A 72,089-nucleotide genomic window follows, 5' to 3' on the forward strand; every position below is an offset into this window, starting at 1 on the left:
GACTACCTCTCACCTAGATAGATAGGAGGGGCTACCTTATGGCAGTGATGAAATGTAAAATTTGTTACCTGGCTTGGTAGGGGGATAATGTGACTGGGTGGGCGTGGCCAACTTTTATTTTTTTCTTTTAAAAGCATTTTTTCTACCAAAGGCTCTGACAATCAGGCAACTCAGCTGGGATCATCAGAGCCTTTTAAAAGCATTTTTTACAACCTCTTCAGCTGAAGAGGTTGTAGAAAAAATGCTTTTAAAAGGCTCTGACGATCTCAGCTGAGCCGTGTGATCATCAGAGGCTTTTTTTTTACTTTTAAAAGCATTTTTTCGGCCGAAGAAAAAAATGCTTTCAAAAGTAAAAAAAAAACAAAACACTCTGATGATCGTGCAGCTCAGCTGGGCGTGGTGGGGGGCAGGGATTTTTGCTACCGGTTCTCTGAACCACCTGCAGCCATCGCTACCGAATTGGGTGATCCGGTGCAAACCAGGAACATTTCACCCCTGCCTTATGGCTACCTTATTCAGTTATCAGTGTTCTTGTATTTACTTCTAACCTTCCTGAGCTCAGTCTTCTCTTTAGAAATCCATTCATGTTTCTCTTAAGCTCTTGTGCTTCTTTGGACTTCCTTCACCCGGCTCCTGTGATTTATTAATGACAGTGGATCATCTTAAACCAGTCAGTGGTTTCTTCAAAAAATACTACGATCAAACAAACTAAAAGAGCCCCAGTGGCGCAGTGATTAGAAGCAGTATTACAGATAAACTCTGCTCACAGCCCGGAGTTCAATCTTGACCAGCTCAAGGTTGACTCAGCCTTCCATCCTTCTGAGGTCAGTAAATTGAGGAGCCAGATTGTTGTGGGCAAGAGGCTGGTGTTGTAAACCACTCAGAGAGTGCCTCACGTGTGAATCGAGGGTCCTTGTGCTCACATGCAAACAGAGCTTTGCATGTGAGCACAAGGGTTTGCCACTTGTGCGAATGTAGCTTCATACGCACACCACTTGCTCATCTCTCGTGTGATCCAGTTTCAAGCAGAGCACAACCCTTTAATTGGGGTCCCCTGTTGTAGAGCACTATGGAGCATTGGGGCAGTATATGAGTCTTAAGTGCTATTACTATCGGTATTGCTAAAACATGTGATATAACAGTGATAGTGAACCTTTTCGGCATCAAGTGCCCAAACCAGAATGTGCATGCATGTGCACGCGCCAGAGCGCCGGAAACCTGAAGACCAGCTGGCTGGTGCACATGTGCACGCCAGCCAGCTGATCTTTGGGTCTCCAGCTCACACATGTGCACCAGCCAGCTGTTCTTCTCATGTGCCGAAGCACTGGAAACCCAAAGACCAGCTGGTCGGCACATGCATGCCTGTTTTTTGGCTGTTTTTGACCATTTTCCAGGCCATTTTCAGGCCATTTTCTGGCGCTCTGTTGCCCACGAAGACCAGCTGGCTGGTGCACACATGTGCACTGGAAACCAGACAAGCAGCTGCCAATGGCACACATGCCCACAGAGAGAGCTCTGCGTGCCACCTCTGGCACATGTGCCATAGGTTCGCCATCATGGTGATATAAGAACCAAAGCTCAATGTTTCTGGAATTTGTGCTTTTTGCCGTTTTCCTAATCTTACCCAAAGCCTTGGTTAAGGATACTTTCATGGTTTTTTTTTAAAGTTTCTACCCATTGGCTGTTGTCCTACCCTTGGGAGCCCTAGAGAATAAACCAAGGGTGAAATCCAGCAGGTTCTAACAGGTTCTGGAGAACCGGTAGCGGAAATTTTGAGTAGTTCGGAGAACTGGCAAATACCACCTCTATCTGGCCCCAAAGTGGGGTGGGAACAGAGATTTTGCAGTATCCTTCCCCTGCCATGCCCACCAAGCCACGCCCACAGAAGCGGTAGAGAAAAAAATTTGGATTTCACCCCTGGAATAAACCCACCTCCTTCTCTCCAAATATTTGAATAATGCTACCATACTTCTGCCTTCTCCTCTTTAAATTAAACATATCCAATTCTTTTAATTAGTTCTTTATTTCCAAAGTTTCCCCTCTTTTTCCCCCCCTCCCATTCAATCATGTCTGATTCTCAGTAATTTCCTGGACCAGGGGTCTCCAACCTTGGTCCATTTAAGACTTGTGGACTCCAACTCCCAGAGCAATTTCCTAGACCAGGGATCTCCAACCTTGGTCCCTTTAAGACTTGTGGACTCCAACTCCCAGAGTCCCTCAGCCAGCAAAGCTGGCTGAGGAATTCTGGGAGTTGAAGTCCACAAGTCTTAAGGGGACCAAAGTCCCTGTCCTAGACAACTCCTTACATGGTTTTTTGGGAGGGTTTTTTGGCAAAGTTTTTCAGAAGTGGTTTGCCATTATACTTCCTTCCCAAGGCTGTGATAAAGTGATTGTCCTAAGCTCACCTAGCTGGCTTTGGGTCCGAGGTGGGACTCAAACTTGCAGTCTCCATTTTTGAGCCTGATGTCTTGACCACTACACCAAGCTGGCTCTCAAAGTCCCCTGAGTCAAACTGGATTATTCATAGTTAGTCCTTGACTTATGACTGTAATTGTAAAAAAGCTGTGGTGGCGCAGTGGTTAGAGTGCAGTACTGCAAGCTACTTCTGCTGCCTGCTGACTGCCAGCAGTTTAGCAGTTTGAGGTTCACTGGCTCAAGGTTGACTCAGCCTTCCATCCTGCCAAGGTGAGTAAAATAAGGACCCAGATTGTTGGGGGCAATATGCTGACTCTGTAAACTGTTTAGAGAGAGCTGTAAAACACTGTGAAGCGGTATGTAAGTATAAGTGTTATTGGTAATTGAACTTGGAATTATGGTTGTAAATTGTGCTGTTTGTTAAATGTGACCAACCCAATTTTATGACTATTTTTCCATCAGTCATTAAGCAAACAAGGGCTGATGGCAGTTGAAACTTTGAATTCAGATGGCACATATTTTTGGGGAGTGGGGGGATCTATTGTAACTTTGAGAGGTTTCTAAGTGACTGGTTAAATTAAGCAAGGACTACATATATGCACTTTCTCCATGGATCAATTTAAAGGCAGTGAGTCACCTAGGAATTTGGTCATACATGCAAATACTTACATGACTGCTGGGCTACTATTCAATCAGATAATCTATATCAGGGGTCTCCAACCTTGGCAACTTTAAGCTTGGTGGACTTCAATGCCCAGAATTCCCCAGCCAGCTTTGCTTTGCTTTGCATTTCTGGGCAATTCTGGGCATTGAAGTCCACCAAGCTTAAAGTTGCCAAGGTTGGAGACCCCTGATATAGATTATCTGATTGAATAATAATAAATTGGCAATTCCAATACACTTGGAGAAAACTATCTACCGTATTTTTTGGACTACAAGACACACTTTTTTGTCTCCCAAAAGGGGGTGAAAATGCCTGTGCGTCTTATAGACCAAATATTGCCGAAGCCCCACCCACCTGCCAGCCAATTTTTGGCCTTCACACCCCCCATTTTGGGGCCTTTTTTGAGAATTTTTTTGGGCCCATTTTGGGGCTTTTTTTGGCTTGTTTTGGGGCTTTTTCCGGCCCATTTTTCCAACCCATTTTCAAGGCTTTTTTCAGCCTGTTTTACAGGCTTTTTTCGGCCAATTTTCAGGGCTTTTTTTCAGCCTGTTTTCGAGGCTTTTTTCAGCTCGTTTTTTCTGAAAAAGCTTTTGATCTTCCAGAATGTGACTTTTATTATTTTTGTTTTTTATTGAAATCATCCAACATCTTTATGAATTTTAACTCAGATCTGTCCTAAACCAGGAGGTTTTGGTGTTCTGCAGGACAATTCCATGCTCTGTTCTGGTGCTAAGGCTACCTTCGGAAGTTCTTATTATCTCATTCACTCAAATAGAAAGTGTGACTTCATGTGGGAGGCACCAGCTTTACCATATCATTTTGAATCAAGGTTTAGATTTATGGATGATTAAGGAGGGGGTTTCCCTGGCCATCCAGATATTTTGGATTTTCCTCCTCTTCATTTCCTTTGAATCCCAAATTCCACTTCTGAAGTTTTACAGAGGATTATATTATGCATCGAGGTTGCTGATTTTAAAACCAATGAGACAATAAAGCTGAGAAGCTAATTTAGCTTTCAAAATTCCTTAGAGTCACAGTTGAAGAAAAGCTCCCCTCTTTAAGATTGGAGTTCTGAGTTAAAAAAACCAAATTTGGCCAAAAAGATAAGCTTGGAGTTGAAGAATTTTATTCCAAGTGTCAGGGCTAAATGATGGTAAATTAGGTATAATATATAAAATTTAACACTACTAACTTACATGGCTTACTGGTTTTGACTGAAAGTCCTGCGTGAACTAAGTTGATATAGATTACACAGCAAACACTAGTTCAAACTAAGTACAAACTTAGACATAGAATTTAAACAGGTCAAGCTGTTCCTGTTACATTAAGAACAACTCTCACACTAAACTTTGTTCTACCTTTTGTTGACCGTTCTGCTTCATACAATCTGTTCTCTTCCACATTGCTTTTCCTGTAGCTCCTACTATCAGAAGCATTTTCAAAAAAATAAATCTGTTTCCCTGGTTGTTTATTGTATTTTTTTATTTTTTATTTATTATTATTATTATTATTATTATTATTATTATTATTATTATTATTATTATTATTATTATTATTATTATTATTAATTGGATTTCTAGACTGCCCTTCTCCCGAAGGACTCAGGGCGGTGTACAGCCAGGATAAAACATAAACAATGTACAATTAAAAACTAAATTAAGAAACTTATTATACAATTGGCCGAAAAATTAAAATATTTAAAATCTAAAAACCCCAATTTAAAACATGAATAGAATTTAGAATTTAAAAATTTAAGCAGTTTAAGAAAAAACTTAAGCCAGCCCCGCGCGAATGAACAAATGTGTTTTCAATTCGCGGCGAAAGGTCCGAAGGTCAGGTATTTGGCGTAAACCAGGGGGAAGTTCATTCCAGAGAGTAGGAGCCCCCACAGAGAAGGACCTTCCCCTGGGGGCCGCCAGCCGACATTGTTTGGCGGACAGCACCCTGAGAAGTCCCTCTCTGTGTGAGCGTACGGGTCGGTGGGAGGCATGAGGTAACAGCAGGCAGTCCCGTAAGTACCCAGGCCCCAAGCCATGGAGCGCTTTGAAGGTGGTAACCAAAACCTTGAAATGCACCCGAAAGGCAACAGGTAGCCAGTGCAGTCTGTGCAGGAGAGGTGTTACATGGGAGCTACGTGGAACTCCCTCTATCACCCGCGCAGCTGCATTCTGGACCAACTGAAGCCTCCGAGTGCACCTCAAGGGGAGCCCCATGTAAAGAGCATTTCTACATGCATTTCTACAATCTTCTTGTAACCCAGTTTGATTTACAAAAGGGCAGCACTAATTTTTTTTTTTTTGTGCATTTATACCCCGCCCTTCTCCGAAGACTCAGGGCGGCTTACACTATGTCAAGCAATAGTCGTCATCCATTTGTATATTATATACAAAGTCAACTTATTGCCCCCAACAATCTGGGTCCTCATTTTACCTACCTTATAAAGGATGGAAGGCTGAGTCAACCTTGGGCCTGGTGGGATTTGAACCTGCAGTAATTGCAAGCAGCTGTGTTAATAACAGACTGTCTTAGCAGTCTGAGCCACCAGAGGCCCCTAAATAATAAATAAATAATACAATAGAATCGGAGAATCTTCCAAGTTGGAAAGCACCATTGAGACCAATCTCTCACTCAGGGTGGCATCCAAATTAAAGCATTCTCACCAGAAATCATCTATTTCAGGGCTCACCAACCTTTCGGACCGCAGGGACCACTAAATTCATAATTTTAAATCCCGTGGACCACTAATGTGATCTGCCTAATAACTGACTGGCGTGGCAAGGTGGTCATGTGACTGTGTGGGTGTGACCAATTCAATGTCATTCATGTTGAGGGCCGCCTCGCCAGCCTCTACTTGCCACTCCTTGCCTGCTTGCCCGGGTTCCTTAGGGCTCCAAAAGGAAGCAGTTGCTGGAGCTAAGCAGCCACCATGAGAAAGAGTTGGCAAAACAGCTCAGTTCAAATTGGATCTGACCAAGAAGGAGGCTCAGCAGAAGCATCTCACTGAGGAGTATGAGTATAGACTTTCCAAGCAGAGAATGCGGGAATGCAAGGCCAGGTACCGGCGTCTGGAGGCTCGGCAGGCTGAGATGGTCAGCCAGTTTCAGACCATGATACAGTCCCACTGGAACAAGCTCTTTGCCACCAGCGGCGAACCAGCGGCGCTTCCCTCCAGCCTTCGCCCAAAGCCCCACACCAGGAGGCTGAAGCAGACCCCAAGTCAGAATTTCTGCCCTACCCTGACTCACACAAAAAGACCACAAAGGGGGAGACTCTCTGCAGCAACACAAACGTTCATTGCACGTATCTGGCCCAGGAGTCATAGTTTGAGGACCCCTGATTTAGTGCAATATAAAAAAAGGCAAATAATTGTTCTGCGTACCACCAAAATTTTCTCGCAGACCGCCAGTGGCCCATGGACCACCAGTTGGTGACCACTGATCTATTTGAACACTTCTGTGAAGAGGAAGCATAACCTATGGTAATGATTTCCACTGTTGAACTGTTCACGCAGTTAAGACGTATTTTTCCTAAAATGCAGTTCGAATCTACCTTCCTGAACCTTAAATCCATTTCTGTACCTTCTGTAGTCTGAAACAAGAAAGAACAGGCGTTGACCTTCTGTGTGACATCTTTTCAGGTATTTGAAAAGTTACTACTACATTCCACACACACACACACACACATACACACACACACACACACACACACGAAAGTTATTTTTTCCCCAAGGCTAAATGTTCCCACCTCCTTCAATTATTTTTTTTTTGGACAAAGGGCTTAGTTTCCACTTCCCTGATTATCGTTGTTGCCTTTCTCTGCACTTGTTCCAGTTTCTCAGAATTTTTTTTTTGGACAAAGGCTTAGTTTCTACTTCCTGATTATCGTTGTTGCCTTTCTCTGCACTTGTTCCAGTTTCTCAAATTTTTTTTTTGGACAAAGGCTTAGTTTCTACTTCCTGATTATCGTTGTTGCCTTTCTCTGCACTTGTTCCAGTTTCTCAAATTTTTTTTTTTTTGGACAAAGGCTTAGTTTCCACTTCCTGATTATCGTTGTTGCCTTTCTCTGCACTTGTTCCAGTTTCTCAAATTTTTTTTTTGGACAAAGGCTTAGTTTCCACTTCCTGATTATCGTTGTTGCCTTTCTCTGCACTTGTTCCAGTTTCTCAGAATTTTTTTTTTGGACAAAGGCTTAGTTTCCACTTCCTGATTATCGTTGTTGCCTTTCTCTGCACTTGTTCCAGTTTCTCAAATTTTTTTTTTGGACAAAGGCTTAGTTTCTACTTCCTGATTATCGTTGTTGCCTTTCTCTGCACTTGTTCCAGTTTCTCAAATTTTTTTTTTGGACAAAGGCTTAGTTTCTACTTCCTGATTATCGTTGTTGCCTTTCTCTGCACTTGTTCCAGTTTCTCAAATTTTTTTTTTGGACAAAGGCTTAGTTTCCACTTCCTGATTATCGTTGTTGCCTTTCTCTGCACTTGTTCCAGTTTCTCAAATTTTTTTTTAAGTGCGGTGCTCAAAACTGTTTAGAAGCCCTTGAAATGTGATCTGGCCCAGGAGTCATAGTTTGAGGACCCCTGATTTAGTGCAATATAAAAAAAGACAAATAATTGTTCTGCGTACCACCAAAATTTTCTCGCAGACCGCCAGTGGCCCATGGACCACCAGTTGGTGACCACTGATCTATTTGAACACTTCTGTGAAGAGGAAGCATAACCTATGGTAATGATTTCCACTGTTGAACTGTTCACACAGTTAAGACGTATTTTTCCTAAAATGCAGTTCGAATCTACCTTCCTGAACCTTAAATCCATTTCTGTACCTTCTGTAGTCTGAAACAAGAAAGAACAGGCGTTGACCTTCTGTGTGACATCTTTTCAGGTATTTGAAAAGTTACTACTACATTCCACACACACACACACACACACACACACACACACACACACACACACACACACACGAAAGTTATTTTTTCCCCAAGGCTAAATGTTCCCACCTCCTTCAATTTTTTTTTTTTTGGACAAAGGGCTTAGTTTCTACTTCCCTGATTATCGTTGTTGCCTTTCTCTGCACTTGTTCCAGTTTCTCAGAATTTTTTTTTTTTAAGTGCGGTGCTCAAAACTGTTTAGAAGCCCTTGAAATGTGATCTGGCCCAAATGGAACAGAATGCAATGATTATTTCCATGATTCAGAAATCGTGCTTTCGTTAAGGCAGCCATATCATGGAGCTGGCTAATTTCAGTCAAACAATAAAATCTCATTTATCTTCTTTCTATCAATATCACAGTTTTATGGCTCATGTTTAATTTGCATTCAAGTACCATTCCAAGATGTTTGCTGTTATCCCTATCAAATAGTTGCGCGGTCGAGTTTTGTTTTGTAAGCAAAGGACTTGCCATTTGTCTCTATTACATTTTCATTAATTTTTCCAAGCCATTAATTTGAATTTTATTTCTTATCTTTCAGGATATTAGCAATTTCACTTAGTGTTGTACCACCTGAAAATTTGTTATCCATTTTACGTTTTCATCATTAACGAACACACTGAAGAGTAGAGTGCTGAGGATTAAAGTTAGTGTCACTCAGTTGATAACACACAGGGCCTCTGTGGCTCAGACTGGTAAGACAGTCTGTTATTAACAACAGTTGCCTGCAATTACTGCAGGTTCTAGTCCCACCAGGCCCAAGTTTGACTCAGCCTTCCATCCTTAAGGTAGGTAAAATGAGGACCCAGATTGTTGGGGGCAATAAGTTGACTTTGTATATAAATATACAAATAGGATGAAGACTATTGCTAACATAGTGTAAGCCGCCCTGAGTCTTCGGAGAAGGGCGGGATATAAATGCAAATAAAAAAAAAACACTTGGCCGGTTTTAATGAACAAACATTGATGAACACGTTGAATATAATTTTCAAACCAGCTATGTCCATGGAGATTCTCAGTCATCCAGATCATGGTTGTCCAAAAGGTGCTTGTTTCAAAAGGCAAGTGGACTTTGTTTTTTTCCTTGAAGATGTTTTGTTTCTTATTCCAGAAGCTTCTTCAGTTCTGACTCTGAAGAAGCTTCTTGGATGAGAAGTGAAATGTCTTCAAAGGAAAACCAGAAAGTCCACTTGCCTTTGAAACAAGTATCTTTGGGGCAACCAGCTACATATTCAATTAATTGTAACACTAATCAGTTAGCTTTCTAATTATCGTGGGATAAAATATTCTGTCAAATGCTTGTGAAATCAAGGTAAATCAAGGTAAGGCAGTTAACTAATCAAAAATGAGCCTGGCAAGATTTGTTCTGGACAAATCCACACCGATTTCTGATAAATACTTCATTTGTTTAGGACTCGTACAGATCAAAATTTTAGAATATGTCCTAGAGTCTTCCAAGATAATAGTATCAGATTACCACTTTATTTTTTGTTGGATTTTCCCCATTTTATAAGATAGGGACAACATTTGTTGTAGATAGTCCTCAACTTACAATCACAATTGGAACTGGAATTTCAGTTGTAAGTCATTGTGGTCATAAGTTGAGGCACCCACCTTACTTGACCTGATCTTTCACCATTTTTATAGCAGTTGTTAAGTGAATCACTTGGTTGTTAAGCCAATTCATTCTCTCCAATGGACGTTTTTGCCAGAAACCCGTAACAAAACCTTGCAAATCATAGTCACATGACCATACGATGTCATGTGACCACAGGGGTTGGGTGCAATGTTTTATGATGGCCATGAACTTTACGAGTTGTAAATTGCCGAAGCCACTGTAATTTCATAAAGTTTTAATTATTACAGGATACAAGTCAAGGACTACCTATATCCTCCAAACATCTGGGATTTCAGCAGTCCGATAGAGATTTCCAGACTTGTAGCTGCTTACGTTGCATTCCAGAAGTTATCATCTCCTGTGCCACCCATGTCCTTCCTTGGGTTGGTGGACCCTTCTCATGGTCACTCATGCTTCAATTTACCTCTCATTAGAAGCTGTGCTTGAAGATAACTCAGAAGCGACAGTGGGTCCAGAATGAATGCAGCAAGGCAAGTAATTATGGGCACAACAATGTGACACCATTATTGTTGAAGTTGCAGTGGTTTCCAGTTGGCTTCTGGGTGCCATTTAAGGTACTGGTGGTCATCTTAAAGATTTTCAAAGACTGATTATTTGTAGGACCATTTTCCCCTAATTGTTTTTGCCTTTTCCCCCAACGTGGTCTCTTCACTGAAGGAAGATCATTGTAGCTCAGGGTTGAATGAGGGTTCCTTGGGGGTCTCTGAGCTTGGCGGTTTTCTTGCAGATGTTTCATTACCCAAACTAGGTAATATCATCAGTACTAGTCAAACTAGGTAACATCATCGGTACTAGCATCACTGCTAGCACTGATGATGTTACCTAGTTTGGGTAATGAAATGTCTACAAGAAAACCACCAAGCTCAGAGAGCATCAAGGTCATATACGGAACCTGAGAAGTATGACTTTTTCATCACTGCCCCTACATGTCTACTGGAATTCTTCCAAAATGCATCTCTCTGACCTTGTTGCCTAGGAAGGTGCTAAAACCTTAAGCTTTGGATGAACCTATTAGTACACTACACTCAGTGGTGGGATTCAAATAATTTAACAACCGATTCTCCCGAAGTGGTGCGAACTGGCTGAATCCAACCACTGATTACACTTGTTTTAATGTTTGTATTCCCTGGAGAGGTTCTTGTTATTTGACATTTCTTATAAAATTGCACTGTATTTTAATTTGTCCTAGACAGAGATAGTATTCAGCTGGTTCGGATCAATTCACCTGAACCAGTAGTGGAACTTGTGGGTGTGGGTGTGGGTGGGCCCCTGCCCCACCACCACCCTGCCCCCAGCCCCCAGCCCCAGCTCTATGTTATCCTATTTAGACCTGTTTTGGAGGCTGGGCACATGCACGGAAGACTGGGCATATGCACAGAAGGCAAGCGTGCACACGAGCCAGGCTCACGCGTGCATGAAGTGAGCCTGCGCACGTGGGGCAAACTGGTAGTAGCCTAATGTGAAACCCACTGCTGGTCCTAGATATCTCTTTATGCTGCTTAACAATTATGCAGCATAATGAACCTGATAAATAAAATTAGGACCCTACCTTTGATTTTCCAGTATGTCAACATTTTCTACTTCCTTCGTGGTGATAAGATGTTGTTGGGTAGCAAAACGACAGGGAAAATGGGGTGGAGTAGATCTAATAATTTGTGGCATGTGAACTTTATAAGTAACAATAGAATCAACTTCTCTCCTGTTTCCGGTTATACTGACCACCAGGAAGTGACTATAAACACCACACAGGATAAACATGGTTTAAAAATAGAAAAAAAAATCCCCTCCCTGCAGAAGAAGTGGGAGCGGTGGGAGTCATGTAAAAACTTCTACGCGGGGGACATGATATAATCCAACATCCGTATCTCTTTAACCTGAGAAGTTATAGGAAGATAGACTACATACATACATACATACATACATATTTATAATTTTGAATCTCCTGTTTCCTTTCACTTTTCTGAATTTGTACTTCTGGCTCAGCAAGATCTCAAAACCTGTTTGATACTCAGTTTGAGAGAAGAAGAAAAATAAATGATGTATGTTTTCGAATGAAAGTGACGTGGCGGGTTTTTATTTTTGAAGTGGCGAGGAAAAAGTTTTGTAGGCTAACTAGTGAAAATTTGACCTGTCTACTTCTAATCAAATTTAGAGCAAACCAGCATCAACTGTTGATTTCAGAGGCTGGTTTATTCAGAGGAAAACACATTTTGTTAAGTTGAAAGCAACACCGAGCATCTTTAGCTTCTCCCTGGCATCACATGCTGGCAGCAGCAGGCGGTGGGCGGAATGCAAACAGTGGCCTTGCGATACAAGCCTTGCTCCAGTGCATGTATTGTGACAGTGCACACGTCACATATGGATAATCCTCGATTTACAACATTTGTTCAGTGACTGTTTGAAGTTACAGTGACCATGAAAAGAGTAACTTACGACCAGTCCTCACACATACAACCAATGCAGCATCCTCACAGGTATGTCTGTCTGGAACCCATACCACATTTCAGACATCAATTGAACGTGTCCAGAAATATTTTACAAGAAGAGTTCTCCACTCCTCTGAATTCAACAAAATACCTTATGCCACCAGACTTGAAATCTTGGGTTTAGAAAATTTAGAACTCCGCCGCCTTCGACATGACCTGAGTTTAACTCATAGAATCATTTATTACAATGTCCTTCCTGTTGAAGAGTACTTCAGCTTCAATTGCAACAATACACAAGCACACAATAGATTTAAGCTTAATGTTAACTGTTAACTGCTCCAATCTTGATTGCAGAAAATATGACTTCAGTAACAGAGTTGTTAATACTTGGAATACACTACCTGACTCTGTGGTCTCTTCCCAAAATCCCCAAAGCTTTAACCAAAAACTGTCTACTATTGACCTCACCCCATTCCTAAGAGGTCTGTAAGGGGCATGCATAAGAGCACAAGCGTGCCTACCGTTCCTGTCCTATTGTTTCCTTTCATTATATCCAATTAATATAGTTATTACATACTCATACTCATATATATGCTTATATATTGTATAATTATTTCATGCTTATGCTTATATATACTGTGTGACAAAATAAATAAATAAAAATAAATTAAATAAAAAATATGTGATTCAGGCCCTTGGCAGCCAGCATATATTTACAATCATTGCAGTGTCCTGGGGTCACAAGATCACCATTTGCGACCTTCCCAGACAACATCTGACAAGTAAAGTCATTGGGGGAAGTTGAATTCATTCAATGAGAGAGTGATTCACTTTCAACTGCACAGATTTGCTTAATAACCATGGCAAAAAAGGTCATAAAATTGGATGTGATTCACTTAATAACTGTCTTGCTTAAATAAGAATTGTGGTCTCCATTGAAGTCGTAAGTTGAAGACGATCTGTATAATATACAAAAGGGACGGTATTTGTGGCCCAACATTGTTTTTGGCATTAAAACAGGCTAAGTGATTAAAGTGATTTATTTAGTCTGAAAAAATGCGGTGGCTCAGAGGCTAGGACGTTGAGCTTGTCGATCGAAAGGTCGGCAATTCGGCGGTTCAAATCCCTAGTGCTGCCGTGTAACGGGGTGAGCTCCCGTTACTTGTCCCAGCTTCTGCCAACCTAGCAGTTTCAAAAGCACGTAAAAATGCAAGTAGAAAAAATAGGGACCACCTTTGGTGGGAAGGTAACAGTGTTCCATGTGCCTTTGGCATTGAGTCATGCCGGCCACATGACCACGGAGACGTCTTCGGGCAGTGCTGGCTCTTCGGCTTTGAAACGGAGATGAGCATCGCCCCCTAGAGTCAGCAACGACTAGCACGTATGTGCGAGGGGAACCTTTACCTTACTTATACTGTGAATCCCTCCATGGTTTGTAGGCTATGTTCAATGGCAGGGAAGTTAAACTCAAGGTCCCTGGGGCAGATGCGTCACCTACTGGCCCTGGCCACACCTGGTTTAGCGAAGGCGGGAAAATGTCCGGATAAGTCACATGATGCCATCATGCAGAGGTGGTATTCAGCAGGTTCTGACCAGTTCTGGAGAACCGGTAGCAGAAATTTTGAATAGTTCGGAGAACCGGTAAATACCACCTCTGACTGGCCCCACCTCCATCTATTCTCCGCCTCCCGAGTCCAAGCTGATCAGGAGGGAATGGGGATTTTGCAGTATCCTTCCCATGGAGTGGGGAGGGAATGGGGATTTTGCAGTATCCTTCCCCTGGAGTGGGGTGGGAATGGATATTTTACCGTATCCTTTCCTTGCCATGCCCACCAAGCCATGTCATGCCCACCAAGCCACGCCCACAGAACCGATAATAAAAAAAATTGAATCCCACTACTGCCGCCATGACGACGCGAGTTTGACACCCCTGCTCTATGGCTTAGCCTGCTTGGGAACCACTCATCATTTGTGGTTTATCTGACAAACCATCTTCAAGTGATCCTCACCAGTTTAAAGTTGTCTACAACAGGACATTGTAGGTTTTGCGAAAGGGTCACCGTGCTCTTATTTCTCTTGAAGTCCCAAAAAGGTGGTCTTTTAATTTGTATTAATGCTCCGATTTTGCGTGCTGCCTGGAGCCTCGGAAAGTTAGAAATAGACATGTTTTAAATATTAATGTGTGTGATTGAAGGTGTGTGCGTGAATGCACAAGCTAAGCACATCTGGGCTGGGGGAAAAAAAAACCCATATGCAACAACTTTCAACTCTCATTTCAAAACTGCCAAGGTACAACAAACAGCTGAGGAAGGAAGGAAGGAAGGCTGGGGTTTATCAAGGCAACGCAAAGTGTCCTTTTTGTGTAAGAAGCCCAGACAATAGCAGTTTACTGAACAGCTGAAAGCATTTTCTAATGAATAAAACAAATTTATCCTAAAGGGGGAAAATGAGGAGGCTTCATGAAAACCCTGTTCAAAGGATGGAAATTATAGCCTTCGACAAAAGTGTTGTTAAGGAAAACTTTTAAACACTCACAATTTTCTTAAATGGCTTTTCAGACACAGTTGTGTTCACTACCCTTTCTTCCTGCCTATAGGTATCACAATGAATGTTGCTTATTCTTGAGGATATTATGTTTCATAAATAGTCATTTCGAATTTCAGGGAAACAAGGCAGCTACTGTACTCCCCGTAGTATTTCCGTTCTCCTGAGATTTGAAAGGTAATCGGTAACAGCCAGACTCGGGCTGTGTTTCCTTGGAATTAAGAGTTTATGAGTAAATGTGCCAAGGATTGCAAATTAAGGGATTTTCTTTCACTCCCAGTAGTGAACCATTGTGGGGTCCTCGGTGTTCCCTGAGCTTGGTGGTTTTCTTGAAGACATATCATTACCAAATGCACTGATTATGTTACTTAGTTTGGTAATGAAAGTTTAATCTCATAGTTCAAGGGTGTCAAACTCGACTTCATCAAGGGCCGCATCAGGGTTGTGTTTGACCTCAGGGGGTACCAATTCAGTTTCTGAACCTTCAAGGATAAACCCATGTAGGATGCAGGGGAGTAGTCTAACCACATGATAATTGCATCATGATTTCCCAGGAGTTCTTTACATTCTAGGTAGGGCAACTACTGGCACGCCAGCCAGAGCTCGGTAAAAAGTATCCTTCAGTCACGTACCTCCACTGTCCAGGTCTAGGATAACTTGCTGCAGCCAACTCATAGCCAACTCACTGCAGGACAACTGGCCATGGCCAACTCACCACAGGCCAACTTCCCATGGGACAGCAGTTACACTAATATTGGAAAAATGGCAGAATAGAATCAAAGAAAGGATGCCAAAGAAGGGACAAAGTGATATGTAAATGACGAAAATTAAAACGTTTTAAAAATTATTTTAAATGATTAAATTGAATTACTGATTTGTCCTGCAATGAGTTGTCTCACAGTGAGTTGGCCATGGTAGGTTGACCGTGGCAACAGCCATGTGTCTAGGAGCATGCTTAAATCAGAAGCCTGCTCTCTTAGATTAGTGCTTCCTTTGCAAGAATTGTATAGATATATCGTTTGCCCAAGGAGCTGCTGATCCAGTTTTACAGAGGAATGATTGAGTCTGTCATTTGCACCTCTATAACAGACTGGTTTGGTTCCGCAACCCAACAAGACAGACACAGACTTCAAAGGATAGTTAGAACTGCAGAAAAAATAATTACTACCAACCTGCCTTCCATTGAGGATCTATATATTGCATGAGTCAAAAAGAGGGCTGTGAAAATATTTACGGACCCCTCACATCCTGGACATAAACTGTTTCAACTCCCACTCTCAAAACGACGCTATAGAGCACTGCGCACCAGAACAGCTAGACACAAGAACAATTTTTTTCCCAAACGCCATCACTCTGCTAAACAAATAATTCCCTCAATACTGTCAAACTATTCACTAAATCTGCACTACTATTAATCTTCTCCTCGTTCCCATCATCCATCTCCTTCCACTTATGACTTTATGACTGTAACCTTGTTGCTTGTATCCTTACGATTTATATTGATATTGATTGTTTCCTGATTGCTTATTTGTTCCCTATGACTATCATTAAGAGTTGTACCTTATGATTCTTGATGATCTTTTCTTTCATGTACACTGAGAGCGTATGCACCAAGACAAATTCCTTGTGTGTCCAATCACACTTGGCCAATAAAGAAATCTATTCTATTCTATCTTTTCTTCCCCATAAAATAGGGAATTTCTTCCATCTTCTCCTCCAGGTTAGAAGTTGGAAAGAAGTTGGTTTAAGGAATCAGGAAGCTATGAAAGTGGCAGTTATGAGAAGAACTCCTGAAAGGAAGAGCTCTGGAGCTAACAAGTGTTGGGAGAGAGATATCTACACTGAAGATAACACTGAAGGAGTTATGGTGGCACAGTGATTATAATGCAATACTGCAGGCTGATTCTGCCCACTGCCAGCAGTTCGATTCTGACCAGCTCAAGGTTGACTCAACCTTCCATCCTTTCGAGGTGGGTAAAATGAGGACCCAGATTGTTGGGGGGGCAATATGCTGACTCTGTAAACTGCTTCGAGTGGGCTTTAAAGCACTGTGAAGCGGTATATAAGTCTAAGTGCAATTGCTATGCATTGTTCTCAGGGGTGTTGATGCACAGATGATTAAAATAGCAACAGTGCAAGCCTTGTCCCCTTCTATGCCCATTGTGATGTCACCCAGCATGGGGATGGAGACTGTTGCACTGGTTCCTGCAATGGCTGCTTCATTTTCATGTCTTTCATACCTTCCAACAGCAAGGTATCATTAGCTGTGGCCACAATAGATAATCTAATTTGACCTTGAAGATAAGAAGTAATGAAGGTTTGGCAGAGTGTAATGGGATAGGAGCAGTTTAAAGGGGCAAAATACCACTTTTATCCCTCTGAGTGATGATTTAAAACTGTTTCATGTGACAGGGATGAAATAAGGCCAACTTTGTGCAACCAAGGGGGAAGACTGGAGATGATTGCAGATGATTTTCTCATGGTGAATTGCAACTGAGGACAGGGCAGATCTTGATCTTTTATTCCCCAAATAGTTTTACAAACTGAAAATAGGTTCTTAACCAATGTTGAATAAGAAGAAAAAAAAAAGCTTTCATTCCTGTTTGATGTTTTATCACATTTTATTTTAATGCTGCTCTCAGGGTTTTTAAAATTTCCTTTTCGCACCTGAGCATTTTAAGTTTCAATTGATATTTTTATTATACATTCTACCAGGTGCCAGATAGGCAGAGGGTACAATTTATCTCCCAATAAAAAAGAAATAAGATTTCCTGTGCATAGTTCCTTTCTTTTAGAATCTTTAATATTCTAGAGTAGCTGCTTATTACAGTACCTCATTTAATTACCTGCTTTCTTTCCTTGTAGTAGGTAGTAAACAGGGCAAGCCACAAAATATAAAAATAATGAAAAACAAGAAAAACTTAGAAGGGCAAGCCAAGGAAAAGAGCACAGATGATAGATAGATAGATAGATAGATAGATAGATAGATAGATGGATGGATTGGCAGGCATAGATAGACAGACATAGATAATGATAATAGATAGAGACAGATAGCTATATTGTAGGTTGATGATGATAATAGATATAGACAGATGATAGATAGATATAGATGATTGATTAATAGATGGATATAGATAAATTATGATAGAGATGGGTAGCTATAGATGATGATCATGGAGAGAAAGAGATAGATGATAGATAGATGATAGATAGATAATAATGATGAAGATAGATGATAGATAGATGATGATGAAGATAGATAGATAGATAGATAGATAGATAGATAGATAGATAGATAGATAGATAGGTAGATAGGTAGATAGGTAGGTAGGTAGGTAGGTAGATAGATAGATAGATAGATAGATAGATAGATAGATAGATAGATAGATAGATAGATAGATAGATAGATAGATAGATAGGATAATGAAGATAGATTAGATAAAATACCCTGTTTCCCCCCAAATAAGATATCCCTGACAATAAGCTTTGAACGCATGGCAATAAGGCCAAGCACTTATTTCAGGGTTCAATATAAGACAGGGTCTTATTTTCAGGAAAACACGGTAAATAGATGATGATTATGAAGATAGATAGATGATAGATAGGATGATGAAGGTAAGGTAAAGATAAATATAAAAAGATGATGAAGATAGATGATAGATAGATAGATAGATAGATAGAATGATGAAGATAGATTAGATAAATATGGTAAATAGATGATGATGATGATGAAGATAGATGATAGATAGATCTAGATAAACTATACTAATTATAGTAAAGTTAAGCTGTATTGTCCATTCTCACGCATAGTCTTTTAATTCATTGTCCTTTAATTCATTCTGTCAAATAGATGAATGGAAATATCAAGCAATTCCTTAAAATTTCACTGCAAGAAGGAAAAGTTATTCCACTTCTGAAGGATGGGATTATAGGAACAACAGTACTGAGAACATCCCAGCGGGGGTTTGTTTCTGATTCTTCTCTTGGGATTTATTTAATTGAAACATGGAAGGTTGCCCTGTGCACAATTATCTCTCCAGCAACGAAAGATGTGACCATGTGGCCATTTTGTGACTAAAGAAGTGCAGGCCAAATGCTTTGAAAATCTCTTCTCCTTTGAGCGAAACGTCAAAATCATATCACCGAAATGACTGAGGACACGTAGGAAAGTGACGCAGACATTTCATTTCAACCATTGGTGATGCAAATCCTTTCTTGAGACAGACAGTATTGCCCAGGGGTGGGCTTCAAAAATTTTAACAAGGGGTTCTCTGTCTGGTTGCTGGGTGGGCATAGCCATGGTAAGAGTGGCCTAGCTGGCCTGCATCATGGTGGTGAGGGGGGTTGTTTCTGCCTTCCCCGGCAGGGGTGAAATGCTCCCGGTTCGGACCGGATCGGCCGATCTGGTAGCGATGGCGGTGGGTGATTCGGAGAACCGGTAGCAAAAATCCCTGCCCGCCCCGCCCATGCTCACCCAGTGCCTGGTTACCTGCTTCCCCTTTTTTGCCGCTTCTTTTAAAAAATGCTTTTAAAGGTAAAAAAAAGAGGCTCTGACGATCATGGCTGAGCTGTGCGATGGTCAGAGTCTTATTTTTACTTTTAAAAGCGTTTTTTTGCAACCTATTTGGCTGAAGAGGTTGTAAAAAAACATGCTTTTAAAAGGTAAAAAATGAGAGGCTCTGACGATCCCAGCTGAGCTGCCTGATTGTCAGAGCATTTCTTTTTTTTACTTTTAAAAGCATTTTTTAAAAGCACGCGAAGCCAGCGAACTGGTAGTAAACTGGTTCAGATTTCACCACTGCTCTCCAGGCTCCAGGGGCTTTCCCCAAGCCTCCGGGAGGGCAAAAATGGCTTCCTCAGCCTCCGGAGGCCCTCTGGAGGATGGAAATGGGCCCATTTCTGGCCTTCCCGAACTTCTGGTAGGCCCTTTTTTCACCCTCCCTGAGCCCCCTGCACTTACCTGCATCCAAAACGGGCCGTGTGGGGACTCGTGGGAGGGGTGGGGCAGAGTTGGCAGGGCCAGCCAAGAGTGGGATTTGGGGGTTCTCTGAACTGCACAGAATCTTAGCTAGAGGTTCTCCCAAACCCCTGAGAACCCCCAGCAGCCTACCCCTGGTACTGCCCCAGGCAGAAGATGCATTTGATTGGAGACAGGGATTTACAGATAGTCCTCGACTTACAACCATTCCTTTAGTGACTGTTTGAAGGTACAACAGCACTGAAAACGTGACTTATGACTGTTTTCCACACTTACAACCATTGCATCCCCAACAATCACATGATCAAAATTCAGATGCTTGGCAACTGACTCATATTTACAACGGTCGCAGTATCCCAGGATCATGTCATCCCGTTTTGCGACCTTCTGATGAGCAAAGTCAATGGGGATGCCAGATTTACTTAACAACTGTGTTACTAACGTAACAACTGCAGCGATTCACTGGTGGTGAGAAAAGTCATAAAATGGGGCAAAAACTCACTTAGCAACCATCTCACTTAGCAATAGAAACTTTTGGCTCAGTTGTGGTCGTAAGTCGAGGACTACCTGCATTTGACATTTTTCATTTCTCATGAACTTAGTCCTATGAAATCTGAACTTGAAGATTTCAGCTAAGGCGGTGTATTTTTTAAAGTGGATGCAGGGTTAAATCATATTTATTTATTTAATTTATATCCCATCTTTTATTATTATTTTATAAACAGCACCAGGCGGTGAACCTATCTAATGGTCCTTCTTTCTCTACCCGCCCCCCCGGCAACAACAACCCTGTGAAGTAAACTGGGTTGAGAGTGACTGGCCCAAGGTTACACCCACCTGGCTTTCATGGCTAAGGTCGGACTTGAACTCACGGTCTGCTGGTTTCTAGCCTGGGGCCTTAACCACTAGACCAAACTGGTTTAGGAGAAGATTGCCAAAATAAATGAGCCTGGATGAAAATGAAAGCCCTTTAGCTGTTCTTGCTTCGCTTTTCTCTGGATTGAGGCGGGATGTTGCTAAACCAGTCAGTGTCTTGTCTGTATAAATCTCAGTGGCCATCAGATGGCAGCAGAAAGGCAGAGAAAAACATTAACTCCTAATCTGATCACCACCAGGTGGCAGCAAACAGCTTTCTGTATTTTTTTAAATGCTATTTACTAGTTGTCTAGTTTTTGGATCGCAATACAATAGCCCTAATAAAACCAAATCAAAATTAAACTAGGAAAAAAACAAGCCATACATCCTCATACAACCAACAACCCAAGCTGCAGTTGTTGTCACTAAATCAACATCAACTCATCCTTTCAAAGTTGTGATTCATACTCTAGTCTTATTTTCAACACCGAGCATTTTAGCTGTTCAATGGCTTGAAATACGCCCGTCAGGAAAAGTAGTCTCTTTCGGCTAGCGCTATCAATTGTAGTCTGCAACAATCCAGATAACCAGTAGATGGCAGTCAAGAGACAGAGATAACTCTTCGTGGTTCTGTTATTAGTCAAATCATGGAGAGCTTATTGATTGCAGTCCTAGATGCACCCATTTCTTTTGTATATCTAATGTTTCTGAAATAAACAACCCTCCCCCATCCACTTACAAGGTTTCCGTAGTTAGCACCGTGTCTCGGTAGTAAACATAATGCTTCTAACTTTTCATAATACCCCTGTCAATTCAATGTTAAATGGCAGGATTTAACATATGGACCAGTCTCTGGAGGTACTGCTGGCATGCGTAATTAGCATGATTTGTCACCATGTAACTTTCAGAGTGTACATTTTAATTAAAGCAAGTAATGGCGAAGGGGCTATATATTCTAATCAGTGAAATATGTCCACTTTTAAAATGCAGGAGGATTATATTCTGAAATTAAGCCATACCGGGAAGATACGTTCCTGCATTAAGTGTATCATTTTCTCAGTTGGAGACCTGGCAAATATGGATCAGATCTGATTCGGATGAGGTACTTGGGAACATGAAGGAACTCACAGCACTTTTTCTAAATCAAGTGTGCCTTTTCTTCAAGCTGCCACATGAGGTAAAAAGAGTCACTGCTTTAGTGTTGACAAATGGACAGGTTTCAATTCTTTCATTGTTAGTATCATGTGGCAGTGATTTGATAGCTAAAAGTAAAGAGGAGATGAAGGGTCTGTTTGTCTATCTATCTATCTATCTATCTATCTATCTATCTATCTATCTATCTATCATCTATCTATCTATCTATCTATCCACCTACCCATCCATCATCTATCTATCTTCTTCATCATTATCTATCTATCTATCTATCTATCTATCTATCTATCTATCTATCTATCTATCTATCTATCTATCTAATCTATCTCTATCATTTAACTTCTATCTTCTATCTATTATAGCATTTATGTTGATTACTGGTGTTGACAATTCTAAAACCCTTCCCTCAAGCAAAACAATTAAGCACCATCCAAGCTATGCAACTATTTTATAATTTGAACTAAAAATAAAACTGGAATTCAAATCCCAACACAAATAAAAATAATTAAAAATATTCTGGATCCTTCAATAATTTGAGCAAATATTTAAAAACCCTGGTGAAACAATGGAACCTTCATTACCTTCTCAAACACTAAATTGAGGGCAATTCTAGATTCAGTTCCTTGTAGCTGTTACCTGGTTTTTGGACAGACTACCAAAGAGTTATACCTGTAATGTATGGCCAGGCAGGGCAACAAGAAAACTGAAAGAAGGACGGAGAAGCTGTGGCAGCAACAGTGAGATCGTGGTGCAGCAAGTAACACAACGCCAACAGCGACTTTTCCCACCATGAATAATGAGGTCACCGATGGGCAGTGGTGGGATTCAAATAATTTAACAACTGGTTCTTTGCCCTAATGACCGGCTGGGTGGGCGTGGCCATGGTGGGCATGGCCAGGGGGTGTGACAGGCAGCACTCGGTCTCCTGCACCCCCTAGGAGCAAAAATGGGCTGCGCCACACACCCCTGTGCTCTGTTTTAGGCCTAGCAGGCCTCCTTGCAGCCTCCTGGGAGCAAAAACAGGCTGTGGGGGGCTGTGCCGCACCCTCCCATGGCTCGTTTTGGGCCTAATAGGCCTCCCTGCAGCCTCCTGGGAGCAAAAATGGCCCAGGAGGAGCTGTGCTGCATCCTCCTGCGCCCTATTTTGGGCCTAGTAGGCCTCCCTGCACTTACCTGGGAGCCAAAACAGGGTGTGTGGGGACTCTTGGAAGGGGAGGGACGGGAAGGGGCGGGGTCAACCAGCAATTTAAAAACTGGTTCACCTGAACCGGCCCGAACCAGTTGAATCCCACCACTGCCGATGGCACACCGCCGGCATGGCTCCCACAGCCAGTGTCCTAACGAAATAAACGCAGGGGGTAAAGGACAGACCCCATGGAAAAGAACCAAAACAAAGCCAAACCCAGACCTACAGCTTTCCTCACCGCGGAGCTGAAATGTTATCTATCCTCATTGGATGGAACAAAACACAATGCCAGCGTAAAATCTGCGGTTCTCACTGTCAATCTCCATCCTGCCTCTGTTGTATCCCTTCTCAGTCGCTGCTGAATGATAGCCAGGGTTGTGACAGCCATTATAGGCAAGGTGATTGGTTTGCTGATGCCCCTTTCCAGCCCATCACCAGGCAACGGGGAAAAAACAACAACAACCCACCAATGGGACAGCTGGAGGAAGGATTCTCTACGGGACTCTGTCCATCTTGTCTAAGCTGGTTTGTTTGACCCTCTTCCCACTCCCCATTGGACCCCTCCCAGATTAAAATGCTGTCGAATAAAGAAACACATGGAAAAGGTATCAGATTAGATATAGCTCCACAGGAAAAGGGATGGGAGACCCTGCCATATCTCTGCAGCCGGCTACAGGATGTCCTTAAGAGAACAGAAATGGACTAACATACTGGACAGCTGTCTCTTGCTTAAGGAGTAGGGGAGAGATTGAAACTGACAAATGCCGAAATAAAACTGGCCACCGGTTTTCCTGAGACTCATTATTTTCTGCGACTACAATGAGGAAAGGTGGAAATACTTTATCTAAAAATGGAAATAGTTCCTTCATTTCACAATATTGCATACATCTACACATCCTCCACATCAATCACATATATCTCCATTTGGGGCAAGCAATATTAAACTAAGCATTGTGGACCAGTGTTATGATAATACTTTATATTAAGAATTCAGCTTAAGGAATTAAAGGGAGGTGATATGAAAACAAAAGAAAATCTAGCCACATTTAGTTACTCCGTTCAACCTTTCCGTTTCTTTCATCTTTGCAAGCCATCTTTGTTTTCCCTTAAGCCCAGACTCCAATTCATATATTGTCTTTTATTCCTTAAAATTCTCACCTTTTTTTTTTTTTTTGCGAGAGAGATCTCATCAACTTCATCCAACAATGGCCTTCTTACTCTTTGTCTTCCTTTTGATCCATTCACTCTTCTTTCATATCTTTATTTTCAAATTCAATCCTCGTGTATTCTTTCCGTGATCAAACCATTTCAATAAACTTCTTTTATACGGAACACTGACTTTTGTATTAATTCAATTCAGCACCTATTTCCTTCTTATTTGACCATGCAAACTTCATAAGTGCCCCATTTCCATTCATTAAACTCACTTTTATGTTTCTCCTTACATAGCTAACTCTTATTTTCTCATAACAAAAGGACAAAAGAATGGACTTAAACCCAGTCATTTCTTTCAAGAATAACAACAGCAAAATGTATATTTACCATCATATTTTTGTGGGTCCAGAGACATTACGTACCATGCAGGAGAGATGAAAGGATCTGCTGGCAAGCTAGCCAATGAGAATAATCTTGAACTAGCTTCAAACTTTTTCCTCCTTTCTCTAAAGCGAAAAAAGTAGAACTTTGCAAAGCACCACTTAAATGTCTTCTAAGTCTGAAGGACTCCATGAGGGGGGGAAGAGAAGCATTTCTATGGACCGAATCAGGCAGAGGTGGGTTTCAGCAGGTTCTGACCAGTTCTGGAGAACCGGAAGGGGAAATTTTGAGTAGTTCAGAGAACCGGTAGTAAAAATTCGGACTGGCCCCACCTCCCTCTATTCTCTGCCTCCCAAGTCCCAGCTGATCAGGAGGAAATGGGGATTTTGCAGTAACCTTTCCCTGGATTGGGACAGAATGGAGATTTTACAGTATCCTTCCCCTGGAGTGGGGTGGGAATGGAGATTTTACAGTATCCTTCCCCTGGAGTGGGGTGGGAATGGAGATTTTACAGTACCCTTCCCCTGGAGTGGGGTGGGAATGGAGATTTTACAGTATCCTTCCCATGCCACGCCCACCAAGCCATGCCACGCCCACCAAGCCACACCCACAGAACTGGTAGTAAAAAAGTTTGAAACCCACCACTGGAATCAGGTGAAGAACAAAAACTTTCACTGGAGATTTCCTAGAATGGTCCGTGGTTCATGCAGGCTGCAGTCCATGGCCATTCTAAGAAGTCCCAGAATACAAGAACCAGGCTGTTGATGGCCTGGCTTTTTAAGAGAAGATAAGATCCCTTGGTTAATTACATACAATTTATAAGGAAAAGGCAAACTCTACCCTTGTCCCTCTTGTCTAATTTGGAATATGTGGGATTTATGTGGCTTCTTACCTATTGTTGGAAGTTAGCACCCACCCATTTCCTAGGAAAATGAGATATTTTAGGAAATATTAAAAGGGCAGAATATTTCCCCTAAAAGGGAGGCAGAAACTCAGCCCCCCCCATCTTTATTAACGGGCCATTAAGGCCTGGGCCAGTCTATTTTACATAACAAAGATCTACCTCTATCAGGCAGAGCCATAATAGGAATCCCCAAGCTCTTTCATTAAATCGCTTTCATTAAAGCGCTCCATGGCTTAGGGCCTGGGTACTTACGGGACCGCCTGCTGTTACCTTATGCCTCCCACCGACCCGTGCGCTCTCACAGAGAGGGACTTCTCAGGGTGCCGTCCGCCAAACAATGTCGGCTGGCGGCCTCCAGGGGAAGATCTTTCTCTGTGGGGGCTCCCACCCTCTGGAACGAACTTCCCCCCGGGTTTACGCCAAATACCTGACCTTCGGACCTTCCGCCGCGAATTGAAAACACATCTATTTATTCGCGTGGGGCTGGCCTAAATTTTATTGGTTTTAAATTTATTATTAATTTTAATGGGGTTTTTAGTTTTATATAGCCATTTTTATAATAAGTTTTTTAATTAGTATTTTAAATTGTATATTTTGTACTGTTTGTTTTTTATCTTGGCTGTACACCGCCCTGAGTCCTTCGGGAGAAGGGCGGTATAATAATAATAATAATAATAATAATAATAATAATAATAATAATAATAATAATAATAATAATAATAATAATAATAATAATAATAATAATAAATAAATAAATAAATAATCATCACCCAGCAAGGCTCAACCAAGCTTGGGACTCAGGACAGCCTACATAGTTACCTGCATGGCCCCATGGGAGTCTGACAACCAATCAGAACACAAGCTCAAAATCAAAGCCCAACAGAGGGTATAAATCTCTCTCTCTCTCTCTCTCTCATCCATGTGCTTTTTTTGCCCAGGATCTCAAGCCATGTGAACCTGTCCACCATTAAACCATCTTTCCAAACAGTCTCCATGTTTCCAGTGTCGTTTTTCCCCACTTGGAACTGAACCCAGATGGACATTTCTTCCAACACTATCATATTAGAAATTTGTCCCTAAAAGTAGATTATAAAATAGAGAGGATTTGCTTTGTTTTGTTTTCCTTCAACGATGAGATCTTCCATGTCTCTTGTTGCTATTGGATGGATTTCTGAGTTTCTCTTCTAGGTTGAAATCTATAGTATGGTGCAATTTTAACAGTTAAAATATAGTAATATTTCTTACATATGTTTGGAGAAGGGGAATCTGAGTGGACAAGGATGTGGCTAGAGTAAGTAAAATCAACCCCCATCATCCCATCTCCAATTTAAGTCCTTCTGAGTTTAGAAAAGCAGGATTGAAAGTAATGGATACTGTGTGAGAATGTTTCACTAGCTTTATTCCATCCTACAGGGTAATACTTAGTGCTAAGGACACTACACTATATAGTTTGGGAAACACATATCTGTCTCCAAGAGGTTTTGCTGCAAACCAGTCGCTTTGCAAGATAAGAAACACAGCCCCATAAAACCTCTGCAACCTTCTGCAATTTGTTCCATTCCAGATAAATGGAACCAAAAAGGAAATGAATAATAATTTACTGCCCTTTTACTTCATTGAAAACCTCCAACTGATGCCAGATGTTCACCACTCAAAACAAGGGTCAGCCCTCCATGTAAGACACAGAATGACAGAGTGGGAAGGGACCTTGGAGGTCTTCTAGTCCAATCCTCTGCTCAAGCAGGAGACCCTATACCAGTGATGGTGAACCTTTTTTTCCTAAGGTGCCAAAAGTGCACGCACTCGCATGACAATGCACATGTGTGTGCCAACACCCATAATGCAATGCCCCAGTTCTGTCCCCCCCCAACCACAACCAAGAAGACACGCGAGCTGACTATATCTGCCAGCAATTTATTCCTATGACAGATATCAGTTCTGGCAACGAACCTGCGATTGCCTGCCAAGTTCTCTTATCTCCTCAGAAGCCAGTGTAACTGCAGTTCGTTGCTGGAGCAACCAAGAGTTCAGAAATAAACAGAAATCCAGAAGCCAAATTCTTAGTCTCGAAATATTGCAGCCAAACTTTCCAACAGTCAGTTTTTGTCCATCACAAGAAGCTATAGAGCAACTCCTCCTGCTTTTATACCCTGTGGGGTGTGGCTCTGTGACTCAGCACTCTCTAGGCCTGCCTCACCCCTTCTTCTGTTGTTCCCCTCTCCTTTCTGTGATGCCTGGGATTTAACCAGGACTGATTGTCAACAGCTGGGTCTTGAGGCGTTGCCTGGGAGGGGGAAGGTGCGGAAGAAAGAGGCCTCGTCATCTCCTCCACCTGGCCTGTCTCTGGAACCTGAAGCGGAGCCAGAGAGGAAGGTCCTGCAGAGGGAAGCCTGTCAGCTCTTCCCCCTCACTCTCTGAGTCACTCTCTGCCAAGAGGCCAGGCTCGGGAGCCAAAGACACAACAGCCAACCCACACATGCATGCGGGAACCCCCTGTGCAACCCACACATGCGCGCACGACTCCCGTTTTGGTGCTAGCAGGCCTCCCTAAAGCTTCCTGGAACCAAAAACAGGGCATGAGGGGGTGCTGCAGCCCCCCAGCCCCACACATATGCGCAGATCCTCCGGCAGAGACTTGTAAATTAGCTGGCTGTCGGGAGGCATGCAGGCATGCACAGTGAAGTTGACCTGGGAATCAGCTTGCGTGCCTGCAGAGATGGCTCCACGTGCTACCTGTGGCACGCGTGCCATAGGTTCGGCATCACGGCCCTATATCATTCCTGTCCAGTCACTTGTCTCTTGCAGTCATACCAAGGACTCAGAAGCTTTTTAAAGTGAAGATGAGATGAAACCAGAGAGTAAACCCTATTCCTTACCGGCACTGAGGATGTTGCCTAGTTGGGTAATGAAGCGTCTGCAAGAAAACAACCCAGCTCCGAGAGCACCAAGGACCCAAAAGTTCAACCCTGAGCTACAAATATTCTCTTCAACTGAAGCCTTAAGAATGTAATTTCTTTTTGTACTTCTTTTGCTCTCTTTTCCTCCAGCAGTAAATTCCAGACCCAAAGCATTTTTCTTTTAGCTCCACAAGTCACAACTGCTCTGATAGCTACCCGTGATGTGTGAAGTATAAAAGCTGAGATCGTTATCACCGATAGGAGTTCTATTACGGAAGTTCAGTCTATCTATCTACTGTCTAAATTGGGCTTTGGCAGGGGAGAGAATGGAGCAGGGAAACCAACACACTCTGTCTTTTCTTCCATCCTCAAATGCCTCAGAAGTGATATTTACTGTTGTTCGGCATCTTCCCATTCGTCTCTTTTAGCAAATAAAGACTGCAAAATTGAGTAGCCCATTGGTCCTCTGGATTAATGCACATTTCGATGAGCATCGCTGCAGCTAATATTTTTTAACCTTAAGTATAACATTTTGTACGTATTATAGAGGGAGCTGCCACAGCCGCCTTCATCACTAACCTGTTTTGGTCCGCCAGCAGCCTGTAGAGTTAGCAACAGAGTCAGACAGCGATGAGGCTGAGGTGAGTACAGGGCCATCAGGGAGTGAGGTGTGGACTCCAGAGCCTCCAGAGACTGATAGTAGTGAGGCAGAGGAACCGGAGGAGCCTGTTCCTAATGCACTCATGAGAAGAGCTGACAGAAGGCAAGAGCAGCTTAAGCAAAGAGGACAACTCTTAGGGCCAAGAGATGATTGGCCCCTCCCATAAGGCTTAAAACAGATCAGCAACGGCATTTGAGCTTTGCCGGAAAACAACATTGGTAGCTTTGTCGTCTTCTTCTTCATCTACGTCTTGCATTTATTTTTGTTTCGATGACTTCTGAACGTTTGCCAAGAAAGGCCTTTGGCAGTTTGCCTAATTGGACCAAAGTTTGCAATAGGACTGAGGAATTTGTGTTGGGAGGAATTTGCCTTAATTTAGTTAAACTACACTGGGAATGAAGTAATTCTCAGTTGTTCGAATAAAGTTTGTTTGTTTTTTCACTGACTGAGTTTCCTACTACCTACTTGGGCCTGGGTCACAACATAAACCTACTCCATTAGAGTTTTTATCTTTGTAATGATTTCTTTTTTCTTCAATTATTGATTCCTTTGGCTACTTTCTGGGTAGAAAGTATGAGGCAAGGTGGAACAGTGGTTAGAATGCAGTACTGCAGGCTACTTCTGCTGCCTGCTGGCTGCCTACAATTTGGCAGTTCAAATCTCACCAGGCTCAAGCTTGGACTCAGCCTTCCATCCTTCTGAGGTCGGTAAAAGGAGGACCCAGATTGTTGGGGGCAATACGGTGTCTCTGTAAACCGCTTAGAGACGGCTGTAAAAGCACTGTGAAGTGGTATATAAGTCTAAGTGCTATTGCTATTTTATTATGGTTGGTCTGACAGTCCGCTAGATCTTTCCACTGAATTTGGCAGTTTTAGTCACCTGTTGAGTCTTTCCCAAGGACCTGGGATAGGCAGTTTGATGCAGTGGTGAAATCCAATTTTTTTTACTACCGGTTCTGTGGACGTGGCTTGGTGGGCGTGGCAAGGGAAGGATATTGCAAAATCTCCATTCCCACCGCACCCTGGGGCCAGCCAGAGGTGGCATTTGCCAGTTCTCCGAACTGCTCAAAATTTCCACTACTGGGTCTCCAGAACCTGTCAGAACCTGTTGGATTTCACCCCTGGTTTGATGGCATTGTTGCAGGATGTAAGCTTTACCAATTAAAGCTGCCTTTTGCAGTTGACCAATGGTGGTTTCATCAATGCCGATAGCGTTCAAGTGGTGCTCCAGATGTTTTGGGATTGCACCCAAAGCGACTATTACTACGGGCACTATCTTTGTTTTCTTTTGCCACAGTCATTCTACTTCTATTTGGAGGTGTTTTTCTTTCTTTTTTTTCCTCCTGCTTTCTCCAGGTACTGCAATGTCCACTAACCAGAGTAGGTCATTTTTAATTCCATTCTTTTACAGAGTTTACTTTCAAAGCCTCACTTTCTGCTGGGGTTAATAGCAGGCTCTTGTCTTAACATCCTTTCTTGCAGTAATATGCAGAGAGCAAGAGGGAGAGAGAGAGATTTGCTGAGATCAGATGGGAGTAGCAATAACAGCAAATAAAAATCCAAATTAAGGGAAAAAGAGCAAGTAAATAAATTTTTAATCATAAAAAAATTTAATAGTTATGTTAAAGAAAAGAATATTAAAAGTCATTTTATATAGAGTGGATTTATATTGGAGCTGATTTTCTAAAAGTTGTGCTGCTTTGAGTGATATGATAATCATAACGCTTCTCCCCCTCTCCAAACCTCCTCCAGTAGTACATGGGGATTGAAATTTATATATGCAATAACCAGCAAAGAATCATAAAGGATCAAACCAGAGAAATCTGTCTCACTCCATTTTTTCCTGTCACTCCCAGAGCGATTTTAATATTTTTCTGAAGTCATCCTGTATTTCCCAGAGACTAACACTGTTTCAAATACAGTTGGCTCACAAATAAGGGCTAAATACTGTAACCCATAAGCGTGTCTGAGGACTACATTAAAAATTGTCATTGTAGAAATAGGTTAGCCGAATCTCCTCTTCGTCGCAACTTTTAGCGGCCTTGATGTTAATTTTGGGCAAGTCTGAAGTTTTAATTCTTTGGCGCAACAGCCTTAGGTTTTAGATTTTGCATAAGTAAGGAAATTAGGCTGGGTAAATGCCATATATTTTTCATATCCATATCTTCGTGCCTAAACCATATGGACAGCTTGAAATAACTATCTGGGGCAGTGGTGAAATTCAATTTTTTTTACTACCGGTTCTGTGGGCATGGCTTGGTGGGCATGGTGTGGCTCGGTGGGTGTGGCAGGGGAAGGATACTGCAAAATCTCCATTCCCACCCTACTCTTGGGAGAAGGATATTGAAAAATCTCCATTCCCACCCCACTCCTGGGGAAGAATATTACAAAATCTCCATTCTCACCCCACTCTGGGACCAGCCAGAAGTGGTATTTGCTGGTTCTCCGAACTACTCAAATTTTCCACTACTAGTTCTCCAGAACCTGTCAGAACCTGCTGGATTTTACCCCTGATCCGGGGGCTTTAAAGTAACTTAGAAAGTATTTCACGTACGAGAGGGGTCCCCATATCTTATGAACAACACCATCAGACTTAGATTTCGAGACAGTTTAGAAGCTGCAGTTAGCATAGGATTGAGTGAGAGTAGAACATCGATCGGATGTTGGATGGGTTAAAAGTTCTAATTCAGAAACTACAAAGATTTACCTTGACTGAAGGAAGCTGGTGGTGTGATATTGTTATATTGTTATTCTGTTTCCCCCCAAATAAGACATCCCCTGATAATAAGCCCGATCGGGCTTTTGAGCGCCTGGCAATAAGGCCAAGTGCTTATTTCAGGGTTTAAAAAAATATAAGACAGGGTCTTATTTTCGGGGAAACATGGCAAACAAACAGATGTGAGGCAGAAGGTTCCTGATCAGAGGTAGGTTTCAGCAGGTTCTGACCAGTTCTAGAGAACCAGTAGCGGAAATTTTGAGTAGTTTGGAGAACTGGTAAATACCAGCTGAAGAGGTTGTTAAAAAAATGCTTTTAAAAGTAAAAAAAAAAAAAAAAGGCTCTGACGATCACATGGCTCAGCTGGGCATAGTGGGGGTGGGGCAGGGATTTTTGCTACCGGTTCTCCGCCATTGCTACCGGATCGGCCAATCTGCTCCGAACCGGGAGCATTTCACCCCTGCTTTACATCCTGGATTTTCTGATTTCTCTGGCGCTTGGCACCCTGGCTTCTGAACTACAAACGGTAGCCCAGGCTCTTTCCCCCTCCCCAAGGTCTCCTCCCCACAGTCATACACCATCAAGTTTGGCATGCTGTTTGAACTTGGGGAGCCCATTTTTGTCAGTTTGGACGATCAGAATCCAGATGCGGCCTTTAGAAGAAGGTGTGAAAAGAGCTGGGTGAAAATATCAGCAATATGTAACTGAAATGTGATGGGGAACCTTCCTCAAGTAATCCTGGGCAGAACAAGTTGGGTGACCCTATTTTCATCCATGAAGAGTGGGAGTTACATGAGATACGCTCCGTTCCCCCTCCCCTTCCAAGCAGATGGATTTATGCCTTTGACTTGCATATTTCAGTGGTCAGGTCACCTGGAATGTCAAAAATAGGTAGCTGATTAGTGACAGAAGCACAAGAACATAACAATGAATATGTTTTCCTGTCCTTATGATGTGGTGCTTCTGCTGACGCAGAGGTAAGGCATAAAGCATTTGGCTTCTGTAGAGGGGGAAGGATGGTGCGCCATGATCTTTACAAGGTAAGTCTTCTCCAAGATCTCAATATGCTTTATGACGTCTGGCTAATACATGACACATTTGTCAGGTTCTCTAGTCCGCTTGTGAAGAAGAAATAAATTCTTCAAGGTCATCCAGGGCCTCAGCAAGACAGGAAGAGTGGAACATTTTTCACTGCCCCTTGCTCTTCCTGGATAGACCATGCCCCAAAATGCGACATGCTGACATCTCCTTGCATCTGAGCGATCATAATAAAACATGATGAATATAAACTTGGATGCCAAATGCCTGAAATGTACCATGGATTCAAGTAAACAACATTGTTACCGCTTGTTCATCCTCCCTCCCTCCCTCCACTTCCCACTGGGGATTTTTTTTTGCTTCTTCTCACATATTTCTCAATAAATCTTCATTATTGCTTCCTTCTTTCACTGTCTTATTTCTCCCCGGTTTTCTGTTTTAAGATTATTTCAGGAGCCAATGACAAATTTCCTTTATATGTTCCCACAGTCATACATTCCATTGACATAGGGACCCAGCTCTATTCTCTAGAGAGCCGGGACATGCTGTCCGGATGATTCAGCCAATAAGGGTTGATGATATTGTATTACAAGTTTCATAATGTAAATGAGAAAGAGGGCCGTCTTTCAATGAAAACTGTAATATAGCTATTGTGCTTGTTATGTATGGCAGACCAAATGTATTATTTATGCAATTTCCCTTTTTCTTTTTGGTGGAGAGGAGGCAATGGAGGGAAAATATGTGTGGGAGAATAACACAACAGATATTCTGAAAGAGATTATTTCATTTTATAGTTTTTCAGTCTCATGGATATGGACATACCCATAGAAATAGCACTAAATGAATGAGGTAAATTGTGAAGATGTGTGTGTGTGTATTCAAAACCGAAGGCAATATAGATTTTTGTTACAGAGAAAATCACTTCCAGGGAAATAGGAGAAATTAGACCCCAATGACTTTCATGGTGTTATTACCACTTGAATATATGTCGTGTTGACTTATCATTGGAATCAAATGCGTTTCTCAATTTTATATTTTTCTGAGCTTTTCCACAGACTCATTTGGATTTTATAATCTATTAAATCCATGTCAGGAATATCTAGGAATATAGAATCATTATTTAGCCCAACTCCGTTTTTGTGGATGAGTAGGTAATGGAAGGCACCTCAATTAATTGTTTACCAAGAGAAGCTCTAGTAGATGAACAGAAAAAAATATGAAAATCCCAGCTTCAATATGTGAAATAAACTATCTAGAAGAATGTTTTTTTGCTAACGGAAATATATGAAGAATGTTTGCAGGAATTGGGTTTGTCTAGTCTAGTGAAAAGAAGGACTAGGAGTGAGATGATAGCAGTGTTCCAAGATTTGAAGGGCTGCCCCATAGAAGGGGGTCAACCTATTTTCCAAAATACCAGAAGGCAAGACAAAAAACAATGAATGGAAACTAATCAAAGAGAGAAGCAATCTAGAATTAAGGAGAAATTTCCTAGCAGTTAGAACAATTAATCAGTGGAATGGCTTGCCTTCAGAAGCTGTGAGTGCTCCATCACTGGATGCTTTCAAGAAGAGATTGGACAGCTACTTGTCTGGAATAGCATGGGGGGAGGGTGTTGGACTAGATGACCTCCAAGGTTCCTTCCAAATCTGTTATTTTGTTATTCAGTAGATGTTAAATTCAAATGATCTGACAGTCTAGCCAACTAGAAGTTCAGAAGGAGATCAAATGGGCACTTTTAGCTGCAAGATTAGTTCAGACTTGATGATTTTAAGAACAGCTGAATTACCAGCGCTTCTCTGAGGGAGGGAGTCTTCCCAGCTGCCTTGAAAGAGGCGGTGGTGAGGCCCCTCCTTAAGAAGCCTTCCCTGGACCCAGCTATTTTGGCTAATTATCCGGTCTCCAACCTTCGCTTTTTGGCAAAGGTTGTTGAGAGTGTGGTGGCCTGGCAGCTCCCCCGGTACCTGGAGGAAACTGTTTATCTAGACCCATGCCAGTCCGGCTTCAGGCCTGGGTACAGCACAGAGACGGCTTTGGTCGCGTTGGTTGATGATCTCTGGAGGGCATGGGACAGAGGTTGCTCCTTTGTTCTTGTCCTGTTAGATTTGTCAGCGGCCTTCGATACCATCAACCATGGTATCTTGCTGCAACGGTTGGGGGGTTTGGGAGTGGGAGGCACCGTTTTACAGTGGTTCTCCTCCTACTTCTCCGACTGTTCGCAGACAGTGTTGACAGGAGGGCAGAGATCGACCGCTAGGCAACTCACGTGTGGGGTGCCGCAGGGGTCGATTCTCTCACCCCTCCTGTTCAACGTTTATATGAAGCCGCTGGGAGAGATCATTCGTGGTTTTGGGGTGAGTTGTCAGCTGTATGCCGACGACACTCAGCTGTACATCTCTACCCCGAACCACCCCAACGAAGCCGTCGATGTGATGACTCGGTGCCTTGAAGCCGTTCGGGTCTGGATGGGGACGAACAGGCTCCGACTCAACCCATCCAAGACGGAGTGGCTGTGTATGCCGACGACACTCAGCTGTACATCTCTATCCCGAACCACCCCAACGAAGCCGTCGATGTGATGACTCGGTGCCTTGAAGCCGTTCGGGTCTGGATGGGGACGAACAGGCTCCGACTCAACCCATCCAAGACGGAGTGGCTGTGTATGCTGGCATCCCGGCATAGTCAGCTTATCCCATTGCTGACTGTGGGGGGCGAATCGCTGGCCCCCAGGGAATCGGTGTGCAATTTAGGTGTTCTCCTGGATGCACGGCTGTCTTTAGAAGACCATTTGACGGCCGTTGCCAGGGGAGCTTTTTATCAGGTCCGCCTGATTCGCCAATTGTGCCCTTTCCTTGACCAGGACTTGTTATGCACAGTCACTCATGCCCTCGTCACTTCCCGCCTGGATTACTGCAATGCTCTCTACATGGGGCTCCCCTTGAAGAGCATCTGGAGGCTCCAACTGGTACAGAATGCGGCCGCGCGGGGGATTGAGGGAGCTCCTCGTAGCTCCCATGTAACACCTCTCCTGCGCGGGCTGCATTGGTTGCCAGTGGTCTTCCGGGTGCGCTTCAAGGTGTTGGTTATCACCTTTAAAGTGCTCCATGGCATCGGACCGGGATATTTACAGGACCGCCTGCTGCCGCCAGTTACCTCCCATTGTCTGGTGCGTCCAGTGTGCTCTCACAGGGAGGGCTTCCTTAGGGTGCTGTCAGCCAACCAATGTCGGCTGGTGGCCCCCAGGGGAAGAGCATTCTCTGTGGGGGCCCCGGCTCTGTGAACGAGCTGCCGGTGGGACTCCGTCTTCTCCCTGATCTTAGGACCTTTAAACGCAAACTCAAGACTTTCTTTTTTCACCAAGCGGGGCTGGCCTGATTGATTGATTTTAATATTTGGGAATTTTAGCGGGTTTCTTAACAGGGGTTTTTTATCTTTTGTATTTTTACCTAATAGTTTTAAGTATACAGCAGTCTAATTAGATTTTTAACTTTGTTATGATATTGTAAATGGTTTTGGATTATTGTCGTTTTACTTGCTGTACACCGCCCTGAGACTTCGGAGAAGGGCGGTATAAAAATGTGAATAAATAAATAAATAAATAAATTTGACTTGAATAAATAGTTAATTGAATAGTTAATTGAAATGAATAAAAAGTTCATTCATTCTAGTTGAATAAACAGTTAAATTTAGGACAAAACCAGAAGTAAGTTTTGAGAATTCAAAATTTCATACTTTCCATTGACCAGCATGAAAAACCTACATAATGATTACGATTAGAACAACAACAACCACAACAACAACTAGAATTGAATGAAATTTGTAGGTACCATAATCTGTCTTGCAAAAACAAAAAGGAGATATTCCAAATTTAAAAAAATGTATGAAATAGTTTGATGATAATAAAGGGTGTAGCTTTAAAAACCCTGTCACTTTCTAGGGGATCAAATCAGAGGTGGGTTTCAGCAGGTTCTGACCAGTTCTGGAGAACCGGTAGCGGAAATTTTGAGTAGTTCAGAGAACCGGTAGTAAAAATTCTAACTGGCACTGCCCCAATCTATTCTCTGCCTCCTGAGTCCCAGCTAATCGGGAGGAAATGGGGATTTTACAGTATCCTTCCCCTGCCATGCCCACCAAGCCACATCCACAGAACCGGTAGTAAAAATTTTTGAAACGCACCACTGTATCAAATCTGTTAAATTTCAGATAGGAAAGTGCAGGCATTTGTGCGGGACAGTCAGGGATGATTCAGAATGAATTTTGGAACTTCTGGAACATGAATGAATAATCTGATTGGGGTCAAAGGTCATAAAGGTCAGAAGGTGTTTGAAGTTGTTTGTAAGTAGGGCTGGATTGGAAAAAAAAAACAAGATAAAAATCAAAGCAGAAATTGGGTTCGCCCAGATTCTTTTAAGTTGTTTTTAATTCCACCCACATGATTTCAAAGTTGCTTTCCCAATACCCGTTCGCTTTCTCATAACTTACTCAGTTTTGAAAATATAGATTAATTTTAAATTATTTATCTAAGATTGACAGAAAGAGAGCAGGAGGCTGTGGAAATGGAGAAATCTAGGGAAATTTGTGTGTGTTTCCTGGGCCTTGGGCTGTGGACCCACTTTCTCCTCTCTTACAAGGTGTTTTATCGGTTTCATCAGCATCTGAGTTGCAAAACATAGGAAAGCTTTGACACCAAAGCTCGGCCTTCTTTCTTTCTTTCTCCCTGTGCAACATTTATTCTCCTGCTTTAAGACGTGGCATGGCTGCTTCTATGCAGTACGACTGAATGCCCTTTTAGCTTCTATACAGTAAGACCGTTGAAACTTTGGTGAACTGGAATCTGTACAGGTGACCAATTAATCTCTCATACTCAGTTATTTAATCATCTGAGTCAGGCTGGAATGGGACATCCCCCCCCTCTCCTAGAACAATGAAATATTTTGAGGAATATTAAAAAAAAAAGCAGGATAAAATATTTCCCGTGAAAGAGAAATAAAAAATCTTAAGGAAGACAGAAACTCAGAGCTGCAGCTTCCTGCCCCCAAGCAGATGCTGAGCTGGGGCAGCTTTTAAAAATGCAGATTTGGTAATCCATTACTCCCTGCAGCAAAGTCTGAACAGAGGCAGACCCCTCACCCAAGAGCCAAAACAGGGCAAAGCCATTAATCCACAAAAGGAATTATTGCATCACCTTCAGAAACTTCAACCAAACTTAGCTCAGCCAAACACCTAGAATTTGTACTTTGCCTATAGAGCCAGCTACGACCTCTACATAACCCCTACGCAGCACCAAGGGAGTCTGACAACAGCCAATAGAATACATGTTCTTGCACAGGAACAGGAAGCTCAAGTGCAAAGTCCAAGAGAAAGTATAAAAACCCCTCATTCTCAACTCCATGTGGTCAGCTGCTCAGAACCACCCTTGTGGTTCTGCTTCATCATTAAACCATCTATCCAATCAGCCTCCAGCCACCATTTTGTCTCCAGTGCCTATCTCCCAGCTTGAAACTGAACCAGATGGATATTTCTTCTGACACTGGAAATACCAAACAGGGTTCAGATCCAGCTGTAAGAAAAAAAAATTGGTTGTCTCTACTGGTGACAAGGTCTAAAGTGTTGTGGTCCACCAGCAGCCTGCGGAGCTGGCAACAGAGTTGGACAGCGATGAGGCTGAGGTGAGGCCAGGGCCATCGGAAAGTGAGGTGCGGACTCCAGAGCCTCCAGAGACTGATAGTAGTGAGGCAGAGGAACAGGAGCAGCCTGTTCCTAATGCACACATGAGAAGAGCTGCCAGAAGGCAAGAGCAGCTCAAGCAGAAAGGACAACTTGGGAGTAAGGCCAAGACATGATTGGCCCCTCCCATAAGGCTTAAAACAGCACCGGTGTTTCAGCTTTGCCGGAAAACAACGTTGTAGCTGCGTCCTCTGCTTTGTCCTCAGCTTCATGTACATCTTTGTTTTTGTGGCTTCTGGACGTTTGCCAGGAAGGGCCTTTGGCAGTTTGCCTAATTGGACTAAGGTTTGTGAGATAACCGAGGAATTTGTGTTGAGAGGCATTTGTTTTACTTTGAGTTGAATGACGCCGGGAATGAAGTAATTCCCAGCTGTTCGAATAAAATTTGTTTTTTCCACAGACTAAGTTTATTACTACCTACTTGGGCCTGGGTCACAACAGTAAGACACACCCTACCTCAGCTTGTGATTGTTCCAGAGATATTTGACGGAAGACCAAATGCAGGATCAAATACCTCTTTGGGCTGATTCTGCCAATATCGTTCTTAGCACTTCAGATCGTGATGATTTTCTTTAACTTTCTGGAAATTAAACAGTGAATGCTACACTGTAGTCTGAAACATAGCTCCCAGGAGAACCGCAAGAGATTGTGAAACTGAAACAAGTGTCTCCCAATCGATTTACTAAATGGGAAAGCAAACTATTGAGAAATGTAAATAACAGTGGGCCATTCTTTGCCTTTAGATAAAATTATGTAGCTATTAAATAGACCCTTGACAAAGACAAGGGGTTGATTCACACAGAGAATAGGCTGGAAGGAATTTGGAATTTCAATATAATAGGCTGAAAGGAATTTTTTTTTGCCCAAACCAAAAATTGATTCTCTGTGTGAAAATACCAGTGACAACATACGGCTGAAAACAAAACAGAATTTATTTATTGACGACATTCATAACCTGCCCATTTAGAAAACACTCTGGATGGCTAACAAAAAGAATATATACATCCAGCATTAACTTATAACGCACCCCATCAACAATATAATGAGAATTTAAATTTAAGACCATATTTTAACTGAATTGAACTAACATTAAAACTCATGATTAAAAATGCTAAATGTTTCTAGAGAACCAAATGTTTAAAATAAGATTTCTGAAAAATTATCTGCAAAGGAGCTGATGAGATTTCAACAGTCTATTGCAGGGGTAGTCAACCTTTTTCTACCTACCGCCCACTTTTGTATCTCTGTTAGTAGTAAAATTTTCTAACCGCCCACCGGTTCCACAGTAATGCACCGTGTATCGTCGTCTGCGCATGCCTCTCGTGCATCGTGGATTGGATTTGGGGGGTGCCAGATACCAGCTCTGCTTGTCTGTTACAGCTGGGTGGTGTGGGGGAGATGCATGAGCTATTTGGGGATGAGGCTCTTTTGTTTGCGGTCGCATTATAGCACCATTTAGTTTCACTTACGTAACGTGAACTAAACTTATGCGCGGACGATACAAATAGTATATTTTCAGAAATTTAAATTGTCACGGGGAATTTTATGAAAACCTAATGAAAATGTTTTTAAATAATGCTATGAAAATTTTTTTAAAAGTCAATTAAATTAAAAAAAAGGAAAGAGCTTCAGTATTGGACAAAACTCCTACTGCCCACCATGAAAGCTGGAACGCCCACTAGCGGGCGGTAGGGACCAGATTGACTACCACTGGTCTATGGAGATTCTCAATCATCGAGATCATGCTTGTCCCAAAAGTGCTTTTCAAAAGAAAGTGGACTTTCTTGGGTTTTTGTCCTTGAAAACATCACTCTTCTCATCCAAGAAGCTTCTTCAGTTTCAACAGGTAGCTGTCAAACTTCAAAGGGCGCATTTGTTGTAGCAACTATTATGCTTCTCAGCTTGCCAACAAACTAGTGGGGAGGGAAGGGGGAGATGGAATGTAGGCCCCAGACATCAATAAGACAACTGTGAGAACCAAGGACACTTTGGCAGGTGTTTACCAGAGCCAAAATACTTTCTCATAACGATACCATGATTGGACAATGTGACCTGGTCTAATAGGTGGAGGGAGAATCTAAACTTTATTTTTTTAATAAGTTTTTTAATTATAACACAACACAACATAACAAGCACAAAACACATAACATACATTCCCTTTTTATAACTGTTTCGTTGCGGTCATCTCCTAATATTTATATTTTCTCCCAATTCCCTTTATAATATTTATATCCTTCTTGTCCCATTTATCCCTTATTACTCTATAATTCCTATCACTTATAATATTAAATTTGTACATTTTATCCACTATCTTACATACATCTTGCACTTGTTGTTTCTTCCCTTTCATCACTATTCATTTTTTCTAGTCTCTAGCCACCATTTATCTAAACTTTAACTATGTGGGTTTGCATGTGAATTAGTTAGATCTGGTTTTGCCCCCGTCTTTGCCAAAGTGATCTACTCAATAAAGTTTTACATTAGGAGATTGGATCATCTCAGCCATGATTGCTTTGGTTGGGTCCGTCAATCGGAACATTGACAGTAGCATTTTCCAAAGCAACAGGGCTGCAAATGAACAGTCTATAATCATGTGTCTTTGGTATCCCACAGAAAAGAACCCAAAGCATTGTCTCCTATGTTGCCCAAATGGATCAGGTAAATTCAACTTATAGGAGATAGTCCCTAATTAATTTGGACCCAATCTGTGCAATGTTATGGAAGCTACCAACCTGCCTTCCATTGAGGACCTGTATACTGCACGAATCAAAAAGAGGGTTGTGAAAATATTTACAGACCCCTCACATCCTGGACATAAACTGTTTCAACTCCTACCCTCAAAACGACGCTATAGAGCACTGCACACCAGAACAACTAGACACAAGAACAGTTTCTCCCCGAACGCCATCACTCTGCTAAACAAATAATTTAAGATTTTGGTTACCACCTTTAAAGCGCTCCATGGTTTAGGACCCGGGTACTTACGGGACTGCCTGCTGTTACCTTTTGCCTCCCACCGACCCGTACACTCTCACAGAGAGGGCCTTCTCAGGGTGCCGTCCGCCAAACAATGTCGGCTGGCGGCCCCCAGGGGCAGGGCCTTCTCTGTTGGAGCTCCTACGCTCTGGAATGAGCTTCCCCCTGGTTTACGTCAAGTGTCTGATCTTCGGACTTTTCGCCGTGAGCTGAAAACGCACCTATTTACTCAAGCGGGACTGGCCTAAAATTTTATTGGGGTTATTTATATTTTAATGTTTTAAATTGTTTTAAATTTGGCCACTTTATAATATGTTTTGTTTTAATTTCTTTTAATGTTTATACTGTGGTTTTTACTTGGCTGTACACCACCCTGAGTCCTTCGGGAGAAGGGCAGTATAAAAATCGAAATAAATAAATAAATAATAAAATAAATAAATAATTCCCTCAACACTGTCAAACTATTTACTAAATCTGCACTACTATTAATCTTCTCATCGTTCCCATCACCCATCTCCTTTCATTTATGATTGTATGACTGTAACTTTGTTGCTTGTATCCTTACGATTGATATTGATATTGATATTGTTTCCTGATTGCTTATTTGTACCCTATGATTATCATTGTTGTAAGTGTTGTACCTTGATGAACGTATCTTTTCTTTTATGTACACTGAGAGCATATGCACCAAGACAAATTCCTTGTGTGTCCAATCACACTTGGTCAATAAAAAAAATCTATTCTTATAGCAATCAATAAGAAATTCACAAAATAAGTGTAATAGTGTGAAAAAGGTTTTGACGTGTCAGAAGATAAGCTGATGTATTTTAATCAAGTGCAGTTTTGGGGTAATCTTCAAGAATAGCTGCATGTCAAGATGATGTTGATGATGTTATCCATTCAGTTGAGTCTAACTCTTGACGATTCTATGGATCAGGACCAGGGGTGGGATCCTACCGGTTTAACAACCGGTTCGTTAGGCATGTGGTTTGCGCACTTTCTCTCATTGCACTTGTGCTCACATGCGCAGTTTGGAGAAAACTCACCTTCCACATTGCTGCTGGCAAGGAAAACAGCTGAGGTGTGGCAATCAACTCTGCCGCGCTGATCAGCTGGGCTTCGGAAACTAAAATATGGGTGAGTATAATGCAGCGGCAGGTGGGCGGGCCCACTTCAAAATTAGAGAGAACCAGTTTGCTTACGGCTGATAGTCAGAGCTAACGGTTTGCCCAAACTGGTCCGAACCAGTAGAATCCCACCACTGATAGGACTCTCCAATCTTCCAACCTTGTACTCTTTCTTTGAGTTGTTCTATGCTCTGGCTGGTGTCAGCTTCCTGTTATTTGATGCTCTGGTTTCCTTCTACCACTAACTCTTCCCAACATAATTGCTTTCTCCAGTGAATTCCCTCACATGACATGGCCAAAATAAATGAGATGCAGTTTTGAGATTTTTTTTCCTTCCAATGACATGCCTAGTGTCATGTGCTCCAGTTCTTGCTTGCAAAGAATGTTGTAGAAATTTAGTTGTGAAGTTATGAGTACTACTGCTAGTGTTCTCACAGTCAAATTTGGGAAAAAGTTTCTCTAGCCTCCAACTCCACCCACTGCTCCATTAGGGATTTGGAATCTAGGGGAATCCCCAAGTCATGGATCTTCTCTTTTGGATCCCATTGACATCCAGCAAGGGAGCCTTTAGAGAAGCAGATGCCACACCTCAGCTGTTTTCCTTGCCAGCAGCAATGTGGAAGGTGAGTTTTCTCCAAACTGCGCATGTGAGCACAAGTGCAATGAGAGAAAGTGCGCAAACCACATGCTCTCTACATGGGGCTCTCCTTGAAGAGCACCCGGAAGCTCCAACTGGTCCAGAATGTGGCCGCGCGGGTGATAGAAGGAGCACCTCGTGGCTCTCATATTACACCTCTCCTGCGCGGGCTGCACTGGCTTCCGGTGGTCTTTCGGGTGCAATTCAAGGTGTTGGTTACCATCTTTAAAGCGCTCCATGGCTTAGGACCGGGCTATCTATGGGACCGCCTATTGCCACAAACAGCCTCCCACCGACCTGTGCGCTCCCACAGGCAGGGCCTCCTTGGGGTGCCGTCGGTGAAACAATGTCGACTGTCGACACCCAGGGGTAAGGCCTTCTCTGTGGGAGCTCCTGCCCTCTGGGATGAGCTGCCTCCGGGGCTTCGCCAACTCCCCGACCTTCGGACCTTCCACCGTGAGCTGAAGACTCTTTTAATCCATCGAGCTGGGCTAGCCTGAATAAGTAATTTTAAATGGGGTTTTAGTTTTTTGTATTACTTAGCTTTTAATATTTTTGGCCACTATTTATATAAATTTTAGTCTGTTTTTAACTTGTATTTATTGTATTTTTTAATTGGCTGTGAACCGCCCTGAGTCCTTCGGGAGAAGGGCGGTATACAAATGCAATTATAAATAAAAAATATAAATAAAAATAAATTATTGGGCTTACAGTTACTTCGTTTTGTTGCGATCTACAGTTTTACCAGGTTTTATCTAATCCAGCCCCTTATTGTACTGGGATCAGGACAACCACTGTATCTTCTGCATGGTCTCAATGAAACTAACTAATTCTGAGCTGACAGATGAATTTTCATATTATATTCCAACTGTTCTAAGATAAAAAAAACCTAGATCCTATGTTTATCAAGCTATAGAAAAGGATCAGGGTGGGTGATGTGGTTAAGGCATTGGACCTGTTGTGACCTAGGCCCAAGTAGTTATTACCAGACACAATCAATCCTAAATAAACATATTTTATTAGAACAGCTGAGAATTACTTCATTCTCAGCTTAGTCCAAAACAAAGTCCTTCAGAAAAAGTCCTTCGGCCTTATCACAAACCTTTGTCTTCTTTGGCACCCTGCCAAAGGCTTTTCTTGGCAAGAACCCCATGAAGTTCAGAAACAGGAGACGCCGATAAGAAACAATTGTAGCAACGATGCTTTCCTACAAAGAACCCAAGAGCTGTTGCTGCTCTTTTAAGCCTTATGGGAGGGGCCAATCATCTCCTGGCCTTACTCCTGAATTGTCCTTTTTGCTTTAGCTGCTCTTGCCTTCTGGCAGCTCTTCGCATGCAAGCACTAGGAACAGGCTCCTCCTGTTCCTCTGCCTCTCTGCTGTCCGCCTCTGGAGGCACCGGAGTCCGCGCATCGCTCCCAGATGACCCTAGCCTCATCTTTACCTCAGATACAGAACATCGTCCGGGCCTTCCCCTGATTCCAGGACCGACCCATTGTCCTCCCCAGCCTCCTCACTGTCTGACTCCACTGCCAGTTCCACAGGCTGCTGGTGGACCACAACAGGACCGACCCAGTTTTAGTTGGTGGAAATTTACTGGATAACTTTTGACCATAATCTATCAAGCCAATCTATATTATAAAATTTATATCGTGGGGGAAAGTAGTAAGAGGGAGCAATATGAAACCCACTCTGAAGTTCTGAATGAACAGGTGAGATAGCAATGGCTCAAAGCTGGAAAGGAGCTACAGGATGAAGTTCCCAATGCATCTCAATGTGTTCTCAAACAGCATCGTGCTTGACATCAAAAATTTTAGCAAGGGGTTCTCTGCTAGGTTGCTGGGTGGGCGTGGCCATGGTGAGTGTTTCCTAGTCGGCCTCTGCATCACAGTGGGAGTGGGGGTGGTGTTTTTGCCCTCCCCGGGATCCAGGGGCTTTCCTTGAGCCTCCCGGAGGGCAAAAACAGCCTCCCCAGGCTCTGGAGGTTGTCCTGTTTTTTGTCCTCCCCAAGCCTCCACACGTGCCCTGCACTTACCTACTTCCAAAAGAAGGCCACATGGGGACTCCTGGGAGGGGGAGGGGTGGGGTGGGAGGGACCAGCCAGGAGTGGGATTTGGGGGTTCTCCAAACTGCACAGAATCTAAGCTAGAGGTTCTCCCAAACCCCTGTAAACCCCCAGCAGCCCACCCCTGAACAACACCCTACTTTCTTTTCATGGGGAAGTGAACACAAATCTAGAGAATCCATACCAGATTACGGGACACCCAGTTTGTAACCTGGATAGAAATAATTGGTGAGCTATCGGTGAACCTTGCTAAAATCTGGGGAATGGAGAACTATCAGCCCCTAGTGCTAATTCAGGAAGCCCCATAGAAGAAGCGTTCCTCTCTGGATATAGGTGGTCATTGTTTCATTAGCTGGTAGTTACACATTTTAAAATATCTCTCAGCTAATAAAGCTCCATATGAAAGGCTTGGAAGGACCCTGGCAATTAGAATGAAAGATTCTAATTAGATGAACCAATGGCTTGACTCAGAGAAATTCACCCCTGTGCATACAGCAGTCTGGGTACCTGACAGGTTCTTGCTCTACCAGAACTTTTAAGAAATATTATTTTTGTAAAGTGAAATGGAAAACTGGCACATTGCAATGAAAAATACAAGCTGTCAGCCATAGACTGGACTTGAACACCAAAATCATGAATACTAAAATTACTTTTATCATAACAGAATTTTGCGAGGCTGAATGTTCCTGGCCCTTCTATGCTTTTATCCTAAATAGAAGAAGGGAGACACAAATCGGAGATAGTTTATCCAGCCCCATCCCTGCTTTGCACTCAGATGGCAACCTTCTTCTCCAACCTTCGCTGTGGTTCTTCTTTTTCTTCCTCAAGGTTATTCTCACAGCCCATTACATCATTTATTTTTATTATTTTTTATTATTTGCATTTATATCCCGCCCTTCTCCGAAGACTCAGGGCGGCTTACACTATGTCAAGCAATAGTCTTCATCCATTTGTATATTATATACAAAGTCAACTTATTGCCCCCAACAATCTGGGTCCTCATTTTACCTACCTTATAAAGGATGGAAGGCTGAGTCAACCTTGGGCCTGGTGGGACTTGAACCTGCAGTAATTGCAAGCAGCTGCTGTTAATAACAGACTGCATTAGCCTGTTGAGCCACCAGAGTCCCTATCATCTTATCAGGGTCGTCTTTACTTTCCAGGGATGACCTTGAGCAGTGATGGGATTCAATTTTTTTTTTACTATGATTCTATAGGCCTGGCTTGGTGGGCATGGCCAGGAGGTGTGACAGGCAGCACTCGGCCTCCTGCACCCCACTGGGAGCGAAAATGGGCCACTGGGGTGTGTGTGCATTTTGGGCCTAGGAGGCCTCCCTGCACTTACCTAGGAGCCAAAATGAGGTGCGTGGGGACTCCTGGAAGGGGTGGGGCCAGCCAGCAATTTAACTACCAATTCGTCTGAACCGTCCCGAACCGGCTGAATCCTACCACTGACCTTGAGTAGCTGTACAGTATCCTGGAACTTTACCTGAATATACTCTATGCCCGTTTGCCCGGGAAAAATAAAGATGAACCTGGGCCGGAGTAGTGAGAAACAAAAGGGATTGTACAGAGCAACTTCATTTGTTTGTCCCGAAGGTGCTTTTTCAAGAGCCAGCTGGGCTTTCTGGTTTTTCTTTGAAGACATTTCACTTCTCATCTGAGAAAACGTCTTCAGCTCTGACTAGATGGTGTGGAAGGATTTATGCTTCTTGTAGACAACTAGTCATTTGCATTCTTTTAGAGCAGGGGTAGTCAACCTTTTTATACCTACCGCCCACTTTTGTATCTCTGTTAGTAGTAAAATTTTCTAACCATCCACTGCTTCATGCTCACTCTCACAAATCTAACTGTGTACTGACCAGTGTGACCGCAAACAAAAGAGCCTGCACCGTGTATTGTCGTCTGCGCATGTCTCTTGTGCATTGTGGATTGGGTTTGGGGGGGCGCCAGCTACCAGCTCTGCTTGTCTGTTACAGCTGGGTGGTGTAGGGTGAGATGCGCGAGCTATTCCGGGACGAGGCTCTTGTTTGTGGTCACACTATAGCGCCATTTAGTTTCACTTACGTAACGTGAACTAAACTTATGCGCGGGCGATACAAATAATATATTTTCAGAAATTTAAATTGTCATGGGGAATTTTATAAAAACCTAATGAAAATATTTTTAAATAATGCTATGAAATTTTTTTTTAAATGTCAATTAAAATTTAAAAAAGGGAAAGTGCTTCAGTATCGGACAAAACTCCTACCGCCCATCATGAAAGCTGGAACGCTAACTAGTGGGGGGTAGGGACCAGGTTGACTACCACTGTTTTAGAGAGTTGTTGTGGGCCAATTGGAGGTTTATCTGTGTCATCAGGGCCACCTGAGTGGTGCAAATGGGGGTGGGACCTTCCTGGAAATGTTGAAAGGACTGTGTTGTAAACTGGAGATAGATGATGTCATATCCCTCCCCCTTTGTTGAGAGAGGGCTGTTCAATTTTGACATAGATGGCCTCTTTGACCCCTCTTTCAAACTAGTGGTCCTCTCTGTCCAAAATGTGGACTTTGCTTTCTTCAAAAGAATGACCATTGTTTTGTAAAATTGAACAGCCCTCTTTCAACAGAGGCAGAGGGATACGACATCATCTACGTCCAGTCTACAACTCAGTCCTTTCAACAGTTCCAAGAAGGTTCCACAGCCATTTCCACCACTCAGGTGATCCTGATCATCATCATCATCGTTTAACAACCCCATAAGCCCTTACGGGGTGGAATCTGGGCAACTGAATGGAGCTAACAGAACGTTTACTGACCGGATGCCCTTCCTGATGCCAATGCAGAGATTTGTTCAGCAGATATATCCTCATTGTGCCCAGAGAGAGAAATAGCTGCCCTCTACCTAGGATCGAACTCACAGCCTCCTGATTGTGAGGCGAGAGCTCACCTATAGGCCATTGCACCACTCTACTCAGATGACCCTGATGACACAAATAAATCTCCGGGTGCAAATGACCAGTTGCCTGCAAGGAGTATAAATCCTTCCATTCCCCATCGTCCAGTCAGAGCTGAAGAAGCTTCTCGGATGAGAAGCGAAATGTCTTCCAAGAAAAACCAGAAAGTCCAGTTGCCTCTTGAAAAAAGCACTTTTGGGACAACCATGACCTGGATGACTGAGAATCTCCATAGACATTCATTTGCTTGCCGTCTGGCAAATAGATGCTTGAGGCTGGTCACAACTTCCTCTATATCAGTTTTGCGTCCAGAATACTACCTAAAATGGAAATCTCCAGTGCACCTGTGAGAGAATAGAGTCTGCTGCCCCAGAAGGGAATTTTACTGCATTCCAGAAAGCAGAAAGACAACTAAGCTTAGATCAGTGATGACTAACCTTTTTCTTGCCATGTGCCGAAAGCACGTATGCCAGCACATAATGCAATGCATGTGCCCCTTGCGCATGCATGCACAACCCTCCCCACACTCCCCCCGTGCATGCATGTGCGACCCACCCCGGCCTCCTTGCAGCCTCCTTGGCCCAAAAAATGGCTGTGGGGGGCACACTGCACCCCTGTGCTCCGCCCCACTCCCTGCACATGACCCCACCCTGACTCATGCATGCAACCCCCCTGCACATGCATGCGCCCCACCCCCGTGCATTCTGAAAATCAGCTGGCTGATGTGAGGCATGTGCACGGGCATGCACAGTGGAGCTGAGCTGGGTGATGGCTTGCGTGCCCACAGAGAGGGCAGTGTGTGCCAGCTGTGGCACACGTGCCATAAGTTTGCCATCATGGGCTTAGATAATTTGATTAGGAAAAAATGAGTTAAGAAGCTTCCTCCTTAACAGTTCTTGGAATACACCTGTTGTGCCTCGCCCGCCCTCCTCTCCGCAGCCGGGCCCCTCTCATCTCCTGCTATCTCAGCCAGAGACTGATAGTGAAGAAGAATGGCCTGGCATGCCTCCAGCCCCCAGCCCTGGCACCATGCCTAGACAGACTGAGCAAACAAACCTCCCTCCTATAGCATGTGAGCATGAAGCCAGCCACGAGCTAGAATTGCCGGCAGCTGAGCAGAAAGACGAAAAGTGGACAGATCCCCGCTTCTGGAGAATGGAGAGGCGATGTCAGAAAAAGGAAGGGAGGGGCAGGCCTGGATAAGTACTGAGTCATGGAGCCACACCCCATGGCCTATATAAAGGATCTGCTTTTTGGGCATTCCTTGAGTCAGGCAAAGTCTCATTTGGTTGCTGAAGTCACACCTTGGATTCCTGCCTGCCCAGAGAACTCTGACAGGAATTTGGCAAAGCTGCAGAGGCTTCGTGGCCACACTTGATACAGACTTCCCAGACCCGGCTGTCAGAGGAGGAGTGGGACACGACAACACCTGTTGTGACTCCAGCCCCTGAACCTGGCCCCATGCCCGAAAGTGACTCTGAGAGTGAGGAGGAAGGGCCAGTAAGGCTTACCTCGGGAGCACCGATGCCTTTGGCCCGGCTCCAGGAGGCAGAACCAGGCCAGTCGGAGGACGTAATGAAGCCGTCACCCACTGATTCCTCCCTTCCTCAGGCTATGCCTTCAGACACAGCTGATAACAATCAAGCTTGGATTAACCCGCGCTTCAGAAGATTAGAGAGGCGGCGTCATCAAAGGGAAGGGTGGGGAGGAGCCCCACCCCACAGGATATATAAGGGGCTCTGGGACTGCTCGCACTCCACGGGGAGCAAAAGATTAGCTGAACCGTTTCAAAGAGAGCTGAAGTCTTACTCTGCGAGTTATTTGCTTGAACTTTGGCAGGCAGCTGTGATTTCTCTGCCAGGACTGATAAGAGCCGTGAATCCACTGGCTGAAGGCCAGCTCGTTTATCCGAGGTGGGGGAAGGAGACAGAACATCACCTATACAGATAGTTTTTGACTTACAACTGTTCATTTAGTGATCATTCAAAGTTACGACGGCACTGGAAAAAGTGACTTATGTCTATTTTTTATACTCACAACTGTTGTAACATTTGGTCATGGGATCAAAATTCACATGCTTGGCAATGGGTTCGTGTTTAGGGTAGCTGCAATGTCCCGGGGTTATGCGATCGCCATCTGTAACCTTCTGACAAACTAAGTCAATCGGGAAAGCGAGATTCACTTCACAACTGTGTTATTAACGCTTTTGAGCAATTCACTTAAAAGTGCGACGAGAAAAGTTGTAAAATGGGAGAAAAATGCACTTAACAAATGTCTCGCTTAACAACAAAAAAGTTGGGCCCAATTTCGGTAGCAAATCAAGGACTACCTGTAAGTGAGACATACGGTTGTTTTATTTTGGCAAGATAACTGGCATTAGATGAGGCACAATCAAGGAAGTTGCTGAAAAGTAATTCCATGTATTTTCCTTGGTTCTTGTGGCCTGACGTCACTCGCAATATACTTCCATCCAGAGGTGGTATTCAGCTGGTTTGGACCGGTTCACCCGAACCGGTAGCGGAAATTGCGGGTGGGCCTGCCAACCAGTGATGAAATCCAATTTTTTTTACTACTGGTTCTGTGGCATGGCTTGGTGGGCGTGGTGGGCATGGCTTGGTGGGCGTGGCAGGGGAAGGATACTGCAAAATCTCCATTCCCACCCCATTCTGGGGCCAGCCAGAGGTGGTATTTGCCGGTTCTCCGAACTACTCAAAATTTCTGCTACCGGTTCTCCGAACTGCTCAAAATTTCCGCTACCGGTTCTCCAGAACCTGTCAGAATCTGCTGGATTTCACCACTGTTGCCAACACCCCACCCCCAGCTCTAAAGGTAAAGGTAAAGGTTCCCCTTGCTCATACGTGCTAGTCATTCCTGACTCTAGGGGGCGGTGCTCATCTCCGTTTCAAAGCTGATGAGCCAGCGCTGTCCAAAGATGTCTCCGTGGTCATGTGGCCAGCATGACTCAACGCCAAAGGCACATGGAACGCTGTTACCTTCCCACCAAAGGTGGTCTTTATTTTCCTACTTGCATTTTTTACGTGCTTTCGAACTGCTAGGTTGGTAGAAGCTGGGACAAGTCATGGGAGCTCACCCCGTTACGCGGCACTGGGGATTCAAACCGCTGAACTGCCGACTTTTGATCGACAAGCTCAACACCTTTAGCCCCTGAGCCACCTTGTCCCCAGCTCTATGCCATCCTATTTAGGCATGTTTTTGAGGCTAGGTGTATGTGCAGAAGGTATGCGCACGCTCACATTTGCAAACCAGTAGGGAAAGTAAGTCAATACCACTCCTGGTTCCATCCCTCCAGTCGATGATGGAAGTCATCGAAGTCTACTAGTCCCCAAATCTGTTATTTTTTATTCACCATCTCTGTAGCCAGCGTGGTAGTTTCAGAAACAGGACACAATTCTTTCCCCCTTTTCCTTGGGAAGGGAAAAGAAGGCAAATAGATGAGCAAGTAAGCTGTGGAATCCGCAAGACCAAAATGTTTGCCCTTCAGGGCATCAAGTTTTGACTTTGCATATCGCACAGGACTGTGCTGCCTGAGTCACATCCCTAAGTGATTTCTCTCTCTCTCTGTCTCTCTTTTTTTGCAATCTGAATTTCATTCATTACCCAATTTTCATGAGGCTCTCTTGGCATTTGAAATATGTTAAAGGAAGATTCCCCACAGACTCGCAAACCCCCCTCTCCCCCCCCACCTGCTTTCTGCAATAGCCCATCTTGCAGTGTCCAAAGACAGATCTAAATATCTTTGGTGCAAATTACTTCAGGCCGGCAGAGCAGGCGCCTCTGTCATCTTCATCACATTTCACACCTACACAATTGATAACAGATTAATATCTGGGCCTCAAATATTTCATCAGTGTCTCCGGTGAAGGCATCTTGCATTATTTTATCTTAGGAAACCATCAGCCGGGGCTGAGATGGTGAGGGGGAGACTCTGCCAAGGAAAAGGGGAGAGCTATCCAAGTGTGCGTGAATATATAGGTATGTTGAGGGGTGTGTGTGATTACTGAAAGTGAAAAGAAGGAGAAAGCAAAATAGTAAGAGTGCAGAACATTAAAGCAGGGGCATTTCTTTTGGTATTAAGAGAAAAGCAACAAGGTTGGCCATGGCAAAGTTCTCGCCTCCGATTATGTATCCACTTTTATTCAATCATTGTATCGCTCCATGGCTGACATTTGGTCAATAGTGCAATCTAGCACTGATCAGAATAAAACAGGCATCCTAGAGCACCTTGGAATTTCATTAGTTTCTGTTTGGTGCCCTCTCTGTACATAAATGGTGATTTGCAAACACAATTTGGAAGCTCGGCTCTTGCCTCGTGGAAGAAAGAGTCCAAGGAGCCTGCGTGTTAATTTTTCTGCAGAATTTCTTGCTGCAATAAAATATCCGTGCTCTTTCTATGGGATAAAATATCTTTGTCTTGTTCAAAGATGTTAGGCCTCAAATATAGGAAGAACGTTTGCAGGAATTGGGTATGTTTAGTCTAATGAAAAGAAGGATAGCCGCGGTCCAATGGTTGATGGGCTGCCAAATAGACGAGGGGGTCCACCAGAGGTGGGCTTAAAATTTTTAGCAAGGGTTCTCTGCCCAGTTGCTGGGTGGGTGTGGCCATGGTGGGTGTGGCCTTGTTGGGCTCCTGCACCATGGCGGGGGGGAAAGCATTTTTGCCCTACCTGGGCTCTGGAGGCTTTCTTTGAGCCTCCAGGAGGGCAAAAATGGCCTCCCCGGGCTCCGGAGGTCCTCTGGAGATTGTAAACAGGCCTGTTTTTAGCCTTCCCTAATTTTCGGTAGGCTCGTTTTTCACCCTTCCCGAGGCTCTGCGCATGCCTTGCAGTTACCTGCATCCAAAATGGGCCGCATGGGGACTCCTGGGAGGGGTGGGAGGGGCAGGGCTAGCCAGGAGTGGGATTTGGGGGGTTCTCCAAACTGCACAGAATCTTAGCTGGAGGTTCTTCTGAACCCCTGCGAACCCCCAGCAGCCCATCCGTGGGGTCAACCTATTCTCCAAAGCACCTGACGGCAGGACAAGGAGCCATGGATGGTAACTAATCAAACTAAAGCTAATCAAGGAGAGAGCCAACCTAGAATAAAGTAGTAATTTCCTGACTGTGAGAACAATTAACCAGTGGAACTGTTTACCATCAGAAGTTGTGGGTTCTCTATCACCGGAAGTATTTAAGAAGAGATTGGACAACCATGGTATAAGATCTGCTGCTTGAGCAGGGGCGTGGGCTAAAAGGTCCATTCCAACTCTGTTATTCCCTTATCTTGCAAATGGGGCCAAATTTCTTTTTGGCGCTGGTGGTGGAAGAAATAGGCTAATGATGTCATTAGAATTCAAGGGGTAAAAGAAATTACTCTCTAAGTGACATCGGAAATCAAGGCCCATGCTAAGACCTAAGGGACCAATTTTAACCCTCTGTGGGGAAATTGGCTGGGTTTTTATTTTTACTCTGACTTAAGAAGAGTAAAAGGGACGTGGTGGCTCAGGGGTTAGGACGTTGAGCTTGTCAATCGAAAGGTCGGCAGCTCGGCGGTTCGAATCCCTAGTGCTGCCGTGTAATGGGGTGAGCTCCCATTACTCATCCCAGCTTCTGCCAACCTAGCAGTTTCGAAAGCACGTAAAAATGCAAATAGAAAAATAGTGACCACCTTTGGTGGGAAGGTAACAGTGTTCCGTGCACCTTTGGGGTTGAGTCATGCCGGCCACATGACCACGGAGACATCTTCGGACAGCGCTGGGTCTTCGGCTTTGAAACGGAGATGAGCACCGCCCCCTAGAGTCAGCAACGATTAGCACGTATGTGCGAGGGGAACCTTTACCTTTAAGAAGAGTAAAAACATCTAGAAAAGGATCCATCCCTTCTAGTGGAAGGACTGTTGTAGTCCTGCTTTTGGCACTCTGAAATGCATGGTGGGGTACCAAATACGGTTCACTCATCAAGCACTCACAGAAGAGGTGAGCAGAAACAAATGGAAATATGGAATCTCATCACCCTTTGAATTTCAAATAAAACAAGATGGGGCAGAACATACCATCTCCCAGAACTGTTGCCAATTCTGATCACTTGCATGACAACAAGGTGACAGCAGAGACAGAGAAAATGCTGCCTCTCTGCTCCTGTTGATTGACATCTTGATTTTTGAAATCTAAGTTCAGGACCTAAAAATCCATTCTCTTTTTCCTCCTGTTTCTTGGACTATGTTCCTTGATAGACTCTTGACTTTAGGTACAGCTTCCAAAAGTGCTCATTTAGCACAGTTAGCCATTACCGGGAAATCTGGGAATTGAAATTCATGCATCTGGAGAAACCACTGGCAAGGGAAGGTTTATGTAGAAGAACACCTCAATCAGACCTGGGCCACATCCGGCCCTTTGGCTGACCCTGTTCGGCCCATGTAATGTCACTCAGCCTTATTGGTTTCTCCAGTTTCTCCTGTGGCCCCTTGGGAGAAATAATTACCCATCCCTGACCTAGATAATTTTTATTTATTTATTAATTAAACTTTTATACCGCCCTTCTCCCGAAGGACTCAGGGCGGTGTACAGCCTTCATTTAAAACAATTAATATACATATTAAAATAACAATTAAAAAGCTTATTCAATAAAAGGCCGAAATTAAAACCGTCCAAATGACCATATAAAATACCCAGTAAAATTACAATTAAAAATTAAAAATTTAAAATTTAGAATTTAAAAATCAGGCCAGTCCCGCTTGGATAAATAAATAAGTTTTCAGTTCCCGGCGAAAGGTCCGAAGGTCAGGCAATTGGCGTAAACCGGGGGGAAGTTCGTTCCAGAGGGTAGGTGCTCCCACAGAGAAGGACCTTCCCCTGGGGGCCGCCAGCCGACACTGCTTGGCGGATGGCACCCTGAGAAGACCCTCTCTGTGAGAGCGCACGGGTTGGTGGGAGGCATGTAGTAACAGCAGGCAGTCCCGTAAGTACCCGGGCCCTAAGCCATGGAGCGCTTTGAAGGTGGTAACCAAAACCTTGAAGCCCAGAAGACCACAGGTAGCCAGTGCAGACTGCGCAGGAGTGGTGTTACTCGGGAGCAACGTGGTGCTCCCTCAATCACCCGCGCAGCTGCATTCTGGACTAGCTGGAGTCTCCGAGTGCACTTCAGGGGTAGCCCCATGTAGAGAGCATTGCAATAATCCAGTCAGTGGCGAGCATGAGTGACCGTGCATAAGGCATCCCGGTCAAGAAAGGGGCGCAACTGGTGGACCAGGCGAACCTGGTAAAAAGCTCTCCTGGAGACGGCCGTCAAGTGATCTTCAAACGACAGCCATCCATCCAGGAGAACGCCCAAGTTGCGCACCCTTTCCGTTGGGGCCAGTGACTCGCCCCCAACAGTCAGCCGCGGTTGCAGCTGACTGTACCGGGATGCCGGCATCCACAGCCACTCCGTCTTGGATGGATTGAGTCTGAGTCTGTTTCTCCCCATCCAGACCCGTACGGCCTCCAAACAACGGGACAGCACTTCGACAGCTTCGCTGGGGTGGCCTGGGGTGGAGAAGTACAGCTGGGTATCATCAGCGTACAGATGATAACTCACCCCAAAGCCACTGATGACCTCGCCCAACGGCAATGTAGAATCTGTAGCACGTGACTTAACTTCTATTTAAATGGAGCCAGGAAAGGAAAATCTATTACTGGATAGATGCAAAATTAGCAATTCTGGAACCAAATGTTCCAGAGAAGTCTAGAATGTTCTTTTCCACTTTGAGACTATGTCAAGCTTCTTCCCTGACCTTGGCATTCCCAGATTGGTTAGTGTGTTTCAGAAAGTGAATCTCCAAAACTGGAAATAGATTGTGGTGCCTAACCTCAGAGGGCTTACTACTTAATTCAGTCAGTCACAGGTCATTCACATCTTCATTGCATTATGGGAGAATCTGACAAGGGTCTATCCAGCGGTGATATTCAATTTTTTCCCCTACTGGTTCCGTGGGCGTGGCTTGGTGGGTGTGGCTTGGTGGGGGTCATGTAACTGAGTGGGCATGGCCAACTTGACATCACTCATGACAACCCAGCAAGCCATGCCCAGCAAGCCACACCCACAGAACCGACAGAAAAGTTTGGCTGGCCCAGTCTTCTAGTGTTCAACCTGGCTGCTTCTTGCCTCCTGTGTTTGCCCTGTGTGTATGAGCCTGAGAAGGAGGACAGAAGCAGCCATGTTGAACCAGCCTTTGCTAAGCTGGGCAGGGTCAGGGTCAGCACACTGTCTTAATAAATCTGAAAAATTAGGAATGTCTAATCAGTGATCAATGATCAAAGGCATGATAATTAATCTTGTGTCTGTAGCAGAAATGGATTTCAGCAGGTTCTGACCAGTTGATCAGAACTGGTTGGTGAACTGGTAGTGGAAATTTTGAATAGTTTGGAGAACTGGTAGTAAAAATTCTGACTGGCCCCACCCCCATCTATTCTCTGCCTCCCAAGTCCCAGCTGATTGGGAGGAAATGGGGATTTTGCAGTAACCTTCCCCTGGAGTGGGGTGGGAATGGAGATTTTACAGTATCCTTCCCCTGCCATGCCCACCAAGCCACACCCACAGAACCAGTAGTAAAAATTTTTGAAACCCACCACTGATCTATAGACACATCTGAGGGTGACCGTGGCTTATAGGAAACTGCATCATGGAATCTTAAAGGTATACGTAGTAAAGAACATGAATTAATGAAGGAGAAAAAGGAAAATCAATACAATGTGTGTCGGTGAAATTAGCAAAAAGGGAAGGATATAATAAATCTGAATGAAGAATGGAGCTGATGAAGACATACAGGAAAGCAAAGGAGGGAATTTAATTATGAGTTTTGGGGAAAATTCTGCCACTTTCTGAATAACTGTGATCCATGGGAAAAATTATTTGGCATTTTTGTATAGATGGGCATGAAACAAGAAAGTAGAGAAAAACGTGACTCAAAGGTTCGAGATGAACGAGAATGACGACCATGTGGTGAATGCATGTTTAGAAAAAGGTCTATTCATTTTGGGGACATGGTTTAAACATCAGTTTATTCATATATATTCAAGGCATGAGCAAAGCTTTAAAAGGATCATTGATTCGATTGCTGTTTATGAAAGATTATAGCAATTAATGAAGGACGCAAGCCAGTTGAAGTATTCCAAATGAAGGACAGACGATTTTTGATATCGTCAGAAATGGGTTTTGTGAACATGGAGGAAAAGAAAAAAAAAAGTGAAAAATTAGAGTAAAAATAGAATGATTGAACCCTCTATGAAAAATGGTTGAGTACGACTTCCGGGTGGCTCCGCTTCGTTAATGGCGGGCTATCTCAGACCGCCAGTTCCGTGTGATTCTGTAGAGCCGCTTAGACAGCGTTAATCTGCTGTCAAGCGACTTGGAAATCTCTTTCCTCGGGCAAAGAGGGGGAGGTGAGCATTTGGGCTGAAGTAGAGCCCCAGGAAAGCACCAGGAAGATTCCTGGTAGCTTGATGGGAACACTCCTTCTATAGCCTGAAAAAAAGCTCCAGAATCCGGAACGCTTTCGCCAAATGGCAGAACAAAACGCAACGTCTATCTCCGCGACTGAAATGGATTATTGAAGGACTCTAACGCTGACAGAGCTGAAAACTGGAGCGTTAGCATTTGATTGTAACAAGATTTTAACTCCCTGATAGAGAATGTATTCGTAGTCAAGATTGGAGATGATGAAAGGAAATGGCGTTTTGTGTATTGCAAGTAAATGGCATTTTGTATATCGAAAGTGAAAGTTAAGGAAATGCTTATTACAATTGCTGGCGTGGAATCTTTAAGAAGAATATAACAAGATATTTTTTTAAATGGAATTTTTATTTTTTATTTTTTTTATTTTTTTATCTTTTTATTACAGTGTTTAAGAAGAAAAGTTTATTGAATTTTTCTTTTTTCTTTTTCTTTTTTTCCCCCTTCTTCTTGGTATTACTTAGTTTAAAAATGGTTTTCAAGCAAAGAGATTTAACTACTTTTAAAATACTGGAAATTTCCTCACTTCAGATACAGAAATTGAAAGAAGATATTAAAGATGGCTTAAAGAATTTTTTACAGGAGCTTATGGAGGTTCATCTTTCAGAAATAGATCAAAAATTTGATGAAATGGAGAAAGAAATATTGGATTTTAAAGATATGGTGGAAGAACAGAGGAGGGAGATGAAAAAATTAAATCTATTATTGCTATCTAGTATTCAAACAGAGGAAAGACTGGAAGAAATTAACCAAATTAATTTAGATTTGCAAAGGAAAATAGATGAAATTCAAATTAATTTGAATTTAGAAAATAAAATAGATGATATTCAGGTTAAGGTAGATAGGGCAGATGAAGAAAGGGTTATATTACAATATAAATTAATGGAATATGCTATAAGGGTAAGAGGATTAAAAGAATGTAAGGAAGAAAATTTGAAAGAGATTTTTATTCAGGCCTTTGCTCAGATAGATGGAGTGGAACCAGAAGATTTTGAAGTTAATATTGAAAAAATTTATCATGTTAATTCTTGGTTGGCAAGGCAGAAGTGTTTACCGAGAGATGTGGTTATTTATTTTACAAATAAGAAGATTAGGTATGGAATTTTGCAAGCATTTTATAAAAATAAATTTCAAATACTAGGACAAGATATAATAATGATGAAGGAAATTCCTCCTAAAATGTTAAGAAAGAGAAAAGAATTTGCCTTTTTAGTGGATGAGCTTAAGAAACATCAGATATATTTTAGATGGGAGATTCCAGCTGGCTTAACAGTGAATTATAAAGGAAGAAAGTATTTTCTTAATACAGTTTTTAAAGCACGAGATTTCTACACTAATGTATTAAAGATTGGGAACCCTTTATCGATAGATGTTAAGTTGAATGGTGAATAGATGGTGGAAAATGTGTAAGATAGAAAATAAGGGGAGTGAGAATGTTTAATTTTATTATATATGATTATGGTTAATTTTTGTAAATGATTTATTTTGGATATAAATGTGTAATTTTAGGGGTACTATTTGATATATTTGAGGTATAAAGGAATAGGAAGATGGAATATTGTTTAATTTTGGAGGATAGATAGTAAAATTTAATTTGGATTAAATATTATATTTGAGAGATGGATGTAATGTTGTTATATGAACTAGAATTTAATTGTTATAACTGATATATTTTGGATAAGTTATAGGTGTAATTTTAATAATGTTATTTGATATAAGTAAGGTAAAGTGAAGATTTTAATTATTACAATTGATATATTGTGGAGATAATATAGGATTAATAATAATATTTGTAATCTGATTTGATGTATGTAAATGATACCGAAGATATGAAAAGATGGATTATTGTTTATCCTTGGAGGCTGGACAGTAAAATTTAAGAAATTAAGTTGGAAATATGAACTATTCTTGAGAGACTGCTTAAGGAAGAAAGACATTTCAGAAGAATCCTTGGTGAATATTGGAAGATGGAACGTTGTTTTGGTACTGATTGATGAAGGTTGGATATTAAAAACTATGTACTTTAATGAAGAACAAATACGAACTCAATTGGAAATTTCTGAGATCGGGGAGTCGAGGTTTTAAGGAGTGACTATGGATTATGATTTGTGTTATATTTTAATTTTTGATTGTTAGTTTTATACCCTGTATTCGGTTCTGGGAAGTCCTGGGGGTGGGGGGAGGAAGGGAGGGGGGGGATGAGGTAGAAAATGGATTGATGGTTGTACAGAGATGATTGAAGATGTATAATCAATGTAAGATCGGAGCTGCCTGGCTATCATTTCAGAATGATGGGAAGGAGGGAAGGAGAAGAGAGAAGGAGGTAGGAAAGAGAAGAGGAGGAAGAGGAAAGGAAGGAAGAGGGATAGAAGAGGGAGAAGAAAGGAGTAGGGAGGGAGAGGAGGTATATAAGAGAAGGGGAGGATGGTCGTGGAAAGTAGAAGAAGGTAGAGAAGGGAAGAGAGTAGGAAGGGGGTGGTGACCGGGCAGGTCCGATTAATTGTATATGATGGTACATTAAATATGTTATTGGATATGAATGTTAAAATAAAACTTTTTATAAAAAAAGAAAGAAAAGAAAAATGGTTGAGTACATCAACTAATCTTCCAGGAGACTGAATGCAAAGTGGAGGTTAAAGAAAGGGATGTTGGTGCTGTTTGGAACAGAGTGAAAAGCATTATGTCACAACAGGGTTTCTCAATCTTGGGAACTTTAAGATGTATGGACTTCAATTCCCAGAATTCCTCAGTCAGCATATGCTTTAGGTCAGAGGTCTTCAAACTTGGCAGCTTTAAGACTTGTGGACTTCAACTCCAAGAATTCTGGGAGTTGAAGTCCACAAGTCTTAAAGCTGCCAAGTTTGAAGACCTCTGCTCTAGGTGTTATACAAGGATGGAGAAGCTGTAGGCTGGAGTTGGTTGGTGCAATGACAGAGAGTGCATCATCACTACTCCCTTCCTAACCTGTGGTCTTTTAGCTCTGTGTTTAATATTTCGTAATTTTAATTTGTTTTTTACATTTATAATTGTTTTTATAACTCTTATGTTTTATTATATTGTACAAAGAGCATGGAGATTCGCATGGTTAGGATGGTGGGATGGAGTTTAGAAATCCCACGTTTGAGATTGGAGTGCTGCCGTGGGGTGAGGTTGAGTCCCCATCCTTCGCTCCAGCTCCTCCTGGGAATATGAAAGGAGCCCCCTACTGGGCATCCCCTAGGCAACCCGGAAGCGCCTCAATGCTTTTGACACGAGTGCTATGCCATTATACTGTACACTGCCCAGAGTCGAACTGCTAGATGGGCAAATGAATGAAGGAATGAAGGAATCTCTCTCACACATACACCCTATTTAATTGGCTTGGTCTAGTCCAGAAACAGGCCTCTGTCTTTTTTATTGTTCCTTTCCTTTTTCTGAATGTGATTCTGCTTATAACCGAAAGTTCTGCTTTTTTTTTTTTTAATAAACAAACAATTAACTGTCAGTCTTCTGCTCTGTCTCTCAAAGTATTGCTGATTTGTTCAGTTTTCGACTGCTGTATCTGCACTAATGCAAGATGTATTTCTGAGCATTTCTTATATGGATGCTGCAGGGCAAGTGCACCCTCCAACTGTACCTTTTAAATAAGTAATATAATACTTCAATATTCGGTAATAAGTACAATACCAGCACCGCCTCTGCCTGCACCGCTTGCTGATGTTTATCACATTTCTACCCCTCGTATTGGTTTATTCAAACACTCTTGTTCTACCGGCTGCTGATCTATTTTCTTGCACTGCTGGACTGTGTTAGAAGCATCCAGGAATTTCTCAAGGCCTGAACTCTGAAGGTTGGAGAATAATAATCTATTTAAAAAAGGAGAGGGGAGGGGAAAGCTATTTTCTCATTGTTTGGTTTTGTTTTGTATTCTTGGGGACAAATTGTTCTGTTTACTGAGTACATTATTTGGCAGCACATCCTGTATGCTCTTGAGATTATGTATGCATCAAGCCACAAGCAACTAATTGATGTTCACTGTGCTGTATTGAAAATATATTAGGCAGATTTGAGATTGGTTGGTTGGTTGATTGATTGATTAAAATTCTGCTTTTTTTCCTAGGAGTTCAAACTAGTGCACAAGGGGGAGAGGCCTCCCTAATTTTGTCACGAGAACAACTGTCTTCTCGTGTAGGTTGGATTGGGAAGGAATGACTAACACACCGTCACCATCATGAGTTATGGGGAGAGTTGATTCTAGCCTTTACTCGCTACAGAGCCACGGTGGTGCAGTGGTTAGAATGCTGTATTGCAGGCTACTTCTGCCTGGGTTTCAATTTTTTTTACTACCGGTTCTGTGGGTGTGTCTAGATTGGCGTGGCAAGGCTTGGTGGGCGTGGCTTGGTGGGCATGGCAGGGGAAGGTTACTGCAAAATCCCCATTTCCTCCCTATCAGCTGGGACTTGGGAGGCAGAGAATAGATGGGGGCGGGGCCAGTCAGAATTTTTACTTCCGGTTCTCCGAACTACTCAAATTTTCCGCTACTGGTTCTCCAGAACTGGTCAGAACCTGCTGAAACCCTCCTCTGACTACTGCTGACTGCCAGCTGCCAACAGTTTGGCAGTTCAATTCTCACTGGCTTAAGGTTGACTCAGCCTTCTATCTTTTCAAGGTCGGTAAAATGAGGACCCAGATTGTTGGGGGCAATATGCCGACTTGTAAACTGCTTAGAGAGGGCTGTAAAGCACTGTGAAGCGGTATATAAATCTAAGTGCTATTGCTATTTCTTTCTGAGCCCTGGTAGCACAGCGGTTAAAGTGCAGCATTGCAGGCAAACTCTCCCCTCAGCCTGGAGTTCGAACCTGACGGGGCTCAACCCTTTCATCCTTCTGAGGTTGGTAAAATGAGGAGCTAGCTTGTTGGGGGGCAATAGGCAAATAATTCTGACATTGTAAGCTGCCCAGAGAGTGGTGGAAAATGCCATGGGGTGATATATAAGCCCAAATGCTGTCACTACTGAAGTATTTTCACGTAGAAAAACAAATGGCTCATTTTTATGTACTTGAAGAAGAAACTCTTGGTGAGATTCTTGAGGTAGGGGTGTGAGCCAATCAGTTCTTTCCAGTTTAATTGACTAGATCAGGGGTGTCAAACTCGATTTCATTGAGAGCCGCATCAGGGTTGTGTTTAATCTCAGAGGGCCAGGGGGGTGGGGTCATGGCTGGGGGTGGATGTAGCCATGCAGGGCCAGATTGACATCAGTTGTGTTGTGACGTCACTTTCTTAATTCCTTAATTCCTTCCTTTTCTTCGTTTTTCCTTCCCTCTTCATTCTCCTTTCTCCTTCCTTCCCCTCTTTCCTTCTTTTTCCTTCCTTGCTCGCTTCCCGTCATCCCTTCTTTTTCTTTGTCTTTCCTCTTTCCTTGTCTCCTTTCCTGTCCCTTCTTGCATGCTCAAATGCAAAGGGGGAAACATTTCTCCTTTTGTTTTGTTTTTACTTCGTTTTGCTAGCCCTCTGCCAGCAAAAAACGGAGCCCAGGGGGACCACACACGACCTCCTCCTTGTGCCCCAATTTCAACTGCGATGGCCTCCTGCAGCCCTCTGCCAGCGAAAACACAGCTCAGGATGATGGTGGTGCATGTAGCATCCCCTGAACTCCGTTTTTGCTGGCAGAAGCACCATGGGCTTCTGTTGCTCTTTCCAGGCTGGCCCGCGGGCCCCATCCGGCCTGCGGGCCTTGAGTTTGACACCCCTGGACTAAATGTTTAGGAAGATGCTTAATAAAATTGAACAGCCAGGGGAGGGTATGTGAATTCAAAGAGATAGGCCTGAGCATAGCCCAACTCCAGAAAAGCAAACAATTTCCTATTGGCTGAAATGGTGGCCACAGGCAGTCCTTAACTTTATTTATTTTATTTTATTTTATTTTATTTTATTTTATTTTATTTTATTTTATTTTATTTTATTATTTTATTTTATTTTATTTTATTTTATTTTATTTTATTTTATTATATTATTTTATTTTATTTTATTTTTATTTATTTATTTACAACTATAATTGGGATTATAGACGCGGTGGCTCAGGGGCTAGGATGTTGAGCTTGTCGATCGAAAAGTCGGCAGCTCAGCGGTTCGAATCCTAGTGCTGCCGTGGAACGGGGTGAGCTCCTGTTACTCGTCCCAGCTTCTACCAACCTAGCAGTTTCGAAAGCATGTAAAAATGCAAGTAGAAAAAATAGGGACCACCTTTGGTGGGAAGGTAACAGCGTTCTGTGCACCTTTGGCGTTTAGTCATGCCGGCCACATGACCACGGAGACGTCTTCGGACAGCGCTGGCTCTTCGGCTTTGAAACAGAGATGAGCACCGCCCCCTAGTGTCAGCAATGACTAGCATGTATGTGCGAGGGGAACCTTTACCTTTATAATTGGGATATATATAATTGGGCTTATATATAATTGGGATATATATAATATATAACTTACAACTATAATTGGGATTTCCATTGCTAAGCAAGGCAATGGATCACACACAACTTTACAACCTTTTTTTTTTTTGCAATACTTGTAAAGTGAATCCTTGCAGTGTTACGTGAATATGGCTTGCTTGTTAGAAGTGGGCTGGGAAGGTTACAAATAGCAATCCCAGGATCTCAGAAAGCTGCAACTGACATAAATGTGTGCCAGTTGCTAAGTGCTTGAACTTTGATCATGTGACCGTGGGGATGCTGCAGCGGTCATAAGTGCGAGGACCAGTCATAAGTCCCTTTTTCCAGTGCTGTTGTAATTTTCAATGGTTGCTAAATGAAAGGTTGTAAATCAAGGACTATTTGCACCTGTTCCCTAGAGATATGAGAGAGGCACATGTAAAACAGGTACGATCTGTTGAATCAAGTAATTAAAGAAAATATTTCATAAGGGGGGCAAACTGCCATGATTAACTGGGTAGATGAAAAAGAAGCATATTATTCTTAATATGCATAAGCTGATGATTGCAAGAATCGACTAAAAAGAGACATTCTCCCGTTGTTGTGTCTTGCCCGCCCTCAGAGCAGCCGGGGCCTTCTTATCTGCTCCCGAACACGGAGGAATGTATGCCTCCCGGCCCAAGTCCTGGCTCCATGCCCACACAAACTGCAGAAGAAGGAGCATCTCCCTGCCCCAGCCCTGACTCCATGCCCAGGCAAACGGAGCAGCTAGACCCCTCCCCCTCCTCCACAGCAGGTGAGCCTGAGGAGGGTTTACTCCCAACAACAGCTGATTGGAGTAATCCTCGCATCAGAAGATTGGATAGGCGGAGGCAACAGAAGGAAGAGAGGGGCAGGCCTTAATGAGTGCTGAGTCATGGAGCCACACCCCATGGCCTATATAAAGGATCTACTTTCTGGCAGTCTCTGAGTCAGGCAAAGTCAAACTTATCTTGCTGAAGTCACTTACTGGTCTCCTGCCTGCTCTGAGGACTTTGCTAGGACTTTGGGCAGAGCTGCAGAGGCAAGCCTGATTCGGATTTCCCTGACCCAGCTGTCAGCGGAGGAGTGGGACACGACACCCGTCTTATTCAGATGCAAAGGTAAGCCTGTTGCAAGAATTCATGTCCACTACTGGTCATCTAAAAATATATCTTTTTTTTAAATTTGCATTTATATCCCGCCCTTCTCCGAAGACTCAGGGCGGCTTACACTGTGTTAAGCAATAGTCTTCATCCATTTGTATATTATATACAAAGTCAACTTTATTGCCCCCAACAATCTGGGTCCTCATTTTACCTACCTTAGAAAGGATGGAAGGCTGAGTCAACCTTGGGCCTGGTGGGACTTGAACTTGCAGTAATTGAAAGCAGCTGTGTTAATAACAGACAGACTTAGCCTGCTGAGCCACCAGAGGCCCTCAATATCTTTTGCAATGGGCGGGGTCAGTGGTGGGATTCAATTTTTTTTACTACCGGTTCTGTGGGTGTGGCTTGGTGGGCATGGCATGGCGTGGTGAGCGTTGCTGATGGGCATGGCAGGGGAAGGTTATTGCAAAATCCCCATTTCCTCCTGATCAGTTGGGACTTGAAAGGCAAAGAATAGATGGGGGCGAGGCCAGCCAGAGGTGGTATTTACCTATTCTCCAAACTACTCAAAATTTCCACTACCGATTCTCCAGAATTGGTTAGAACCTGCTGAATACCACCTCCGGGTGGGGCCCATGGGACAAATGACGATACAGGTACCATAACATTCTCATGCAAATTACACGTGTTTTTGCCAGATACCATGAACAGAATTGTGTCCTTTGTGCAATGAGGTCATGACACACCTGTCAAGTGAATCAAGGAGAGAAGCAACCTTTAACTAAGGAGAAACTTCCAATTAACCAGTTATGGTTGCTCCATTGCTGGAGATTTTTAAAAAGAGATTGGAAGACCACTTGTCCAAAATTGAATAGGGTCTCTTGCTTGAGCAGGGGGTTGGACTAGAAGACCTCCAAGGTCCCTTCCAGCTTCTCTTCTCTTCTCTTCTCTTCTCTTCTCTTCTCTTCTCTTCTCTTCTCTTCTCTTCTCTTCTCTTCTAATTTTCCATTCCATTCTCATTTGACATCATAGGTTGTTATACATAGGTTATTGCAGGTTAGAACTCTTGTTCAACTCATGTCCAAAGAAGTATGAAATTATGTAGCATACGTTGTTTAATTGGCTAAAAGTTTTATGATTAATTGAGCAAGATTTTTTAATTAGGAGATACTCTATGACAGTTTTCTCCAATCTGCACCTGTTCAGATGTGTTGGACTACAGCTGCCAGAATTCCTGTGCCACGCAGAAGATCCTTGACACATTATTCATTACAGAGGGCACTTGGTTGGAGAAGATGGCCCTACTACGAGGTTCTTTGAAGCCCTTTGTCTCTAGTCATTGTGAGAACTGTAAAACCAATTCTGTTCTTTCTTTCAGAAGTCCTGTAGACCCATCATATTTAACCATGACATTCCTAATTTACAATATATCTGCAATCTGTCTTTCGTAAAATTGCAGAGAGAGATGAAGTATGTTTCTGTGGGGGTGGAGATGTCTAACCTTTGCAGAACTTCTATAATTTGAATGACTTGTAGATTTTGTATAACAGTTGTTTTGAACAAGACGGTAATTGAATTATGAAATCTCTCGGCTTTTGTTAGGAAAAGAACTTTCCTCTCTTCTCTGCATACGTCTTTCTTTTCAGCTCAAGGTCATGCTGTATTTGTTGCATTTAAGTCTTTTAACAGGGAGGGAAAAAATCCTGCTTAACAGCTGTACCTCCTAACATGGACAAAAGAGACAGAATTATTGAATTTTGTAACCACTGAATGCATGAGGTTACAATGATGGTTAAGTCATATCCAGAAGAAAGGAAGAAAGATTGCAGGGGGCTCACATACCAATTCTTATCAGAGGAGATATAATCAAGTGATTCAGGTTTGTCTGACTTAAGTGATCATTGTCAAGGATACCAGCTTCATACAGGACCCCCTTCAGAGGACAACTAAATACAGTTGAATAAAGAGAAAGAAATCCATCAATATAATATGGAAAGGAGCTTACTAAAAAGTATTCATTGGGTCTAACATTTGTAGATTTCCCTAACATTGTATGCTATACACCAAATAAAAAAACCAACAAACCAACTAAAACCTAATATAGGAAACATGAATTCTCACATCTTGAAAATGACAATATTTCTTTTTTTAAGTTCACTCCACACTAGGCAAACTCCAGGCTTACATGCTGCAATTAGTTCAATCAACTCTACAGATTTGGAAACAATTTCCCCTTCTTTTTTCAGGGCCAAATCTGACACAATAAGCATGTGCCCTAAATTTTGTTGGTTTGTCGATAATTTAAAGCTTTTTTTTTTTAATCTTGATCTGAAATAGCATCTGGAAAATCGGGGTGGAGGGGTGGGGGGAATGGCCCTTGAGTAGGAAATGAAGCAGGAGACAGACTCATAGAGTTTTGGGATGTCTCTGGTGCACATTTTTTTCCACCAATGTAAAACAGTGGTTTTCAACCTTGGCAGCTTGAAGATGTATGGATTTCAATTCCCAGAAATCTCCAGCCATCACAGAAGTCCACACATCTACAAGTTCCCAAGGTTGAGAAACACTGGTCTAAAAGATAAGCAAGTCTCTTTGCATGGATATCACCTGGTGGCCGACCTCAAAATCACTCTGTTTATATATTTTCAAGCAGATAGGGAGACACTGTGTTCAGTCAGCAGACTTGGGAGTGGATGCTGACTGCAGCTCAGATTACAAACTCTTGGGAAAATTACATTTCAGCAGAAACTGGAGGACACACATTGCCCACATCTGATCAAGAGCCCATTCCCTTCTTTCTCGAGTTGCTTCTGAAGAAGGAAACACCACAACCACCACCCCATTTAAAAACTCAAGCATAACAAACTCAGATTTGATTCTGCCTTGCTCTTTTGGCGGATGTCAGAGCAGAAGGACTAGTTATCAATTCAATAAATAACTGTAAACACCACTAAGATACAAGTATTTTGGGTATGATCAGAGGTGGGTTTCAGCAGGTTCTGACTAGTTCTGGAGAACCGGTAGCGGAAATTTTGAGTAGTTCGGAGAACCGGTACTAAAAATTCTGACTGGTCCCACTCCCATCTATTCTCTGCCTCCCAAGTCCCAGCTGACTGGGAGGAAATGGGGATTTTGCAATATCCTTTCCCTGGAGTGGGGTGGGAATGGAGATTTTACAGTATCCTTCCCCTGCCATGCCCACCGAGCAACGCCCACCAAGCTATGCCACACCCACCAAGCCACACTCACAGAACCGGTAGTTAAAACTTTTGAAGCCCACCACTGGGCATGATGCAGCTGCTTTTCAACCGTTATTTTTCCAAGATTAATTTTTGTCCTGGGCACTCAAACTTTCCTTCCTTCAAGCCAGAAGGCTGGCTGTCACATCGAGCTGGATTGCTTTAAAATTTGTTGGTGGTAGAGAAAGTTTAATATTTTGCCTTCCACAGAAGCCCTTTCAAACTATTACACCTACAAAGGGCCAAGAGTGGAGCATTCTATAAAATATGAATTATTAATGTTTGCTTTTCAGAGCAATCGAGTCTCTTTACTCGAAGAGTAGCGTTTCTTCCCTGGATTTCCGACTTTCCTCCTTAATATAAAATACTGACCCCTCGGTAAGTTGTCCCTTTTTAAATCACAGATTTGCTGACTTTCATAACATACTGCTTTTACTTTTAATCAGTGCGCCAGTTCAGGATGGGGAGGCTTGGGGGCCAGATTAAAATCAGAAGTAAATCTTGTTGAATGTTGGCAGAAATAAACAAGTAGAATATAGTCCATGTGTCTTTCAGCTTAATGTAGATGGGAAAACACATGTAGTTATCACATATACAACAAGTCTCCAGCTTAAGAAAGACCTGATTTAAGGGTACTCGTAGTTTCAGACAGGGACGCGGTGTCTCAGTGGCTAAGACACTGAGCTTGTCAATCGAAAGGTCAGCAGTTCAGCAGTTTGAATCCTTAGTGCCGCGTAACAGGGTGAGCTCCCATTACTTGTCCCGGCTTCTGCCAACCTAGCAGTTCGAAAGGACGTAAAAAATGCAAGTAGAAAAATAGGGACCACCTTTGGTGGGAAGGTAACAGCGTACCGTGCGCCTTTGGCATTGAGTCATGCTGGCCACATGACCATGGAGATGTCTTCGGACAGCGCTGGCTCTTTGGCTTTGAAACGGAGATGAGCACCGCCCCCTAGAGTTGGGAACGACTAGCACATATGTGTGAGGGGAACCTTTACCTTTACCTTACATAGTTAAGAATGGAGAATACTGCAGCAAAATTTGAGTTAAATACACAATGTTTCAAGTTAAAGACACAATGGTTCAAGTTCATTATACAATATCACTTATACAATGTTCTGGCTTACATACACATTCGATTTAAGGATAGACCTTAGGAACAGATGTAGACATACTGTATGGACAGACTTAACCATAGTTTCAACCAGGGGTGAAATCCAGCAGGTTCTGACAAGTTCTGGAGAACCGGTAGCGGAAATTTTGAGTAGTTCAGAGAACCGGCAAATGCCACCTCTGGCTGGCCCCAGAGTAGGGTGGGAATGGAGATTTTGCAATATCCTTCCCCTGGAGTAGGGTGGGAATGGAGATTTTTCAGTATCCTTCCTCTGGAGTGGGGAGGGAATGGAGATTTTGCAATATCCTTCCCCTGGAGTGGGGAGGGAATGGAGATTTTGCAATATCCTTCCCCTGGAGTGGGGTGGGAATGGAGATTTTGCAGTATCCTTCCCTGCCACGTCCACCAAACCACACTATGCCCACCAAGCCACACTCACAGAACCGGTAGTTAAAACTTTTGAAGCCCACCACTGGGCATGATGCAGCTGCTTTTCAACCGTTATTTTTCCAAGATTAATTTTTGTCCTGGGCACTCAAACTTTCCTTCCTTCAAGCCAGAAGGCTGGCTGTCACATCGAGCTGGATTGCTTTAAAATTTGTTGGTGGTAGAGAAAGTTTAATATTTTGCCTTCCACAGAAGCCCTTTCAAACTATTACACCTACAAAGGGCCAAGAGTGGAGCATTCTATAAAACATGAATTATTAATGTTTGCTTTTCAGAGCAATCGTGTCTCTTTACTCGAAGAGTAGCGTTTCTTCCTTTCCTTTCCTCCTTAATATAAAATACTGACCCCTCGGTAAGTTGTCCCTTTTAAATCACAGATTTGCTGACTTTCATAACATACTGCTTTTACTTTTAATCAGTGCGCCAGTTCAGGATGGGAGGCTTGGGGCCAGATTAAAATCAGAAGTAAATCTTGTTGAATGTTGGCAGAAATAAACAAGTAGAATATAGTCCATGTGTCTTTCAGCTTAATGTAGATGGGAAAACACATGTAGTTATCACATATACAACAAGTCTCCAGCTTAAGAAAGACCTGATTTAAGGGTACTCGTAGTTTCAGACAGGGACGCGGTGTCTCAGTGGCTAAGACACTGAGCTTGTCAATCGAAAGGTCAGCAGTTCAGCAGTTTGAATCCTTAGTGCCGCGTAACAGGGTGAGCTCCCATTACTTGTCCCGGCTTCTGCCAACCTAGCAGTTCGAAAGGACGTAAAAAATGCAAGTAGAAAAATAGGGACCACCTTTGGTGGGAAGGTAACAGTGTACCGTGCGCCTTTGGCATTGAATCATGCTGGCCACATGACCATGGAGATGTCTTCGGACAGCGCTGGCTCTTTGGCTTTGAAACAGAGATGAGCACCGCCCCCTAGAGTTGGGAACGACTAGCACATATGTGTGAGGGGAACCTTTACCTTTACCTTACATAGTTAAGAATGGAGAATACTGCAGCAAAATTTGAGTTAAATACACAATGTTTCAAGTTAAAGACACAATGGTTCAAGTTCATTATACAATATCACTTATACAATGTTCTGGCTTACATACACATTCGATTTAAGGATAGACCTTAGGAACAGATGTAGACATACTGTATGGACAGACTTAACCATAGTTTCAACCAGGGGTGAAATCCAGCAGGTTCTGACAAGTTCTGGAGAACCGGTAGCGGAAATTTTGAGTAGTTCAGAGAACCGGCAAATGCCACCTCTGGCTGGCCCCAGAGTAGGGTGGGAATGGAGATTTTGCAATATCCTTCTCCTGGAGTAGGGTGGGAATGGAGATTTTTCAGTATCCTTCCTCTGGAGTGGGGAGGGAATGGAGATTTTGCAATATCCTTCCTCTGGAGTGGGGAGGGAATGGAGATTTTGCAATATCCTTCCCCTGGAGTGGGGTGGGAATGGAGATTTTGCAGTATCCTTCCCTGCCATGCCCACCAAACCACACTATGCCCACCAAGCCACGCCCATAGAACCGGTAATAAAAAAATTTGGATTTCACCACTGGTTTCAGCTGGGAAACTGTGACCATCCTAGACCAAGCCAAGTGCAAAACCTTTAGGGAATTTCTTGAAGCCTGGCACTCTGACAAATTAGCCATCAATAGACATATAGATATAAACAATAGTTACCAACTGTGCAAAAGAGACAATCAATGAGCCAAAAAGGAAACAAAAACACAAAAGCAGCTCCATACCAGCAATCAGCACCCTGATGAACATAGCTTAATTCCAAGATGAATATCTGACCAACAATCAAGGAGTAAACAATACCCTAAACAAGGACTTACTAAACAAGCTAACTGTTGTGTCTTGCCCGCTCTCACCTCAGCCGGGGTCTTCTTATCTGCTTCCGAACACGGAAGAAGAAATACCTCCAGCCCCCAGCCCTGGCTCCATGCCCAGACAGGCTGAAGAAGAAGAAATACCTCCAGCCCCCAGCTCTGGCTCCATGCCCAGGCAAACGGAGCAACTAGACCCCTCCCCCTCCTCCACAGCATGTGAGCCTGAGGAAGGTTTATTACCAACAGCTGCAGACTGGAGTGACCCTCGCGTCAGAAGACTTGATAGGCGGAGGCAACAGAAGGAAGGGAGGGGCAGGCCTGGATAAGTGCTGAGTCATGGAGCCACACCCCATGGCCTATATAAAGGATCTGCTTTCTGGCATTCTCTGAGTCAGGCAAAGTCTAAACATATCTTGCTGAAGTCACTTTCTGGTCTCCTGCCTGCC

The sequence above is a fragment of the Ahaetulla prasina genome, chromosome 7 (genome assembly GCF_028640845.1).
Source record: "Ahaetulla prasina isolate Xishuangbanna chromosome 7, ASM2864084v1, whole genome shotgun sequence".
Lineage (NCBI taxonomy): Eukaryota > Metazoa > Chordata > Lepidosauria > Squamata > Colubridae > Ahaetulla > Ahaetulla prasina.